The 72,089-nt window shown below is 35.2% G+C and overlaps 1 pseudogene; it reads right to left on the bottom strand.

The window, feature by feature from the left end:
* Positions 1–20,857: 20,857 nt before the first annotated feature.
* LOC124508468 (nuclear ubiquitous casein and cyclin-dependent kinase substrate 1-like) lies at positions 20,858–62,281 on the bottom strand (annotated as a pseudogene).
* Positions 62,282–72,089: the final 9,808 nt, after the last annotated feature.

Below are 72,089 nucleotides of genomic sequence, written 5' to 3'. Positions count from 1 at the left end.
AAATACCCAAAAGTGAGAGTACTAGCTCATATGGTAGTTTTATTTTTAATATTTTGAGGACCTCCCTACCGTCTTCCACAGTGGCTGCACCAGTTTGCATTCCCACCATCACTGCACAAAGGTTCTTTTCTCTACATTCTTACCAACACTTGTTTTGTCAGTTTTCGATTTTAGTCATTCTGACAGGTGAGGTGATATCTGATTGGGGTATTGATTTACATTTCCCTGATGATGAGTGATGTTGAGCATCTTTTCATGTGTCTGTTTTCCATCTGTATGTCTTCTTTCAAAAAATGTCTGTTCATGTCCTCTGTCCATTTTTTAAGTGGATAATTTATTTATTTTAGGTGTTGAGTTGTGTAAGATCTTTATATATTTTGGATACTAAACCTTTATCAGATATGCCATTTGCAAATATTTTCTTCTATTCCATAGGTCTTCCTTTAGTTTTCTTGATTGTTTCCTTTGCCATGTAGAAACTTTTTATTTTGATGTTATCCTAACAGTTTATGTTTGCTTTTGCTTTCCTTGCTTTAGGAGACATATCTAGAAAGATATTGCTGTGGCTGATGTCAAAGAAATTACTGCCTATGTTCTCTTTCAGCATTTTTCTGGCTTCAGGTCACACATTTAGGTCATTAATCTATTTTGAGTTTATATTTGTGTATGGTATAACAAAGTGTTCCACTTTCATTCTTTTGCATGTAGCTGTCCAGTTTTGTTGAAGACACTATAATTTCCATTGCATATTCTTTCCTCCTTTGTTGAAGATTAAATGACCATAAACTTGTGGATTATTTCTAGGTTTTCTATTCTGTTCCACTGACCTGTGTCTATTTTTGTTCCAGTAATATATTGTTTAGATTACTACAGCTTTGTAGTAGTCTAGACGTAGATGTCTAGAATTATGATATCTCCAATTTTGTTTTTCCTTTCCAAGATTGCTTTGACGATTCAGAGTCTTTTCTGGTTCAATATAAGTTTTAGGAATATTTGTTTTAGTTCTGTGAAAAATAATTTTGGTATTTTTGATAGTCATTACATCTAATCTGTAGACTGCATTCAGTAGTGTGGACATTGCACCAATATTTCTTCTTCCAATCTATGAGCATGGAATATCTTTCCATTTGTACTGTCTTCAATTTCTTTTGTTGATGTTTTATACTTTTCCAGAGTACAGGTCTTTTACCTACTTCATTAAGTTTATTTCTAGATATTTTATGATTTTTTGGTATAATTTTAAATGGAATATTTTTATTAATTTCTCTTTCTGCTGCTTCATTATTAGTGTATAGAAATACACTGTACGTTGATTTTGTATCCTGTGACCTTACTGATTTAATTTATCAGTTCTAGCAGTTGTTTGGTGGAGTCTTTAGGGTTTTCTTTATATTGTATCATATCATCTGCAGATAATGACAGTTTTACTTCTTCCTTACTAATGTTGATGCCTTTTATGACTTTTTCTTGTCTAATTCCTGTGGCTAGGACATATGGTACTATGTTGAATAAAAGTGGTGAGAGAGGACATCCATGTCTTATTCCTGACCTTAGGTAAAAAGCTCTCAGTTTTTTCCCATTGAGTATGATGTTAACTGTGGGTTTTTCATGATGGCCTTTATCATGATGGTAAGGTAGGTTCCCTCTAACTCCACTTTGTTGAGAGTTTTTATCATGAATGGATGTTGTATTTTGTCAAATATTCTTTCTGCATCTATTGAAATGATTGTATGGTTTCCAACCTATTATTGATACAATGTATTATGTTGATTGATTTGAGAATAATGAACCACTCTTGCAGCCCAGGAATAAATCCCACTTGATTGTGGTGAATGATTTTTTTTAATTGTCGGGTTCAATTTGTTAATATTTTGGTGAGGATTTGTGCATCTGTGTTCATCAGAGACACTGGCACGTAGTTTTCTTTCCTGTGCATCTTTATTTGGTTTTGGTAGCAGGGTAATGGTGGCCTCATAGAATGAATTGGGAAGTTTTCCTTCCTCTTCTAATTTTGGAATAATTTGAGAAGAATGGGTATTAAGTCTTCTTTAAATATTTGATATAATTCATCTGTGAAAGCATCTGGTCCTGGAATTGTGTTTATTGGGAGTTTTTTTTTTTGATTACTGATTCAATTTCACTGATGGCCATAAGTCTGTTCAACTTGTCTATTTCTTCTTTCTTCAGTTTTGGTAGATAATGTGTTTCTCGGAATTTATCCATTTCTTCTAGGTTGTCCATTTTTTGGCATATGATTTTTCATAGTATTCTCTTACAGTCCTTTGTATTTCTGTGGTGTCAATTGTTATTTCTCTTCTTTCATTTCTGATTTTATTTATTCAAGTCCTCCCTCTCCCTCCACCACCCTCTGTCTCTTTGTGTGTCTGCCTATAGGTTTATCAATATTGTTGAGCTTTTCAAAGAACTAGTTTCTGGTTTCATTTATCTGCTCTATTTTTTTAGTTTCTATTTCTCTAACCTTTATTATTTCCTCCCTTCACTGGTTTGGGGTTTTGTTTGTTCTTTTTCCTTTAGCTAATTTAGCTGTAAGGTTAGGTTGTTTTTGTTTTGTTGTTTCATTTTTTTGCTTCTTGAGGCAGACCTATATTGCTATAATCCACCCTTTTAGAACCACTTCTACTACACTCCAGAGATTTGGGGCTGTTGTGTTTTCATTTTTTTCTATGTATTTTTCTTTCTTTCTTCTTTGATTTCCTGGTTGGCCCATTTATTGTTTAGTAACATGTTATTTAACCTCCATGTATTTATGTTATTTTTAGATTTCTTCTTGCAGTTGATTTCTGGTTTCATAGTGTTGGGGTCAGAAAAGATGTATAGTACAACTTCCATCTTTTTGAATTTGTTGAGAATTGTTTTGTGGCCTAACATGTGATCTGTTCTGGAGAATGTCCCATGTACACTTGAATGTGCACTTGAAACGAATGTATTATTATGCTGTTTTAGGATGGGATATTCTGAATATACTTGTTAGATCCATTTTGTCTAATGGGTCATTTAAAGCCATTCTTTCCTGGTTTATTTTCTTTTTGAATGATCTATGCATTGATGCAAGTAGGATGTTTAAGTCCCCTGCTATTACTGTATTACTATTGATTACTCCCTTTATGTTTGTTAATAGTTGTCTTGTGTATTTGGGTGCCTCCATGTTTGGTTCATAAATGTTTACAATTATTACATCTTGTTGGATTATTCCACTCATGATTTTGTAGTGTCCTCTTGTTACAGTCTTTGTTTTAAAGTCTATTTTGTCTGATATGTATATTGCTACCACAGCTTTATTTGCACTTCCATTTGCATGGTAAATCTTTCTCTGTGCCTTCACTTTCAACCTTCATGTGTTGTTAGGTCTGAAATGAGTTTCTCATTGGCAGCATAGAGATTGGTTTTCCTTTTTTATCCATTCTATCACCCTTTGTCTTTTAACTGAAGCCTTAGTCCATTTACATTCAAAGTAATTATGAATAGATATGGACTTATTGCCATTTTCTTACTTGTTTTACAGTTGTTTTTTGTACTTGTTCTTTGTTCCTTTCTTTTTTTTCTCTCCTGTCACAGTTTGCTGGCTTTCTTTAGTGATATGCACAAGAGAGAGAAATCCAAGTATATCTATTACTTGTTTTTGATATGTCATTACTATTTTTATATTTAACACATGCATATAACAGTGTGTATTAAGTTGATGGTTGCTTAAGTTTGAACCCATTCTAACAGCACTAAAGTGGGGCGCCTGGGTGGCTCAGTCGGCTAATCGACCAACTTCAGCTCAGGTCACAATCTCGCAGTTCATGGGTTCGAGCCCTGCGTCGGGCTCTGTGCTGACAGCTCAGAACCTGGAGCCTGTTTCAGATTCTGTGTCTCCCTCTCTCTCTGACCCTCCCCCGTTCATGCTCTATCTCTCTCTGTCTCAAAAATAAATAAACGTTAAAAAAATAAAAAAAATAAAATAAAAGCACTATAGTATTACTCTTCTTCTACCCACACGTTAGTATATGGGGTCATACCTTACATCCTTTTATTTTGTGAATCCTTTGAGTTTTGTAGATATATGTAATGTTACTGTTTTTGTGCTTCCTACTTTTCTTACTCTTGTTTATGGTCTTTCCTTTCCGTTCAGAGAGTCCCCTTTAATGTTTCTTGTAAAGCTGGGTTAGTGGTCATGAATTCCTCTAATTTTTGTTTGGGAAACTCTTTCTCTCTCCTTCTGTTCTCAATTATAGCCTTGCTGGGTAGAGTATTCTAGGCTGAAGATTTTTTTTCTTTCAGCACTTTTAATATATCCTGTCACTCTGACCTAAAAAGTTTCTGCTGAAAAATCAGCTGGTAGTTAGTCTTACAGGGTTTCCCTTGTATATATCTCATTTTTCTTGCTGGTTTTCAATTTTTCTCTTCATCTCATTATCATGCCATTTTAATTACTATGTGTCTTGATGTGGACTTGATTGGGTTGATTTTATTGGGGGCTATGCTTCCTGAATCTGAATTTCTGTTTCCTTTTCCAGATTTGGGAAACTTTGAGCCATTATTTCTTCAAATTAATTTTCTTCTTCCTTTTTGCTCTCTTCTTCTGGGATCCTTATAATGTGAATGTTATTATGCTTTATTGTGTCCATGACTTCCCTTAGTCTATTCTCATATTTTATTATTCTTTTTTTTCCTTTTTCCTGTTCAGCTTGATTTCTTTCTCTTACTCTGTCCTCCAGGTCATTGATCCATTCTTCTGCTTCCTCTAGTCCATTATTTATTTCCCTCCAGTATATTTTTAATTTTAGTTGTTGAGTTCTTTACCTATGCTTGGTTCTTTATCTCTTTGTTGAGGGTCTCACTTAGCTCCTCCACTCTTCTTCCAAGTCCAGTGAGTATCTTTATGACCATTACTTTAAATTCTCTATCAGGCATATTACTCATTTCCATTCTGTTCACTTCTCTTGCTGTGATTTTGTCCTGTTCTTTCATTTGGCACATATTCCTATGTCTCCTCATTTTGTCTTACTCTTTGTGTCTATGTGTTAGGAAACTCAACTATATCTTTTACTCTTGGAAGTAGTGGCCTTATGCAGAAGAGGTCCTTTTGCTCTGCAGTGCAATGTCCCCTATTCAACAGAACCTGGCACTTGAAGGATGTCTCTGAGGTATGTTGTGTGTCCCCTACAGTTGGGGCTAACCTCTGTTTGTCTTTGGTCCAGTCATGTCCAATTACTCTCTGCCTGTTGTGGGCAGGGTTTTGTCCCTGTATTATTAATGGCCTAGTCTGGGCCATGTTGGGCTTGAAGTGGGACAGATCAGGTAATTACTATAGTTGTGGTCACATAGAACTGCAAGGTACTCTCTCTGTGTTGTTCCCTGAGAATCTTCCATTAGGGGGTGGGGCATGCAGTCATATAGATGCCTGCCCCCAGCCTATTCCTGAGCCATAGTCAGCTGCTGTGTGTGGTTATTTTCCTTTCTCCCCAGGGCAATGGAGTCACTTCAAAGTGGTGCTGGCCCATGTTCGGGCTGCTTGCACACTGCCAAGCTTATGGCATCACTTTGAATGGACTACTGCCAAAAGCAGGATGTCAGGGGCAGTCAGCAAGAGAGGGCAGGTTTAGGTACATAGTGTTAGCAAGGTTTGTGCTGTTCTGCTTGTGGGAGGGGATCTGTAGCAGCTTTAGAGAACTCCTGCTGAGGGGCAGTTTAGAGAGGGAGGGTCTGCAGAAGAGCACATGGACAGGGCACACTGTTAGCCAGCCAAGTGGACATTCTTTATACTGGTTCCCACAGGTGTGCACATATCAAGGCTGGGGAATCAGGGAGGGAAATGTCACTCATCCACTCTTCTTCTCTTGGAGAAGTCTCTTGAAGATCCCTGCCCTTGCAGCATTAGTTCTGCCATTAGTAAGTAAATCTCTTTCCCATATGCCTCAGGCATTTTTCAAATTACTGCTTTGTGGTAGACTATGGGTCTAAAGTTCTCTCTTGTCTAGCAAAAGAGCAGGACGCAGGATTGAAAGTGAGAGATGGGTCATGTCCTGGAAAAGACAAGAGCCCAGAATAAGCGTCCTTGCCCTGTATTTGTTCAGATCAGAAGGCTTACAAATGTGATGGGTGTGCACAAGGAGACAAACTGTGAACATTAACTTGGTGACATGAGGGAAAAGGGGGGTTTTGAAGATAGTTGGGGTTTGGGTGAATATAAAACAAACTCCTGGTGCCGGGCAGATGGGTAGATGTTTGTTAACGGCAGACAGGAGGCGCCTTGACTGTTTTACTTAGCTAACCTAGGGGATGAGACAGGGGAAAGAACCTCAGGGTTAATAAGCCACCTTTTCTTTTGTTAACTGTCTCTGCTCTTGGCTGCTTGCCTGCAGCACAGGGGTCCATAGTCCAATTCCCCAATTTACCTAACTTGGCCCTACCCTCCTGTGAAAGCAGCTTTACTGCTATAATACTAAATTGGGGGTGCTTCCACCCTGGATATCTAATCTTAATCATTTCATATACCTATGTATTGGGCACCTTTGTGCCGTTCCTATTTTAGGTCTTTGCCTCTCTCTATTCTGGGGGCCTTTACACCTCCCTATTCTCGGGGTGCCAATCTGGTTTACCCAAACTGAGGTGTGAGCATTTTATGGCTTTGTATTTCTTTATGCCTTGTTAACCTATTGGTGTAAGCTGGAGGGATTCCTAAGCTTATCACCCACACTGCTTCTAGGCTGAATCTAGGGTCATTTGTTTTGCTGCCTGTGTAAGGGCAGGGACTCCATTTCCTATCACCCTTTGACTCTTTCCAAGCCTAGTCCACTGATTTTTAAAGTTTCAGGTGTTAAGTCCAATGATTGTAACAACCCACAAAGTCAAGCCCCTCTGTTTTTCAAAGCCAAATGTTATAGGGATTTGTCTTCCTGGTGTGGATTCCTGATGCCTAGAATGCCTGATATGAGCTCTGCTCTTCTCCCTTCTCTGTGCTTTCCGTGTCCCTCCCTCTCCCTTCTTCCCACGGACAGACTCACAGGTCCGTTTGGCCCCTGACCACATTTCCAACCTTCCTCCCCTTTTCTATGTGGCCACTTCTCTGCATTAACTGTAGGAGTCAGTTCTGTCAGTCTTGGGTGGGTCATTTTCTGGGTTATTTACACTGATATGGGTGAGACCTTGGCGTATCCATGGGATATGATAAACTTAAGACCCTTCTACTCTGCCATCTTCCCTGGAATTCTCCTAAAAAGGATATTTTTTTTAAAAAATAAAGTGTTTTTAAAAATGAAATGATAGGGGCACCTGGGTGGCGCAGTCGGTTAAGCGTCCAACTTCAGCCAGGTCACGATCTCGCGGTCCGTGGGTTCGCGGCCCGCGTCGGGCTCTGGGCTGATGGCTCGGAGCCTGGAGCCTGTTTCCGATTCTGTGTCTCCCTCTCTCTCTGCCCCTCCCCCGTTCATGCTCTGTCTCTCTCTGTCCCAAAAATAAATAAAAACGTTGAAGAAAAAAAAAATTAATAAAAATGAAATGATAAATGAATTAATATCATTCTCTTTTGTCACTTTCACTTGTATAATACTGATAATAGTAATTGGACATTATAAAACAACATATTCTGTAGATTCTCAACAATTGATCAATTTTTCCTTCCTTTTCTTTCCTGACTACGCTAGGAAATTCAGAAGCTTCTCTAAAATCAGTATTGCATTCACTATATATTACAGGCATACCTTAGAGATAGTGTGGGCTTAGTTCCAGACTGCTGCAGTAAAATGGGTCAAATAATTTTTTTGGTTTCCAGTGTTTAGAAAGTTATGTTTATACCCTACTGCAGTCTATTAAGTGTTCAATAGTATTGTCAAAAAATTTACATACCTCAATTTAAAAATACTCTTTGCTAAAAAATGTTAACCATTCTCTGATCTTTCAGTGAGTCATAATCACAGATCAACATCACAAATATAATAATAATGAAAAGTTTGAAATATTGTGATAATTACCAAATTGCGACACACAAAATTAAATGAGCAAATGCTGTTGGAAAAATGGCGCTGATAGACTTGTTCAGTGCAGGGTTGTCACAAACATTCAATTTGTAAAAAATGCAGTATCTGTGAAGCACATTAAAGCCAAACTTAGTAATACAAGGTATGACCGTATGTTTGAATTTATCTTCCCTGTTAAACCAGGATTTTGTGTGTGTGATACTATAAACTTGAAGAAAAAATGAACACAAACATATGCTAACTACATCATGCACATACAAAAATGTTGGCATGGACATGTATATTATCTCCATATATGAAATAATATTTTGCTACCAGTTTTATTATACAAAGAGTTTGGGCCATAATAGACACCTGTCCCAAATAATAAGTATTTTCTGCGCAAGAAAAGGAAAAAAAAAAGTGAAATTTCAGTCTCTGATACTACTGAACAATCACGTATACTTCGTATGTTAAAATATACACCCAGATTACAGAAATAAAAATTTTTCTTGTACTATTCCTCTCCATTCTGTGCCTTAGGGATGAGAGTAAGAAAATAGTAATAGGTACAGGTAAATTATGTCAGTGATGTGCAGATAGAAAAAAGATAAAGGTAGTTGGTATTTTAACTCTCTCTACAGTATGCAAAATAAAGCCACTAATCCAGAAAGTATGAAGAGAATACTCAAACTACACCAAGACTGAGATGCTGTAAAATATAAAATGATAGCTCATTTTTACCCGTTAGTCTATTATAGATTGTGTATTTATAATAGAAAAGCATAATAAGCTCTTTTGTTTTTCTGACTTAGAGCTAGTTCAATAAAATTCAAAAGCAACGTATTTGACACTGATAATCACCTAAGATGGTTACAAGACAAGAATATACTATTAAAAACAATTTTATAAAGAAATAAACAGGCAAGAGACAACACTTTTGTCATCAGAATATATAACGCAATCTATTTTGTCCATATTCTGAGCCTTAAGATTCTCTTCCATACCCCTCCTCCCAACTATTTGTTTAGTAGATATAAATGGCATCTGAACTAGAAAGAATCAGGGGCTTACTTTGCTTGGATGAAAAACAGGTTATATATTGCACATGAGATTTATATATTCTGCAGAATCTTGGGTTTGATAGGCTAGAAAAAGCTTATTCCTCAGTTTTATACTTTAGGTACAGACCTCCTCATATTTGCCTCAGGAACATTTACAAGCATGTCATACCATTCTTTTCAAGAATCCATAAAAACCAGTACCATCATTTAAGAATTTTATCTTTTTTTTTTAAGTAAGCTCTTTTCTCAGATTTTGAAACATCCCTTTGCACAGCATGGGGAGCACAAATAACTTTGGCTTTAAAACCACTAAACCCCATGTATGCTCCTTGCAATGCACAATGTAGCCATTTATTTTACGACATTTGTAAGTGAACATTATGTGATGCTATCTCCAAATAGGGGTGTTTATAGAGCTGGTGAAAGCGTAGAATGCAGACAGTTGGTAAACTGCCAATTAACCAAACCAAAATATATAGAAAATGAAAGACTCCAAGAGAGAATAATGATGACATGGATGAAAATAAATGCAATATTGTGTGATGTTTCGGATGTATAATTTTAAATGAATGTAGAATCTCCTCTCATCCTTTATAATTTAAAGGTGGGATAATTCTTTTAAGGGAAAGCTTTAAAAATATCAGGTCTGTTTTATAACATGTTAGCATTTAAATGTGTGAGTTATTGAATACTTACAAACACAGTAAAATGAACAATGAAATTAAAGATTATTATATTGTCCCTCTTTTCTTCACCAGTTCTGTACTTTGTTCAGTGTGCTGGCCATTAGCATAGCTCGTTGCTACTTTGAAAATTTTTATATAATGTTTTTATTATTTCTTGAAGAAATTACTATAAAATATATTTGCTAGTAGGAAATTCTCCTTATTCATATTTTAAACACATCTTTAACCTTTGCAACTCTATTTTTTTTTCTTACAATAGCAAGCTGGAGCTGGATATTTATAAAATTGTAGCTCATTAATATTAGGTGAAGGTTGATAAAAAAAGGATATATTTGTCATACTTCATCTGGTATATCATGATGTAAAAGTAGAATCATAATCACACATCACCTAATAGTGATGTTTAAAGGAACAATTTATCTGGTGATGTATCATTTCTAGTCATTTGTCACAACTGTTTTTCTTCAACATAAATCATAACTCCCTCAATACTCAAAACCTCTTGTCCATAAATAGTAAATTTTTCTATTACTCCCTGATTGGCTTTTAAGAACTTTGATCCCTTTGCTGCTAAAATTAAGGCTTCCTAAATATACTTATTATTTCCATATACTTGTTTAGTCTCCCCCAAAGTATCTTTTGGAAATTACCCTGTTTCCTCAATAAGTTCTTCTGGAAACTCATACTTTTGCTGTTAATCTCCTTCTACTTGTTAATTCCAGCTAAATGCCAGAATACTTCAGATGCCACCATATCCAAAACCCCTTATTCCAAATAGAATATTCTTTTTCCCTTTCAGGGTGACTCACATGAAGGAAGTAAACTATATTTCAATACCCTTGATTACTTTTTTTAAAAATCAGTGTTAGCATATACTCATTGCTCAACAACAACAACAAAAAACCTTCACCGTCAACCTCTGCTGTATATCAGTCCTGAACCCACTTAGATTTTTGGAACACCTTAATTTCTCTTTTTCTTGTCAGTTATCAAGCCTGGATAAAATCATCACAAAATATATAAGTAAGTAAAGCACACTTACATAACACATGAGGCTTAATTGAATAGAGAAGTCCTGATTTTTTTTTAATTCAAAATAATAAAAAGAAGAATTTTCAGGAAAAAAAAAATTACCCGAGTGTTAGGAGTCTGGCTCAAGTTGAAAACTAACCTTATGAATAGAAAATGATAAATAAATAAGTATGTAGGTAGGTATAAAAGAAGTGCTTGAGATTTAAACTTTTATTTTAAATTAAGCCACCCTAGTTAAACTTAACAGCAAAAAAGTCAGCAACTACATACACAGACTTACACAATAGACTAGGTTTGGGAAAGCTATCCCTGTTGGCCACAAGTAATAGGATCTATATTTTAATTATCTTTAAATGGGCATATTGTTTGCAATGGATGCTAATATCATTTATTTGATTAAAAAAAATTGAACTAAATTCAAATCCCTTTGATACAACTATATTTTCTCATAATTTGAAATTATTAAATACATCAAACGATCTAAAGATGATGGTACTTATTTCTAGATTCATGTGTATTTCTGGAAATTTTTGAGGATATCCTTGGCTTTTATGAACAATATAGGATCATCCTAATAATGTCATCCCCTTCAGTCCTATAGTTGTCTGATGATACTACTTTTCCAGTTCCTCAATCCTTCATCACCTTTGAAATAATCTAAAATTCAGCAAAACGGAGCTTTGGTAATAAGAAAAATATCACTCTTTATAACATGATTCCATTTGTAAAAGCTGAAAGATACTTTTCAGTTATGTAATTTGAAACACAAATTGAGAGCGATTAAAAAGTGAGTGATAAGACATTAGAATAATTAAACTTTTGCTTATGTGTTGGTTCTACTTTATTTTGGTGTGCTGTAATTATTAAATTTAGAGACAATGGTAAATTAGAGATGTGACCTAAGCAAACTGTATCTGTACATGATTCTATACACGTACTCAAAATGAATTATTACATCTATGCTGACAGTGCAGGTATTTGTGTTTTCGCATCACATTTCTGTTTGACTATGCCACCAACTACCAATGCATCTACTTCAGTTTAGGCTCTACTCCTACATTTAGACCTAAGGGCTATATGTAGATAAACTTTTAGTTACTTTTGGAATTTTTGGTCCTGTTGTACACTATTTTGAGGACAATTTGCTACTATTGCCTTTTTAGTTGTGTTGCTTCCCACTTAAATTTAGGCAGCCAGTTGCCTCCTCAATCATATTCCCCATAGATTATTAAAATCAATTGGCCATAAATTATTCAAAATGTGAACCAGTTTCCATCTTGACCTCACATAGTCAAAAGACAGTAGGATCCCATTGTTGAATTGTTTTCCCAACTATCAGTGGGGTTCAATTAATATATGTAATTATATAGGAGAAAGGAATAAAAATGCTCACAGATTTCTCTCAAAGTCTGGCTCTTTGCCTCCAATGCAGGGTTGAGTGAGAAATATGGCAGTAAGCCAAACTATCCTTCTTCCAAAATCAGCCACAATAGAATCTGCTGGATTGAAATAGAACATTAGGAGTTTAGTTTGGCACTCAGTACTCTCGGCCAGTTCTATATTTGTGACATGATTTACTGGGCCAATCGCCCAAAGAAGCTCTGTGTCTAGCTGCCCAGTTTTGAAATACAGAGAAGAGTTCATGACCACCATGCTTTGTAAACCTACATTTCTGAAAATTATGTTTCTTTATTTAAAAAGGCTGTGAGATAGCCAGATGTGTGTATTGGGGAAAATCAACCATTTTGTGAAAAGGCTTTTGTGCACAATTTCTAAAAACCATCAGTATCACTTGAATTGGTTACACATTGCTTTCTGGCAGAGTAATTTCTGTTTTTATATAGTGGGCTAAAAATGATCAGCATTGAAATTTCATTCAAAGATTCTACAAATGTATCATTAGAGATATTGTGTTTTATTAAATATGCTGTTAGGAAAACCATGTGGCCCAGTGGAAAGAACATGAACTTTGTGTCAGGTATAAATCCAAATTTGTTCACATACTTGCTGTGGCGGAATGACCAAATGTATTAACTAAATTTCTCAAGATTTCCTTTTCTAACCACTTGTAAAATTGCCTCATTGGGTAGTGGTAAGATTACATGAGTTAACCTACGCAAACCCTGACAGCAACATCCCATGAGCTATTGTTACTTTACCCATTTTTAAACTAAGAAAATTAAGGCTTCAGTAATTTCTTCATGGTCAGAAAGGAGACAGGTGGCCAAGCTCATGTTTCAATGTAGACAAAGTGACCACCAAATCCAAAATATATCTGAACAAGCATCATCCCTTCTAATGTCACCTAATTTGTCTGTTCATCAACATCCTCCAAATTGGCAACATTTTTTAATGTCACTGGTATCATTGTCTCATAGTCACTGGATTCATTAAACTACCATAGCATCACCATTGTTGTTTTCATTATACACATAAGTTCTCAAATCTGGAACACCACTCATGTTGTAATGCTACAACCTCCCAGCCATGTAAACTTGGGTGAGTCACAACTTTTCTAAACTTTAGTTTTTCCATTTTCACATTGAAATTGATATTTTTAAGTTTAAGGAAAAATATGTGAGTAATCTCTGGAAGAATAAATATATATGCTTATTGTAAAATGCAGTTAGCAGTAACAATTTGACCAATTATCAATAGGATGAAGTATAATTCATAAAGAGTGTTTGGCCTTAATGGATGTTCAATAATGACAGTTTTTTATAAGTTCTCTTAGATTTGGATTCAGGTTAATCATTAGGCCAAAATACATCAAGTTTAAGACATTATATTCTAATTAAAAATAGGTAGGAAACAAAAATTCTAAGTTGAGGTCTTATAATTGCCACTAACAAAGATGTAACCAGTCTGAACCTCATCTTCATCAAAACCTTCATTAATGTTAAGTAGAAACTTCCTTCCTTACTTCCAAGAATGGTAGAAAAAATTATACTAATAAAAATATGAACTGAAATCCAATATCAAGGTAACACTATTTGGAATGTTAATTCTTTCTAATAGTCCTAGTTTTTTGGATGGAAATGGGAAAGATCACTAGACATTTCTCAGGATCAAATCCTGTGAATGATAAGTCTGATTAGGGCATAAATGTTGCTAATTTTGGATTTCTTTTAGACAAATAGAAAGGTGACCATAAATTATACCACAAATATTAGTACTCTTGCAATTGTCACAAATCAGAAAGTAATCTAGAAGACTAACAATAGTTATCTCTGCATATGAATAAGTGAGGATTTAATTTTTTAATAATTAGAATTCACAAAGCAAAACAGGCTAAGGGAAGGAATAGCAAACTTCTCCTTTTAGTCTAAAAAGTATTTAGTCTTCATTTATGCAAATGCTCCTAATGAGGACAGTGTTGATGATTTTGACCCTTTGTACGTCACTTTTTTTCCAAGGCAAAACTTTATTTGCCCTCTTTCTCATTATGCTTCTATTTGAAATTGATTCATATTCAGAACTGAAGGTGAAGAAACCTGGGCATTCATTTAGATGATTAATTAGGAAGAAAAATTTTATTCAGTCTGAAAAAAAATGATACACAACCCTAATAGTCACTCAACATTGGCTGAAAATGAGGTGTGATTCCCAGAAGTATGATTTATTTTCCTGGGAATGAAGGAATTACTATCAAGATTAGGCTTCAACTGACTGAGCTAACTCTATGGCACTGGCTAGACATTGCAAATGCAGTCTTGACATCGGCTTACTAACACTAACACCCCTTTCTCTTAAAGCACAGAATCTGAACTAACATTGGAACTAATTACTCACATCCTTCATATTTAAGTTAACAGATGGAATAATCTTTTTCCAAAAGACAATACTGATATATACCTGACTCTTGTTAAGGTTGAATACTTTTTTCTACTTTAAAAATTAATAGGCTAGAGTTTACAAATACATATTTCATAGATATCTTTCATATTTTTTCATCCACAGACTTTCCATCTAATATACTTTAATCACTGTCATAGTCACAAGTAATTAAGAAGCCTACCTTCCATGTCTTTCATTGGATTTAATAAATAATATAGCCCTACCTTGTGCTGTGTAGATAACACGTAGAATTAGTATTTTTACCAGTGTTTACTTTTAGATTTTATTTCAGAGTATATGGCTCTGAAACAATGAGGGAAGCAAGTCTTTGTTATTTTAGAAAAAAAGTAATAAGCTGTAACTGGATCATTTAAAGAAAGCTTCTCTAACAAAAATATATTGTTATAATAGTAAGGCAAGACTGTAGGAGATTTGACTAACAAAGACCTGGAAACTTTACAGCACTAAAATATGAAGGGAATAACAAGGAAATAAATCACATTTATGGTCTGAGACTAATGCAAACTGAGTTAAGCCAATTTTGATAATTACATTTATTACTTTCTTTGGTCAGATATCAATAAAATTAAATAAAGACAAGTGAAGGGTAAAAATATTTTCTCTCCCCCTGCTTAAATCTGCTATCAACTGGAAGCAAATATAGAGTGAGGTTTTGACACAGAACAATATGGATTTAGCAAGAAGGCAAAAATGAACAAACAAAACTACCATACAACCTTTAATTTGATAAAGCCCCAACTCTGCCACTGTATCACACTGAAAAGAACCTTGTATGGAAGGTTTGAGATTATTATGACAATATCCTACAGGCAGACTGTAGCCAGTAAGAAGATTTTCATGCAGTAAGATTAAAATGTAAGCTAAACATTTAGGACTGGATGGGGGTCTAGGCCGAGGGCATCATTCTGAAGGGCCAGCTTCTGATTCTTAGAGATTTTAAATATTATCCATGGAAGATAAGGGTGCTTGAGCAATATTTTCCTTCAAACCACATGGCTTGAACACCATTTAAATTGAGAAAAAATGTATAATGTGAATTATGTTAATTAAGAAATTCTATACTGCTGGTCAGAGATAAAGATAGGTGAAATATCACTGATTCAAGTCTTTCAATGCTAACTAAAAAGCCTTGAGTATATATCTTCTCTTAAGTTTACTTCAAATATGAACTATATAACTCTAATTTGTACACTGAAACTAATTTACTTCCACATGTATCTATAGTTAATTTTAACATTTCAGAAGAGAAAATTAGAAATATAGTTTTACCCCCCTAAATATTTCAGTATGATCCTGTAGAAAATGTAAACATCCCTTTACATGGTGAGAAATACATTCTCACAAGCTTTCTGGTGATTTAATAATAATTCATTAAATATTCTAGCCTAACACTTTCCCCCCAAATTATCTTTACAGCTCATTTTCAGTATCAAGATCTAATTTAGGACTAATCACATTTGATTGTTCGATGCTTCCAGACTCTACATTTTTAACAGTGCTTTTTGTTAACAATATTCTTAGTTGTTGAAGGGAGCAGATGTGACTGACTGTTCTATTTTGGTGAAGATTGAATTACCCCAATTCCCTATAATTCTTGTAAATTGGGAAGTAAAAACAAGGGATTTATTAGATTCAAAGTTAAACTTTCTTAAAATTATATTATTTAATTGTATATGATAATTAATGCTTAATTTGGCATTAAATGTTAAGTTATATTTGGTCACCCCAATATGAATAATGGTGAGATTGGCCAATTTATTAAATGGTGACAGTTTGATTCCTTCCTCATGTACTGTTTTTCCTTTTGTTAATAAAACATAACTTAGCATCACATGAATATCTAACATCCCTCCCTTTTCCCATCCAACAATTGCCAATGCCACTTGATGACTCTTATCTAAGTTAATGATCACATTAGAAGTTGAGATGTAGTGATTTTTAAGAGATCTATAATTTCATCTACATTGATTAGCTTTCATCTCTAAAGTAGAACTTCTGCTGATTGTGCAGAGCTGTTCATCTCTATGGGATGCACTTTGTACTCCATAGGAATGATAATGATCAGTTCTTTACTTAGGTTTCCTCTAAAACTCTTACCTAGAAATCATAATTTTTCAACATAATTTTCCTTGTTTCTGCTTTGTGATAGACCACTTATAGAATTATAAAATTATTTTCATTGTTCAAATGTCCATATTAACCCCCAAAATCTACAGATTCAATGCAATCCCTATCAAAACACCAATTGCATTTTTCACAAAACTAGAAAAAATAATCCTAGAATTTGCATGGAACCACTAAAGATCCCAAATAACCAAAGCAATGTAGAGAAAGAAGAACAAAACTGGAGCTATCACAATTCCAGATTTCAATATATACCACAAAGCTATAGTAATCAAAACAGTATGGTACTGGCACAAAAATAGATACATAGATCACAATAACAGAATAGAGAGCTCAGAAATAAATCCATGATTATAAGATAAATTTATGAAAAAGGGGCAAGAATATACAATGAAGAAAAAGCATATTCAATATATGGTACTGGGAAAACTGGACAAGTAAAAGAATGACACTGGTCCACCTTTTAACACCATACACAAAAATAAACTCTAAATGTGAGACCTGAAACCATAAAAATCCTAGGAGAGAACACAAAGTAATTTCTCTGACATCAGCCATAGTAACATTTTTCTAGATATGTCTCCTAAGGTAAGGGAAACAAAAGCAAAAATAAACTATTGGGACTGCATCAAAATAAAAAGCTTTTGTGCAACAAGAAAATCACCAGAAAAAGAAAAAGGCAACCTACTGAATAGGAGAAGATATCTGTGGATGATATATCTAATAAGGGGTTATATTCAAAATATAAACAGAACTTATATGACCCAATACCAAAAAAACAATCTGATTAAAACATGGGCAGATGACCTGAGTAGACATTTTTTCCATTGAAACCATACAGATAGACAAGACACATGAAAAGATGGTCAACATCATTAATTATCAGGGAAATGAAAATCAAAAGCATAGTGAAACATCACCTTATACCTGTTAGGATGGTTAAAGTCAGAAGATAATATATAACAAATACTGGTAAGGATGTGCAGAGATGAACCCTTGTACACTTTGATGTATATAGCTCTATGGAAAACAGTATGGAGTTTCTTGAAAAAATTAAAAATAGAACTACCACATACATGATCCAGTAAGTGCACTACTGGATATATGCCCAAAGAACACAAAAATACTAGGAGCACCTGGGGACTCACTTGGTTAAGCATCTGACCCTTGGTTTCAGCTCAGGTCATGATCTTGCAGTTCATGGGTCTGAGCCCTGTATGGGGCTCTGCATTCACAGTAAAAAGCATGCTTAGGATTCTCTCTCTCTCTTTCTGTCCCTTCCCCCTTGTGTTCTCTCTCTCTCTCTCAAAAATAAATATATTTAAAAAGAATAAAAAACATTAATTCAAAAGTATATATGCACCCCTATGTTTATTGCAGCATTATTTATTGTAGCCAAGATTGGAAACAACTTAAGTGTCCATCAACAGATGAATGGATAAAGAAGATGTGGTATACATATGTATGTATGTATGTATGTGTGTATAAATAAATATACATATATAGCAAAATATATAATGTACAAATATAAATATACATACATATTTAGAATATTATGCAGCCATAAAAAGTATGAGATCATGACATATGAGACATATGAGACAACATGAATGGACCTAGATGGTATTATGCTAAGTGAAATAATTTAGGTGCAAAAAGACAAATCGCATATTATTTCACTCGTAAGCTGAACCAAAACAAAACAAAACAGAATCAGACTTCAAAACACAGAGAACAGGGACACCTGGGTGGCTCAGTCAGTTGAGTGTCCAACTTCAGCTCAGGTCACAATCTCACAGTTTGTGAGTTCGAGCCCCGGGTCAGGCTCTGTGCTGACAGCTCAGAGCCTGGAGCCTGCTTCCAAGTCTGTGTCTCCCTCTCTCTTGTCCCTCCCCCACTCGCTCTCTCTGTTAAAAGTAAATAAACATTAAAAAAAAAAACACAGAGAACTGATGATTGCCAGAGGGGAAGGGAGTTGGGGAGTTCAGCAAAATGGGTGAATGGGAGTGGGTGATACAAGCTTCCAGTTATGGAATGAATAAATCATGAGAATAAAAGGCACAGCAGAAGGAATATAAGCAATGATATTAATAGTAATGTATCAAGACAGATGGAAGCTACACTTATAAACACAGCATAATGGGGGCACCTGGGTGTCTCAGTTGGCTGAGGGTCTGACTTTCAGCTCAGGTCATGATCTCACGGTTCGTGGGTTCAAGCCCTGCATCAGGCTCTGTGCTGGCAGTTCAGAGCCTGGAGCCTGCTTGGGATTCTGTCTCCCTCTCTCTTTGCCCCTCCCCCACTCACACTCTGTCTCTCTGTCTCTCAAAAGTAAATAAACATTAAAAAAATAAAAATAAACACAGAATAATATATAAACTTGCCAAATTGCTATATTGTACACCTGGAACTAATGTAACATCATGTGTCAACTGTACTCTAAAAAATAAAAATGTAAAGAATAAAAAAAAATTATTATTTTATTAAAGTGATTTAACATATCACTGTAGCTACTTGGGAATGAAAGTATGAATTGTTTCTTTTCTTTGTTTCAGATTGCTATTTAAGCTCTCTTCAATATTTGAAAATAACCTAGTTATAACCCTTACCAAATCTATCATCATATGAATTGATGAAATTCAATTCATTCAGATCTACCATTCTTGACTAGGAACATTTTTTTTCTTTTTGCAATTTTTCAATGGATGAATTGTTGTATGTGAATTGGTCATACTATAACCCTGATATTCTCTTGTTTTTCATCCTTCCGCAACAAGGCAACTTTTCTCCATCTACAGTGATTACAGTAATGCTCTTTTAATTGGATTGAGGAATTCTTTAGATAAAAAAAAAAAAAAGTCCTCATTCCTAGCAGACAATCATCTTCAGAAACCTTTAGGGTATTATGTCATAAGACTGTCTTGTATATAAAATCATTTAGTTTTATCAATATGTTTTTGTTGTTAAGTTTCACATTGATTGGTACTTTATTTGCTTAAAACCTAAACATTGTCAGTTAAAAAGAAATCTACTCTGGTGTCTAGATCTTGCCATTTAAATTCTAGGTTTGCTTTTTGTTTTTTGGGTTTTTTTATGTATGTATTTATTTATTTTTTAATTTTTTAAAATTTTTTTTTTCAACGTTTATTTATTTTTGGGACAGAGACAGAGCATGAACGGGGGAGGGGCAGAGAGAGAGGGAGACACAGAATCGGAAACAGGCTCCAGGCTCTGAGCCATCAGCCCAGAGCCTGACGCGGGGCTCGAACTCCCGGACCGCGAGATCGTGACCTGGCTGAAGTCGGACGCTTAACCGACTGCGCCACCCAGGCGCCCCTTTTTTTTTTTTTTTTTTAAGTTCCTTAAAGACTGTATCAAGATAAAAGGATGGTTTTGGGCAGCTCTGATTCTGGGTCTCTTGGGGCTAACAAGTGATGAAATTAAAAACAAAGCAAAACAAAAACACTCTCAAACAGGTCAGATAACACCATTCCCTGCCCTGCCCCCAAGATAAAAAAATGTGAATACTTTTAGTAATAATTCAGAATTCATCTTTATCTCCTACCTGCTTCATCAGTGGAAGTTTTTTGTTTTTGTTGTTTTTTTTAGACATTTATACTGTGTATATAGGTATAAACTTGTATTAGATGACAAGTGATATTTTTTAAGTCCAGGTAGAGAAAGAAGCAATCATTTTTAACTAAAACACTTCTACATTTTTTGATTATTGTTCAACTTGCTACCATTTAGAAAAAAAGCAAAATTTCCATAGTGTTCATTTCAAATCTTACTGCTTTACAACTGTGGTATACCTTCCACTAAAAATAAAAAGATGAAGCAGTCAATCCAGTGATTCCTTGGACATGGCTTCCTTTGGGAAGAGATGGGATGGACGTGATGGCAAAGAGAGGACCAACAGATAAAAGGTAAGTTAAACATACAAGAGTTTTCTTTAAAGAAAACAAAGAAAAAGAAAATGTTAGCTTCAAGAAAAAGGAAAAACATTGAAAGCCCATGTGTCAAGCTATAACCAAAACCATGTTCTATCTTAAGTAGGTTTTGTTTTTTTCCCCCTTTTTCTTTTTTCTCTTTTTTTTCAGATAAAATATCTCCCCAAACCATCATCACTTTTTTAATGCTGCCCAAACTGTGCTTCATCTTCAGATCCTTCATCTCCAAATTTCTCAGGTGGAGGGCTTGCAGAAAGTTTCTTTTCTGGAGAGCTTTCTGGTTCCTCCTCTTTGGGAGAAGGAGTCTTTTCCTTTGATGCCCTGGAAGCTGTTGGAGAGAGCCTTCTTCCCTTTGCCTTTCTTTCACAGGGATTGGTGTCACTGCAGCCTTTAGCTTGAGTTTGGGAATTTGCTTTACTTTTCTCTCAGGTTTGGACTTTTTAGTCATCTTTTTGTTTTTTTTTCTTTTCTGTCTATTTTTAAATAACTTTAAAGTCTATTTATTCATTTTGAGAGAGAGAGAGAGAGCACGAGCAAGGGAGGGGCAGAGAGAGAGAGGAAGGGAGAGAATCCCGAGCAGGCTCCTCCATGCTGCCAGCACAGAGTTCAACACAGGGCTCAATCCAACCAACTGTGAGATCATGACCTGGGTCAAAATCAAGATTCAGGCCCATAACCAACTGATCCACCCAGACACCCCTGTTTTTATTTTTTGAACTGCCATAGTCACTTTCATTATTGTCTTCTATTAGGAAATCATCTCAGCCAGAATCTTTCTCATGGAATGGTGCCTCATCCTCCACTTCTTGTTATTCTCCACTGCCCACATCTTCTATGAGCCTCTCTGTGTTTGGAAGCTACTTTAGAGCCTGCCTGCCATTGCTGGAACACACTTTTGTGACCTTCTTTTGCATCTTCAAACTGTCCTCTGAGTGAGAATCATCCTTCTTGGTCTCCACATCTTTTTCTTCTGAGTTCTCACCGTCTTCTTATGAATTCATTCAAGATCGCCTCTTAATTTTAACTTCTCAGGAAGTTGATTGAATTTTCTTAGCTGGAGTGTCTAAATCTCTTCCATAATCTCCATCAGCATCATCAGATTCCTGAAACTGAATAATCAATGACCTTTCTATTTCTGACAGGCTTTGTTGTCAAACAACAAACATGTTGACATGTTTGTTGTCAAAACAGGACCCAGTGTAGAAGCCGAAGACCAGGACCCCTCTTCCCAACTTTGGCCAATGGGGCCATTGATGTGGAACCTGGAGCTGCTGGCTTCTCAAACTCCACTGCTTCTTGGTTCAGTGCCCCTTAATCAGACAGGCCCCCCTTCTCCCCCATCTCTTCCTTCTTATTTTTTTATTAATTTGTCTTTTGGGGCTTCCTAGGAACTTACCTATTTAAATAAAGGCCACATTGATACAGTAACCCAAGTCCTTTTGTACCCAGTGGAGTCAGTTTTCCTAACCTAGCATACTGCAAGTGCTGGTCTAATCTAACGTGGATAAACATGTTATTGAAGAAGGTTTTCACCAACATTTCATCAAATAAACTTAGATTGACATTCAGATTTTCCCATTATAAACCTGTTGATGGTGTGATTAAGGCTTGACAAAGATCATAACTTTGTAAAATTATGAAACTGATCACTGATATCCATGTGAAGTCCTCTTTCAAACAGTTGGTGTAAGTTGCAAAGTTTTAAAAACAGAGCATGGTAGAAAATATGTAATACTGAACTATTCTCACCCTTTGGGGTTGTGTCACAGTCCTAGAACTCTGAAGAAGTCCACATTTTATCACGAACAGAGGAGATAATTCTATCAATGGCCGGACTAGAATATTACTTGAATCCTAAAATACAGTATTATCATATCTGCCTACAGTCAACTCTAAAAATACTTGTCAGAGTAGATAGCTGTGTTTCTATCAAACCTCCAAGATAAAGTTACGTGGTTATTTTTTGTGTCAAATTGTCAATACCTGCTTTTGTGGAAGAATTTAATATGAGATTTGTTTTTACTGTAATAAAACACCTGGTGTCTCAGTTGTGAGGAAAAGGAAATATGTCCTAACCTACCTTTAATTATGTGAGATTATTGATATTATTGATATCTACCAAAAGAACTCGACAATAATGAATAATCAAATTGGATCTGGTAAGTTAGCAAGAAAGAGCACCAAAATATTAATACTGCATATGACTGAGTAGTATGGAAAGACTTCCTCTGTTTAAATTTAAAAGAATGTACTAAACTTTAAAGGATTTATATTATATCCAAATTCAATAGACTACTGGATGCTTAAAAAGTTCTATAGCCCTCTCATCTGACCAACAGTGTATCATACCATAGCTAAAGCCATAATTTTGAGAAAAGTATTCAGACATTCTCAGTTACCATTTATTTGAAGCAATAATGGTAATTTCAAAGAGAATATATTCTTTCATGCAGTATTTCAGCTTAGGTGAAAACCCAGAAATTACATCACTTATATTTCCAGCACATCTTTGATCCTGGCTCCTAAAATGACACTGTTTCACTGATAAAAATGTAATGTAATATATATGATTTTACTTAGGCATACCTTATTAAACATATCTTTATTTATTATCAGAAAGAAAACATTACAGAATCATATTACATTACTGTAAGGACTTTATTACCAGATTTAAGGATGTCAATATAATGTAATAAAATTACTTTAAAATGATGAAAGGAATAAAACATTCTACTAGAAAGCTCATAAAGAGCATAGGATGGAAACATGAGATAAATACTGTATACAATAATTTAATAAATGTTACATTTAATGTTATTAGTGGTAGATTCCAGTCATGCCATATTTTATTTAAAAGTTTACATGCCAAGATAACCAAAAGATACCCAAGGATTGCTCAAATTCTATCATTTATTGTATGTATGCAGTAATATATGAAGGGAAAAAGAGTGTTATATATTCTCCCTAATATCTCTTATTATTTTATGGTACAAGTTTAGCATACTGCAAATATATCTGTGAGTATAAATCAATATTAGAAACAAAAGCCATATAACTATCACCTTTTTTCAATGGAGAAACAAAATGGATAATTGTTCCATTTGCTACATTTTATTAATTCTAAGATACATTTAATCATATAATGATCCTTTCTATAAATTTACTACTAAGTGAAAGGGCGGGCCTACACCGGCCGACTCCATCTTGTTCTGTGTCCTTCACCTTGACCACACCTCCTCCCCTTGAGTAACCCCCCCTCACCTGCCTAACAGGACTCGGACCCTTCCCCTTCCCCACCCAATCGGCTGAGGCCATAGCCATTACCTCACCAACTGCCCCCAGGCCCCAATAAAACCTTTGTCCTTTTGAAACTCTTGCTCTCTCTCTCTCTGGTATCTCACCGCTGCTTTGGTGCAGGTAGGGGATTGAGCTCGAGCTAGCTCGAATAAAGGCTCTTTGCTTTTGCATCAGCCTCGGCTCCCTAGTGGTCTTTGGGGATCACGAATTCTGGGCATAACACTATGTATGAGAAGAATAATGCAAATTAAACTATAACCCAATTCTTTCTTTTTCCTCGTGAATCCTTATGACAATCTTGTTATTTTATGACAATCTTTCCTGTTACAATCCCAAGTCATAGGTATCAGGCCTATGCCTCCCTTTCATGCTGGGGAGAAACCAATATTCCTCAAACCATTAATACTGAGATTTCAATATAGAACTGGACCTGTGTTGGGTCTACCTCCAGGGAAGATGGCAGAGTTGAGGGATTCTAAGCTTACCTCAACATATAGATACACCTAGATAACACACAATCAGTATAAATAACCCAGATAATAACCCACCCAAAGACTGGCAGAACAGACGCTCCACAGCCAAATAGAGAGGCCACATTGAAAACAGTAGGAAAGGCAGAGACGTCGGGAACCAAACTGAACCAGGAGGGAGGACCACTGCAAACAGAGAGGACATAAAGGAGCAGACTTCATATCAGGCACCACGGGCATGGGGGACCCACACTGGAAAGAAAAATTGTCATAACATTTGGCTTTGAAAACCAGAAGGCTCTAATTTTGTGAGTTCATACAGTTAGCGGGGCTTAACACCTAGAAATATAAAAATCAGCAGGCTTGGCTCTGGGAGAGCCAGAGGGCCATAGGAAACTGAGCACCCACCCTTAAAAAGATAGCATATCAAATAACTCCACTGTGAGACAGCATAGTAACAGCAGTTTGAAAAATGCCTGGGGTATATGGCAAAGAGATTTATTTGCTAATGTCAGAACATTTGCAAGAGAGGCAGGGATCTTTAGATTTCTCCAAAACAAAAGAGCCATTTCCCTCTCCCAGCCCCCAGCCTAGATACAACACTGGAACTAGTGTGAATACTCTCCATCCTGCTTGCTAATAGTGTCCCCTGCCCATACATTTTCTTGACAACCCACCATCTCAGGAGTTCTCCAAAGTAACTCCAGGTCTCCTCCAATAGCAGACCTTTGCAAACATTAACATCATATGACCTGACCCTGTGCTTTCCTGCAGAGTTGCTCAATACAACACGTCTCTGGCAGGAGTCCATGCAAAGCAACACCACGAGCTTGGCATTGTGCAAAAAGCAATCGCAAAGCCCAGCACCACTGAAAACTGACTCCTGCCTAGGGGAGAGGGGAAGATAACCACACAGCCCAACTATAGTCCCAGCAATGGGACTATAGTCAAGCCTGACTGTAGGCCCCATCAACCAATGAAAAGGGCACTAAGGGAAAGCATCCTGCAGTTTGGTGTGATCATTCTGTCAAATGCCTGCTCTGATCCAACTCAAGCCCAAGCCAGCCCCAGACTGTCTCACTAAAAATACAAGGCCACCTTGAGCTTGAGTAATATCAGACAAAACCTGCCCACAACAGGCAAAGAGAGCCATGGCAGATGACTGAACTGAGGCAAGCAAAACTCAGCCACAACAACAGGGCACACATAACACACATAGGAGACATCCCTGAAGCATCATGTTCTGGTGAACTGGGGACACTGGACTACAGAGTACCATAGGACCTTGTCTTTATTAGGCCACTACTTTCAAGAGAAGGAGAAGTAGCTGACTTTCCTAACAGAGACAAAGAGTTAGACAGTATGAGACACAGGAGGATGTCCCAAATGAAAGAACAGGACAAAATCACAGCAAGAGAACTAGGTGAAACACAGACAAGTAATACCCTGATAGAAAAGTTAAAGTAATGTTCACAAAAATACTCACTAGACTTGAGAAAAGAGTGGAGGATCTAGTGAGAACCTCAACAAAGGGATAGAGAACATAAAAAAGAACAAATAAAAGATGAATAACTCAATAAGTGAAATTAACAATACACTAGTTGGCGGGGGGGGGGGGGGGCGCGCCTGGGTGGTTCAGTTGGCTAAGCGACCAACTTCAACTCAGGTCATGATCTTACAGTTCGTGGGTTCAAGCCCTGCATTGGGCTCTGTGTTGACAGTTCAGAACCTGGAACCTGCTTCAGATTCTGTGTCTCCCTCTCTCTCTGCCCCTGCCTCACTCCTGCTGTGTTTCTCTCTCTCTTTTAAATGAAATAAACATTAAAAAAATAAAAAAAAATACACTAGAGGGAATAAATAGACTAGAGGAAGTAGAAGAACTAATCAGCAACCTGGAGGACAGAGTAATGGAAAGTAAGCAATGAACAATATAAAGAAAAAAGAATAATAAAATATGAGAATGGATTAAGGGAATTCAATGACACCATCAAGTGTAATAACATTTGCAGAAGGAGAAGAGATAAAAGGGAACAGATTATTTGAAGAAATAATAGCTGACAACTTTCTAAATCTGGGAGAGGCGGGGGAGAAATCCAAGTCTAGGAGGCAAAGAGATACTCCAACAAAATCAATCCACGGAGGTCCACACCAAGATATATAGTAATTAAAATGGCATGAAGTACTGATAAAGAGAGAATTTTAAGAGAAGCAAAAGAAAACAGTTACATACAAGGTAAACGTTGTAAGACTATTAGCTGATTTTTCTGCAGAAACTTTGCAGGCTGAGAATGCCATGATATATTCAAAGTGCTGAAATAAAACAAACAAACAAAAACAACAAAGAACAAAAAAAAACCCTGCAGACAAGACTATCCAGAAAGGCTATCATTCAGAATACAAAGAGAGATAAACAGTTTTCCAGATAAAAGTTAAAGGAATCCAGCATTGCTGGGTGGCTCATTCTGTTAAGCACCTGACTCTTGGTTTCATCTCAGGTCATGATCTTGCATTTTTATGAGTTCAAGCCCTGCATTTGCTTCTGCACTGGTAACATGCAGCCTACTTGGGATTCTCTCTCTCTCCCTCTTTCTCTTCCCCTCTCCTATCCACACTGTCTCTCTCTCAAAATAAATAAACTTTAAAAAAAAGTTAAAGAAATCCATCACCACTAAATAAGCCATACAAGAAATGTTAAAGGGGACTCTTTGAATGGAAAGGAAAGACCATAAGTAAGAGTAAGAAAAGCAGGAAGCACAGAAACAGTAATATTAGTCAAGGGATTCACAAAATAAAAAGAAGTAAAGTAGGACACCATATACCTAAAAAATGTGTGTGGGGGTGGGGGGAGGGTGAGGGGGTAAGAATTTAATGCTTTTTAGAATGGGTTCAAACTTAAGGGACCATCAATTTAATATAGACTGCTATATGCATATGATGTTATATATAAATAGTAACCACAAATAAAAATGTGAAAGAAGGGAGTGAGAGAAAAAAGGAAGAGAGAAGAAGTACAAAAACAACTGTAAAACAAATTTAAAAATGACAATAAGTACATATCTACCCATAATTACTTTGAATATAAATGGACTAAATTTTCCAATCAAAACACATAGGGCAAAGGAATGGATAAGAAAGCAAGACCCATCTATATGCTGCCTACAAGGGACTCATTTCAGACCTAAAGACGCATGCAGATTGAGAGTGAAGGTCTAGAAATACATTTACCAAGCAAATTTAAGTGAAAACAAAGGTAGGGTGGCAATACTTTTATAAGATAAAACAGACATTAAATACTCTAACAAGAGACAAAAAAGGACCCTATAATATCTTAAAGGGAATAATCCAACAAGAATATATAACAATTATAAATATTTATACATATAACATAGGAGCAGGCAAATGCATAAAGCAGCTATTAGCAAACATAAAGGAAGTAATCAATAGTAATACAATAATAGTAGAGGACCTTAACACTGCACTTACATCAATAGATACATAATCCAAACAGAAAACCAGCAAGGAAACTGTGGCTTTGAATGACACAATGGACTTAAAAGATCTAACAGATATATTCAGGATATTCTATTTCCAAACAGAGGAATACATATTCTTTTTCAAGTGCACATGGAACATTCTTCAGAATAGATCACATGTTAGGTCACAAAACAAATCTCAACAAATGCACAAAGATGGAAGTCACACCATGCATCTTTTCCCACCACAATACCATGAAACTAGAAATCAACCACAAGAAAATCTAAAAAGAACACAAATACATGGAGAGTAACTAACACGCTCCTAAATAATGAATAGGTCAACCAAGAGGTTGATTGATCAAAGAGGAAATAAAAGAAAAAAAAAAAACCTGGAACAAATGAAAATGAAAATACAATTGTCCAAAATGTCTGGGATACAGCAAAAGGTTTCCTAAGAGAGAAGTTTATAGCAATACAGGCTTAACTCAAGAAGCAAGAAAAATCTCAAACAACCTAAGTTTATACCTACCAGAGCTGGAAAAACAAGAACTAAACACCCCAAACCATTAAAAAGAAGTAAATAATAAAGAGTAGAACAGAAATAAATGAAACTGAAAAAAAACCCAATGAAAACAGGAACTAGTTTTTTTTAACTTTAATGTTTATTTATTTTTGAGAGACAGAGAGAGAGAGAGAGAGAGAGAGAGAACACACAAATGGGGAGAGGCAGAGAGAGAGGAAGACACAGAATCTAAATCAGGCTCCAGACTCCAAGCTGTCTGCACAGAGCCTGATGTGGGACTTGAACTAACAAACTTCAAGATTATGATCTGAGCTGAAGTCACATGCTTTACTGACTGAGCCACTCAGGTGCCCCAGGAACTAGTTCTTTGAAAAGATTAACAAAATTGATAAGCCTTTAGCCAGATTCATAAAAAAGAGATAGAAAGAAACAGAAAGAGAGATGAGACGGAGACAGAGAGAGACAGGACTCAAATAAAATTCAGAACTGAAAGAGGAGAAATAACCATTAATAGCAGAGAAAACAAAGGATTTAAGAGAATATTATAAAAAATTAAATGCCAACAAATTGGACAACCTAGCATATATGGAAAATTTTTGGAAACATAAAATCTCCCAAAGCTGAATCAGGAAGAAATAGGTCATTTGAACAGACAGATTATCAGCAATGAAATGAAATCAGTATTCAAAAAACTCTCAAGGAACAAAAATCCAAGACCAGATGGCTTCACAGGTGAATTCTACCGAACATTTAAAGAAGACATAATACTTGTCCTTCTCAAAGCTGTCCTTTTATTTCAACAAATAGAAGAAGGAAAACTTTGCAATTCATCCTGTGAGGCCAGCATTACCTGGATATAAAAATCCATTGAAGAAACTACCAAAAAGAACTACAGGCCCATATCTCTAAAAAAAACATAAATGCAAAAACCCTCAACAAAATATTAGTAACCTGATTCCAATAATACATTTAAAAAATCATTCACTACAATCAAGTGGGATTTACTCCTGAGTTAGAAGAATGGCTCAATATTTGCGAATTAATCAGTGTTATATATCATATCAACAAGTGAAAGAATAAAACCATCTGATCATTTCAATAGATGCAGACAAAGCATTTGACAACACCCATTCATGATGAAAACCCTCAACAACATAGGTTGAGAGGGAACATATCTCAACATAATAGTAGCCATATATGAAACACCCACAGCTAACATACGCAATGGAGAAAAACTGAGAGCTTTTCCCCTAAGGTCAGGAACAAGACAAGGATGTCCACCCTCACCACTTTTATTTAACATAGTACTGGAAGTCCCAGCCACAGCAATCACACAAGAAAAAGGAATACAAGGCATCTAAATTGGTAAGTAAGAAGTAAAAGTTTCACTATTTGCATATGATACGCTATGTAGAAAAGCCTAACAATGCTATCAAAAAACTACAAGAACTGATAAATGAATTCAGTAAAGTCACAGGATACAAAATCAATGTACAGAAAGTTATTACATCTTTTATACACTAATTATGAAGCGATAGGAAAAGAAATTAAGAAAACAATCCCATTTTCAATTGCACCAATAGCAGTAAAACACCTCAGGATAAACTTAACCAAACAGATGCAAGACTGTACTCTAAAAAATAGAAAATATCGATGAAAGAAATTGAAGATGACACAAATAAATGGAAAAGTATTTCAGGCTCATGGATGGAAAAACAAATATTGTTAAAATAGCCATACTACCCAAAGCAGTCTACAGATTTAATGCAATCCCTATCCAAATACCAATAGGATTTTTCACAGAACTAGAACAAACAATCCTAAAACTTGAATGGAACCACAAAAGACCCTGAATAGCCAAGGCAATCTTGAAAAAGAATAACAAAACTTGAGGTATCACAATTCTAGACTTCAAGTTATATTATAAAGCTATCATAATCTAAACAGTCTGGTACTGGCACAAAAATAGACATATAGATTAATAGAATAGAATAAAAAAATCCAGAAATAAACCCACAACTATATCCTCAAACTCCAACAAAGGAATCAAGAATATGTAAGGTGAAAAAAGTCAGTCCCTTCAACAAATGGTGTGAGGAAAACTTGACAGCTACAGACAAAGAATGAAACCAGACCACTTTCTTACATCATACACAAATAAACTCAAAATGGATTAAGGACCTAAATGTGAGACCTGAAACCATAAAAATCATAGAAGAGAAGACATGCAGTAATATCTCTGACATCACCTGTGGCAACATTTTTCTATATACGTTTCCTAAGGCAAGGGAAACAAAAGCAAAAATACACTATTGGAACCATATCAAAATAAAAAAGCTTCTGCACAGCAACACAAACAAACAAACAAACAACAACAACAACAATAACCCAAAATTGAGGAAGCAAAAAGAGAGCCTACTGAATGGGAGAAAATATTTGTAAATGACATATCTGATGAAGTGTTAGTATCTATAAGATACAAAGAATTTGTGCAACTCAACACTAAAAACAATCCAGTTTAAAAATGAGCAGAAGACATGGACATTTTGACCAAAGTAGACATCCAGATGGCCAACAGACACATGAAAAGATGCTCAACATCACTAATCATCACAGAAATGAAATTCAAAAGCACAATGAAATATCACCTAACACCTGTCAGAATGGCTAAAATCTGTAAGATAATAAACAAGAAGTATTGGCTGGGGATGAAAAGCCACCTTTGAAAATCCCCACAGCTGGTGGGACTGCAAACTGGTGCACCACTGTAGAAAACAGTATGAAGGTTCCTCAAAAAGTTAAAAATAGGATTGCCACATGATCCAGAAATTATACTACTGGGTATTTTCCAAAAGAATAGGAAAACACTAATTTGAAAAGATATTTGCATCCCCATGTTCATTGCAGTGATATTTACAGTAGCCAAACTATGGAAGCAGTTCAAGTACCCATTAATTGATAAATGAATAAACACACATATGCAATGGAGTATCACTCAGCCATAGAAAAAAGAATGGAATTTTATCATTTGCAGCAACATGGATGGATGTACAACGTACAATACTAAGTAAAATAAGTCAGCGAAAGAAATTGGTGACGGGTGAAATTGGTGACGGGTAACTATACAGTAACCATAAAGAGTACTGAGTATATGTAAAATTGTCGAATTACTATACTGTAGACCTGAAACTTGTATATAACACTGTATGTTAATTATACTGAAGTAAAATATAATTAAAACAACAGGGGCACCTGAGTGTCCCAGTCAGTTAAGCGTCTGAACCTTGATTTCAGCTCAGATTATGATCTTATGTTTCTGGAGTTCAAGCCCTACATTGGGCTCCGTGCTAACAGCGTGGTTGCTTGAGATTCTTTCTCCCTCTCTCTCTGTCCCTCTACTTACCCCCTCTCAAAATAAATAAATACACTTTAAAAATAATAAAATAAATATTAGAAAGAAAGAGAAAAAAGAACAGGACCTGTATTACTGCCATGTCATCTGTTACTAAATATCTGCTTCTTTCAGGAACATGTCTGTTTCTTTATGCAGCTAAAAACACCACAATCAGAGCTTTTCTTCTACATTCTGACATTCCGCTGCCAAAATCACTGCATTCTGGCCTAAAATACAACGGGTCAAGGGAAATCCATGTTTCTGATACTGTTCCTGTTTCTGCAAATTTTCACAAATAAATGCTTCTTTAGCAGGGTTCGTGGATGTGTTTTGTAAAATGTTGACTTTGTTTTAGACAGAAATATTACAATCATTGAGTGAGCTACCTTAAATTTAATAGATGTTTTTCATATATATCAATTTAGGGCACATATAAACAAAAATGCATACATGAAAGGTAAATTAGAGATTGCTAAATATTCCCTCTCATTCATAGCCTAAATCTTGTATATTAATTTTGCAATCACGGTCAACAATTTCATGTTTCCACATAATGCATTACTCTTTGCCCTCAAGAGCATGGTTATCCAGCTTTTATAGACAAGTACTGAATTATTGTCTACAGAATTTTCTTCTAAGCCACTGAAACCCATTTTTCAAATTTAGATGCTGATATTACATAAATGTGTTTGATTTTACCATATTCATAGTTTTGTTTTTTCTCAAGAAAATTACTTATTGCTGGAATTTAAGCCTCTGTGCACAAAATCACCTGGAAGTTCTACAAACTGATAACTTAAATAATATATAATTTCCCACAGTAGTCTCTCCCTCCCTTAGTCCAAATTTTTCTAGGAATTGATAATTTCTTGTTTCATTTTTTTCCCATGGCCAGTGATTGAAAATTCTTTTGCATATTTCAGAGAAATAAAATAAGATAGCTTCCCTACTTGGGAGTGTCTTCCTTGTTCAAGTCCCATAAAGTATTTGCTTGTTGCTTTCAAGAAAATTTGAAATTGCAGCCACATTCCTTCAACGATGAATATTTGCTTCACTAATGTCTTATTTATGCCCTGTGGTTCTGCTTCTGTGCCTCTGCATACACAATACCATTTTGTATTTCAATGCTGAGACATAGTTGGACATTTTAAAAGACATTTAAAATGGTAATCAAACTTGACATGTGTAGTTCCAATAACGCACATGATTCGATTGAAGTAATTACAATATGAATAGCTCAGACCAAGGTCATACATGGCAGGTAATGACAGCTCTGTCATAACTGCTAACAGTCTTACAATGATTGTAAGACTATAACAATTGTGACAACAATTGTCAGATGCATCCCACTATTACAAATACTAAAATGTGCAAAAATACATTTCTCAGCATCAATGAAATATTCACGTAGAATCAATGTGATAAGTTTTTGCATATATCGGGTAAAGGTTTTATCCTAGAATACAGATATAATTGCCTCACTTAATAAATTTTTTTCTACTAAGTCATGGTACTTTTTGTTATTGAGAGTATAGTTACTAGTAAGTATTAAATATGTTTTGAAATATATACATTTACATTTCCAAATGTGTCCCAATAAATCTCATGTATTTTAAAACCTAAAAGTTCTCCCTAAAATATTTAATTAGTAATATAGATATAAGCCAGTGTTTTTGAAATTTGAGAGAAATATCAACTCTTCATAAAACATACTCAAAACTGAAGCTTTTAAAAAATATTTATTAATTTTGAGAAAGAGAGAGAGAGAAAACAGGGGAAGGGCAGAGAGAGACAGGGAGAGATAGTATCCCAAGCAGGCTACATGCTATCAGCACAGAGCCCGACACGGGGCTGGATCTCACAGACTGTGAGATCACAACCTGAGCCAAACTCAAGAGTTAGACGCTTAACTGATTGAGCCACCCAGGTGTCCCCAAACTGATGCTACTAATGCACTGATAAAAAACTTTAGAAATACACAGCTTTAAAATATAAGGAGATATATGTCTATACTCATGCAGATATAAGAAGTTTTCATATAATTTTATTAAAACTTTGAAAGTAAAAAATCCCAACAAAGGGAAAATTTTAATTTACAATGCATCATGAGATTTACCTTGAAAATGAGACACTGGAAGGATTCCTATCAAAGGCCTATGAAATTGAAAAAGACATTTACTTATAGATTTACTTACATGGCATCCTGTAAAATGAAAAACAGCAGTCATTATAGTTTTTAGCTATGTGTGTAATGATCAAAATTATAAACAGTATTTAATACTAGTGAAAAGACTGAATGGGAAATTTTCTGGCTTCCCTTTCTTATTTTCTTTGTCCTTTGGGCTTTCTTAGTTCCATTAATTGTCCTAATCCTCAGTTCACAGCTATTCTCTTTGACATTCCCTTCATTTTCTTTCTTTCCTGTGTCCCTCCCTTCTTGTCTTCTCTCTTGTCCCCTTTACATCCATCGTTTCTTATCTCTACTTTAGAAGAATAACAGAGGCAAGTTGGAAGGAGTTTTTATGGATGCTTTGTTGTTTTCAGTGGGAAAGATTTCACATCTCTCTTCTATACATTTGGACTTCTTTCCTAGAGCATAAACCACTATACCTTTCACAGAAGGTAAAAGTAACGAAAGGGTAAGGCAGAGAGTATATCAGTGATGACAGGAGACAAAGAGGTGAAGATCGGTAATGATATTTATTTAAAGTATATTTTATGGGAATACATTTATAAAAGTGAAGAAATTGTATGGTTCATTATTTTATTTCAAAATCAGCATTTGTATGACTACTATGCAGACCCAAAAGTGAGATATTATCAGCACTCAATATCCCCTGCCAGTACCTTCTCCAGTCTCCCTCCCCTCTTTTCACTTCCCAAAGTTACCTCTCAGTTGGACTTAAATCACTATGCATTAGTTTTGCCTGTTTTTAAACTTTACACTAATGGAATCATACAATATATTTGTATTTGGCTTATTTTGTTTAATATATGTAAGTTCTTCTATTTTGGTGCATGTAGCAGTCATCTGTTCATTGCTATCGAACTATAATATGCAGTTTTAAGATATAACATTATTATCCACACACAATTGCAGAAGCTTTGGGTTGCATCTAGTTTGGGGCCATTATAAATGAATATTCTTGAATATGTCTTTGTCACACACATACACACACACACACACGTTTTATATATATCCATTATATTTTACAATTATGAATCCAACATCAAAATGGTAAAGAATATATCCATCACCCTCAAAAGTTTCCTTAAACCCTGTTTAATCCATTTTGTCTGCCTCTCCCCACATCTCCCAACCTATCACTTTCCCCAGATAATCTGTAATCTACTTACTGTTACTAAAGATCAGTTTGCATTGTATAGAATTTAAGACAAATGAAATTATACAGGATGTACTTTTTTTAAGTTCCTATAAATATTTTTCCCCAGTTTTTTTAAGGAATAAATGATATAGATCACTGTATACGTTTAAGGCATAATTTTTGAATTGACACATGTTTTTATTATTATTCCAACTAAATATATATATAATACGTTTTCTAATTATTTCATGTTACTGAATTCAACCTGAATTCCACTGAAGCCAGAAAACATATATTACATAATTTGTTTCTCTGAAATTGGTGGAGACTTTGTTCAGAGCTCACCTTTCATCAATTTTGGTAACATTTCCTTGAGATACTACAAAAAGAATATTTATTATGTTATTGCATGAACAAAACAAGAAGTTAACAAGGAAACAGCAACTACCATAAAAAAAAAGAAAGAAGGAACAAAAGGAAGGAAGGAAGGAAGGAAGAAAGAAAAAGAATGAAAGAAAAAAGAAAAAACCAAACCCTAGAGTTGAAAAATACAATAACTAAACCGAAGAATTCAACAGAGTTTCAAAGGTAGACTCAACCATGCAGAAGAAAGAATCAGCAACCTGGAGGATGGGATATTGGAAATTACTCAAAGTGAAATAAGTGAGAAATATGTGAGACAGAGAAAAACAAATACTCACTTATAATCTCACTTATAGGTAGAATTTAAAAAAATAATCTCACTTATAGGTAGAATTAAAAAAAAAAAAACAAACAAAACCACCTTATAGAAAAAGTGATCATACTTGCAGTTACCAGAGGTGGAGGGATGGAAGACAGGAAGAATTTGAGGAAGGTACAAACTTCCAGTTATAAAATAAATAAGCACCAGGGATTATAATGTGCAACATGAGGACTATAGCTAACACTGCTATAAAGTTGTTTATAGAAACACTCCTAGAAAGTTGTTAAGAGTTCTCACCACAAGGAAAAAAAATATTTTTTTTGTATTTATTTGAGAAGATGGGCATTAGCTGAACCTATTGTAGTAATCATTTCATAATACATGTAATTCAAGCCATCATGAGTTATGCCTTAACTTATACAGTGATGTATGTCATTTATTCCTCAAAAAAACTGGGGAAAAAAGATTTATAGGAACTTTTAAAAAAGTACATCCTGTATAAATTTCATTTGTCTTAAATTCTATACAATGCAAATTGATCTTTAGTAACAGTAAGTAGATTACAGATTATCTAGGGAAGGTGATAGGTTGGGAGATGTGGGAAGAGGCAGACAAAACGGATTAAACTGGGTATAAGGAGACTTTTGAGGGTGATGGATATGTTCTTTACCATTTTGATGTTGGATTCATAATTGTATACAGATATCAAAACATCAAATCATAATCTTTATTTAATTACTGGATGTCAATTACAACTCAATAGAGTTATAAAAATAAAATTTTAGACTATATATGTAGTTTCAACTTGTGGTTTTTTGGTTATATTCCATTTTAATTCTTTATTTTAAAAATGAGAACTAAAATTATGTAGATTTATTCTCTTTGTAATATGTGAGCACACAAGTGATTTTTCCTTAACGTAGGTCAGAGGGTCTGACAAGTAAAATAAATAACAAAAGAGTATTTGTGTCAGATTAACATTTATGTTAGCAGTTACTTGAAAGTTTAGCATGTTTGTTTAGCTTTTAATTTTTGATTCAAGAATATTTGCATAACATTTACTTAAAAACAACCTAAATGCTTGCAATTGCTTATTAATCATTGTAGTTAAGTCATCTACTTGTATAATTTAGGTTTGTTATTCTGACACCACTGCATAAATTTGCATGGTTGCATAAAATGTCAGTTTTATAGTTGCTCATACACAATTGTTAATGAATTCCTATTATGTGCATATCACTAATACACCTGTGAGGCTTTCTTTATTTTATCCAGAGAGGTTGCTAAGGTCTAGGGTGGTTTGTAGCTCACCGTGAACCAAAATCTATCATAGACTGCTCTCCTCAGATTTCTCTTTGCCAAAGGAACATTCTCCTTGTAATGAATATTGTGAATCAGAGGAGTCTACATGGCTTACATCTGCATTTCTTTTTTGCCTATATGAAAGCAATTTAGTAGTTTAAGCCTCAGTTGTTAAGGAGTAATGGCACATTGCCCAATAGCAGCACATATCCAAATGAGTGAAAATGGATATTCTGATGAGTAACAATGCAGTGATTGATGTGAAATACTTTTCTCTTTTAAAAGGTCACTAAACTTCAGAACAACATTAATCAGGTATTGGATTTGCAATTAGAGATACTATCACTTTTAAATCCATCAGACATGTGTATGGACAGGCATAATCAATCACTCACTGATTGTTTGCAAAAAAAAAAAAAAGTATTTTCATTCCCATCTCATTGAGGTCCTCTAGAAGAAATAGTAATATAATGTTTAAAGAACAATGCAGAAATTTTGATATTTAAACTGAACTCTAGTATTATGTGATTCTGTTGGTATTTATTAGAAAAATTTGCTTATAATTATCAATTCAATTTCATATAATTTTCAGATTTTTGAGGTCTATGTCAATGAAGTAGTGTTTCCACTTTATTTAAGTTGTACATTTTTAAGACGAGAGAGAGAATAAAAGTAGGGAACTATGTAGATAAATAAAAGGACCTGGTGAAAGCTAGAGATATTTAATGATAAGATTTTCAAGTAGTTTTTTTAGAATTCTTTTAATTAGTGAGCTCTTTAAATTTGACAAGTGCTTTTTAAATAGTAATCTTAAATATAGCCATTTTGCTGTTGTTAATTTCTCTTTTCCCTTTGCTTGTCTGAAAACATTAACATTTATTTACTTTACTTTTATGTCCATGACGATTTACATACTTACGATTTTAACACATGCTCCTGTTACTAAAATGCCATGAAGTGTGTTTGACTTAATATACTGAATGCTTTAAAGTAACAAAAGAGATTCAATATTCTGCCTGTTTTCATGAGCTAGACCAATAGGTTTAAATGCTGTCAGAATATCATCCAAGAGTCATTCAACTATTATAATTTAATTATTTCAGTAGCAGCCTTTTCATCAGATAATTCCAACCTTGAAAACTGGCAATTTTATGCTGTTAATGTTGTAGTTTCAATCCAGTGTTCTTCTGTTTCTAGAACCACGTATGTATGTGTGCCATAAACTTTGCTCCACATTCTGATGGGGAACCTAGTCATTTGCATGTAGGCACAGCATAAACATGGTGTAAGCCAGAACTAGGTTTCTACTTGCATCAAGTAGACTTAGTATATATCACTCCTCTATTTCATGTTACTATCAAAATTAGAAGAAATGTGCTTTTATGAAAAAAATAATAACATTGTAGAATTAAATTGACCATGGATATTATAGGAAGAAAAAAGGAAATTAAATTTATGAAGAAAATAATAAAAGTTATAATTCAGAATTATATGAAATGTAATCCTTCTCTGAGGAGAATTAGGACATGCTTCTGGTTCTGAGTCCACATACACAGAGCAGTGGGTTTGGCAATCATCACGAGAAGAAATTGAAAAAATAGCAATTGGAGCTGTAGAGTGCATCAGGTTCCCTCATCTCCACGTTTCCCACCCTTTCCCAGGCCTGCCACTCCTTCCACCTCCCCATGAACTTTTCTTCATTCCTATATAGGTCATATACATGGTGCAGTAAAGACATGTAGCTCATGGGAAACCCCAAAAATTCTATGTAACTTTACTCCTGAAAGTTTCTGATGTGAATATATAAAGGTCTGGATGGAGACCTAAATCAATTTTTTAATGATTTATTTTATTTTATTTTATTTTATTTTATTTTATTTTATTTTATTTTATTTTATTTTATTTTATTTTAGAGAGAGAGAGAGAGTGTAGAGTATGAGTGGGGGGAGGGGCAGAGAGAGAGAGGGAGACACAGAATCTGAAGCAGGCTCCAGGCTCTGGGCTGTCAGCACAGAGCCCACCAACTGCAAGATCGTGACCTGAGCTGAAGTCGGATGCTTAACCAACTGAGCCACCCAGGTGCCCCAAGACCTAAATCAATTTTAAGGAAGTTCTCTACCAGGTGAATCCATTTAGGGTGGTAAAAGGCAAAAAGAAAAGGAAAAGGCAAAGCAACTCTATTTTACACAAGTGATATCTATAAGAGGAAAAAATACAAAGGATGAAAGGTATTTTCATTTTAATCAACATAAATGCCTTTACAAATTTATGTCTGACTGACATCTTGGGGTCAGTTCTTTATTTTTGTCCTAACAACTCTGTTATTATTGAGGTCTAACTTGGGATGTGTACCAGACTCCTTCTAGTACTTTTTAGGACATCTTTTTCCCCACCACACACGTACGTAATCTCAAAATGATTAGCTGGGTGCTCATTGAAAAATATAACTTCAACCATGTCTCTCTTCTGCCCCAAAATACTCCCATATCTTATTATCTAACAAAGTGAAATGCAAAATCTTTACAAAGACAGACAAGGTCATAATGGATCTTCCCCAACGCCCCTTATCTCTGACTAAATTTCCACTATCCTCACATTAGCCTCCTTATTTTTCAGTGAATACAGCAAGTACACATCTTTCCTATAGCCTATGAACTTTCAATACCTCTGCAGAGAAGACTCATCCTCCACATGTGTTTATGGCTACTGCCTTCGTATCTCTGTTACATTTTCATCTTAATAGTGAGGGCTTCTCGCAAACCCACGCCACCGTGTACTCTCTGTTTAGCTAACCATACTTTATTTTTATTCTCTTAACTGTAAACTGTGTGAATAAAGGGGGTTTATTTTATTTGTACTTACATCCTTAGCACCAAAATATATAGGCACCCCATAAGGATTATTTTAGTGAATTAAAACATATAGATATTGCATGAATTTCCTTGGAAATATATTTTGACTCTGATTCTACAATTTCATACTTTTTGTTTTCTGATTTGTTTAATGGTTTGGTATTTGTAACACGCTAAAGAAAATATATGTGCATATTTTTTACAGAGGTTGGGAGAGAAGACATATTAAAGGATGAGACTGATCTGACTGACTTTTTTCAAAATGATAGATTTGACTACTTACATACGCAAAACTTGTTAGCCACAATACCAAAGTCAGGATCCATAAAAGAAAGAATTGATAAACTGCACTTCATTAGCATTTAAAAATTCCGCTCTGCAAAAGACACTGTCAAGAGAATGAGAAGACTAGCCACACATTGGGAGAAAAATATTTGCAAAAGACATGTATGATAGAGGAATGTTTTCTGAAATATACAAAGAACTCTTAAAACTCAATGATAAGAAAAGGAATAGCTCAGTTAAAAAAAATGGGCAAAAGACCTAGACACCTCACCAAGGAAGATATATAGCAGACAAGAAGATACTCAATATCGTAGGTCATTAGGGAATTATAAATTAAAACAACAGTAGTATACCATTGCATACCCATTACAATTGCCCCAAACAAAAGGCACTGACAACACTCAGTGCCAGTGAGGATGTGAAACAAGAACTCCCATCTACCGATGGTAGAAATGCAAAAATGGTACAGCCACTTTGGAAGACAGTTTAGCAGTTTCTTACAAAACTAAACATACTCTTGCCATATGACCCATCAATCATGCTCTTGGGGATATACCCAAAGGAGGTAACAACATGACCACACAACAAATTGCACATTAATGCTTATATCTGGTTTTTTCAAAGTTGCCAAAACTTGGAAACCAAAATGTCCCTCGGCAGGTGATTTGTAAGTAAACTGTGCTATATCTGGAAAATTGATTATTATTCAACATTAAAAACTGATGAATTATCAAGTCATGAAAAGACACGGAAGTAACCTTGAATTATTGTTACTAAGTGAAAGACGCCATGCTGAAAAGACAATATACTATGATTCCAATTATGTCACCCAATGAAAAAAGCAAAACTATGGAGCCAGTAAAAGGATAAGTGGTTGCCATGGGTTAGGAGGAGGGAGGAATAGATAGGCAAAGCATAGAGAATTCTTAGCGCACTGATACTCTTCTGTATGATACTACAGTCACGGATACATATCAATACACATTTGTCCAAATCCATAGAATGTAAAACATCAAGAGTGAACCCTAAGGTACACTGGATTTTGGGTGATAATGATATTTCAGTGTAGATTCACTGATTGTAACAAATGAACTACTCTGGTGTGGGCTTTTAATAGTGGGGAGACTTATGTCTATGTGGGGGCAGGTGGTATATGGGAACTCCCAGTACTTTCCTCACAACTTTGCTGTGAACCTAAAGAATAAACATAAAAGACACAAAGTAGGAAAAGATAGATAAGCTTAACAGCAAGCCACACCCCCCCAAAGTGTAAACATCTTCTAACTACCAGAGAAATCAATAAGAAAAAAAATGAACAAGCTAATATAAAAATGTACAAAAATTGTGCCAAAGGAGAAAAATATTTTAAAGTTCAGAAATGAAAACCATAACATAATGTGATCCTGGCCTTACAATGAATTTTAATAATTCACTACCAAGTTTTGCCTCTGCCTAGTTTCTTGTATTTTTACAGTAATACTCACTACGGGTCATTAGGAGCAAATTTCCAGGAGAATGAAAGTGGTTCCCTGTAATGTGCATTTTCATTAAATCCAGGCTTGCCTTTTAACTAAATTTCCTGCTGGTCTTTCAAAGTGTCTTATCTCTCTTCAGTCCTTATCAGTAAAGAGAGTAAATGTTGCCATTAGAGGAAGCTGCCAACCATTGACCAGATGGCTCTACGGGGGCTAGAATTGGTTGAGGACCCTGGTATAGTAATTTCTTGAGATTTAGAGATTTGGCTCTATGGTCAGCTCTGGGATGTGTCTGGTCAGACTGGAGCATCTTGGATGTCTCCATTTTATTATCAATGCCAATGGCTTGGGCTTTGATCATTTCCAAAGTCTGTTACGATTCAGAATGGGTAGGAAGCAGTTCTACATTGGAGTTATTCTTAACAAAAATTCTTAGTCGTTTGTGCATGTGTGATTTTCAAAGTAGTACATACTTATTTTAAGAAAATTAAAGAAATATATTACTGAGAATTTGAAAAAAAAAAAAGAAGAAGAGGAATGTGAAATCAAAATAGATATTACTTTTCAGTCCTCCCAGAGATTAAGGAGAAGAGGTAGTCTCATACAATCTTGGAAGCCATGTAAATTAGAACTACTCTTTCGGAGCACCTGACAATAGGCATCAAAATTAATTCGAGCCACTAGCTCCACTTGTTAAATTTGTCCCAAGAAGATAATAGGCAAGTATGCTAAGATATGCTATAAAGATGTTTAACATAGGATTTCCCATACTGGAAAACTATGGAGCCAGTAATTTGGGCATGCTTAAATAAAGAAGAACCATAAAATGGAATTCTATGAAGCTATTAATAAAAGGTCAGTTATATCTGTATGTAAAGTTAATATTAGAAATATTTAATGGCTGGTACAGCATGTGAGCCTACAGTGACATTATAAATGGACATTTATCTTTCTGACATATTCTGGGTAACCTTTGGCACTGTGTTTAACCTATGACCATAAAGGATATATAGGACAGACACATTGCTGAATGAAAAGAGAAGATTTGGTTCCAGAAAAAAAACAGTCTGATTATTTGGTCATTTTTTTTTATCTGTGTGTTATGTTTTAACATATGTTTATCTTTAACATATGTTTTATCTGTGATGTCAATTTTGTAAGACTTGACATACTTAAAATTTCAGCCAACCCCAGTCAAAACAGTATATATTGGTAAAATTACCTCTGTATTTCCCTATGCCCATCACCAACCTCAGCCTCTCTCTCCTGTATCCTGTTTCCTCACTGAGGTAGGATAAAGTATCTCCTGTTCTCTTACAATAAGACGTAAGAGCTTGGGTGAACTTTAATTTCTTGGACCCCTGAACTTTGCTTAACATAAGTTAAAACCTGAATCTAAAGAGAAATGAAGATTTGTCCTTGAAAGCCAGCCTCCATGTCAGGTGCATAGAGGCCTCTTCATAAAGTCATTAAGGCCTTGTTGGCTCTTAAGTATCATGAAATTCAACTGAAATTTATGGGATAGGAGGTCAGAAAAAATAAATGGGTAGAAAGAGCCACACAGATATTTTTAATAATGCACAACCAATTTACTAGTTTGTTTCAGGAAAAATACACACACACACACACACACACACACACACACACACACACGTGTGTGTGTGATATATAATAATGTGCATTTTTGCAAAAGCCAAATACACTAATACATAATAAAACATTATATGGACAATTTGTTCTCTGGCTCATTCAACTGCTTTTCTTTCATGAGAAAGCTAATTCCATTTTACTAGCTAAAGTAGGTCTCAGTTGCAGACATTAAGCTGTACTTTCCCATGAAAATACGAAAGTGAGAAACACACAAGTAATGATCATGTCCTTCCCCTCTTCAGCTCTGTAGCCATCACCACAGTCAATCTAGATCCTTCCTGATTTTTGAATAATCACTAGGTGGTTTTGGGGTATAATCCTTTAGAGTCCACATCGAGAATACTAACCATATAGCTTCAACAATAATCAGGGCCAAAGACAAAAACTTGCAGCAGTTTGCATGGTATTCTTCAATCAGAAATGAGGAATTTTGTTACACAATTTCCCCTGAAGGATCTAGATTAATCTGTGCATCTGTAGAACCCAGGAGGCCTGTAGAGATTCAGTGAGAGAACAGATTTGGTGGCTGTATATCACTGAATTGAGAGTCTACTAATTAAATCTCCCATAAAAGAAAAACTATTAGGCTTTTGTAGAGTGCTATCATTTATAAGAAGTTGCCATTTGGGTGTAATAAAAAAGTACATCAATAATTTATTACCTACAAATTTTAGGCACATATATTTTGAATTAAATTTAACTTACAATTTTCAAACACGAAAGTAAATTTAACTGCATTTGAGATTCCATTTCAATATCCAGATATTTTATTAAAAATAATATTTAAACATCAAACCCAATAGCTCATCTACTTGCTAAGACTTTACAATTGTATGCATCAAAGAAAAATATGCAAAATACTTGAAGTAATTTATCTAAAAAATTAAAGCACAGGCACTCTCAGTCCTTGTTCTATAAAAATACTAGAGTGTGCATATCTATCTAAATTGATATATGCTGATTAGCCATACGATAGTAAATAAATAACTGCTACAAGAGTCTCCTAACTTTGCCTAAATTTGTGCTATTTTCAACGTGGTGTCACATTCAAATACCATAGAAAATAGCCTGAAGACAAAGTATATGGCTCCTCATTTAAGACTGACTCATTTGCCAAAACAGATGAACATATGGGAAGGGGAGAGGGGAAGACAAGAGAAGGAAACAAACCACAAGAGATTCTTAATGATAGAGAACAAACTGAGGGTTGTTGAGGAGAGGTGGGTGGGAGCTGGCCTAAATGGGTAAGAGGTGTTAGGGAGGACATTTGTGATGAGCACTGGGTGTTGTATGCACGTGGTGAACCACTGAATTCTACTCCTGAAAGTAATGTCACACTGTATGTTAACTAACTAAAATTAAATTAAAAAATAAATTGCATAAAAAAAGACAATAAAAAGACTGACTCATTTTTTTGTGGCCTTGATTTTGCCTATAATGAAAAGATGCAGGGAACGCAATCACCTAAAATCAGATATACCTAATTTCAGCTTAGAGACTTTTTTTTTTTTTAACATTGGTATAATTTGCAAGACTGCTGGGTGTTCTCTGTCTTCCTTCTTAGCAACAGAATCTGGTAACTTGAAGGGAAAGAACCCTTCTAAAATACTTGAAAGAAATCTTATTTCCTTGCTTTGAATCTGTGGCATTTTGGGCTGCCTCTGAGAAGAAAATGCTATGTCTCTGTTTCTAGCTACTACGGAGTAGAGTACAGCACAGCAGTGAGTTTTCTAACTTTGATAACATTCTGTATCCTATGCAGACAATTTTGAATTTCCGTAACATCATTCAGAATATGTTACAGTTTCTGTGTATACTGAGTGTATAAAGTGTGTGAGAGAACACTGTCATTCTTTGAAAAGGAAAGCAAATAGGAAATCCTGAATGGGATGCATTATATTCTAGTTTAAATTGGAACATTATCTTCCTTATCAAGTGCTATATACTAAGTATCCACATTATAGGATGTTTTGTCAGTACCTGGCTAAAAGGAAACAAACAGAAATTCTACTTCTGTCAGTTGATAATATAAACAAAATAACAGGGATACTGTAAGGTATGTAAGCTATATATTCAGAGAAAATTGTGCAAAACCTAAGAGATAATTGACTTCATAGTTTGATATTTTGTATCCTTTATGCAAAATAAACAAGAAAATAAAGGACAACACAAAGTTTCATTGTTACTTTTCCTGTGTGTGTGTGTGTGTGTGTGTGTGCGTGTGCGCGTGCGTGTGTTCAAAGTCTAAATTGTCTCAATGGGCATGAGTTCCATGCTGTTTTAATATTTTAAACTTTCTTTTCTTTCATACACACAAAAATACTATCATTCTCTATTACTCTGTACTACACATTTTAAAGTCTATATTTTACAAGGAGTGCATTGCGTGATACCATATTTGACAAATTACTCCATCTCGTAGGCATGTTAAAATAATGTTATACTTTATGTGTAATTTGTCAAAAAAAATTCAATTACCTGGGAGAACAAAGATGTCATTATGACTGCAACAAGTTGTGTATGTTCAAAGAAATCAGAAACAAGAGACCTTTCTTTCTCATTCCATATGTTTTTATACGATGAGTACATAGTTCTTGAATTTAATTTGCAAACTCCTCAAACTGAAAGAAGTATCTCAGTGTTATGGAATTTTGAACTTCTTTCTGGGCAAGAAGAGGGTTTTTTTCTACTTATGTGCATTGAAATGGTGCTGTCTACACTATTTCAACATTTCAAAGCTTTGAAACAGATTTATGATTGATCTAATATTATTCATGTAATTATTTGAAATATTTTGACAATGGCATGAACTTAAAATTTAAGTTTTACAACTAGTATCATTATCCCTAAATTTTATACATGCCCCTGTTTAGGAATCCCCATTCCTGGTTTTCGTATTTGAGTTGAATGGTTCTAGAATCAAGAAATCATCAAGAGATGTAGTCCTGCTATTAAAAGCACCTTCTACTCCTCATCAGAAAATTGTATCTAGGAAAATACTCAACGATATAATAATACTCGTTCTTTTTGTCCATCTTTAGCTTCTTCTATTGAAAAAAATATTCACCCTGACTTTTTCTCCTGTATCAACATGTTGTAAACCTAAGCTTTGCAGGGGAAGAGATAATACACCAGAAAAGTCTGGGGAAATACGCAGTATTAGAATAAGGTAATGATTTGATTGTTACATTCATTAGGATAAATGCATTTTGACTACCTGGCCTGCCTGCTCTGAATAACAGTTGTCCATCATCAAACCAGCCCATTCATGCTTCTTCTCAATCTTCAGTTCTCTATGTGGAATTTCTTTTCTTTTTTAAACATTTATTTATTTTTGAGACAGAGAGAGACAGAGCATGAACGGGGGAGGGTCAGAGAGAGAGGGAGATACAGAATCTGAAACAGGCTCCAGGCTCTGAGCGGTCAGCACAGAGCCCCGCGCGGGGCTCGAACTCCGGGACCATGGGATCATGACCTGAGCCGAAGTTGGACGCTTAACCCACCGAGCCACCCAGGCGCCCCTGTTATTTACATTTTATTTTTTTTTAAATTTTTTTTAACGTTTATTTATTTTTGAGACAGAGAGAGACAGAGCATGAACGGGGGAGGGTCAGAGAGAGGGAGCCACAGAATCTGAAACAGGCTCCAGGCTCTGAGCTGTCAGCACAGAGCCCGACGTGGGGCTCGAACTCACAGACCGCGCGAGATCATGACCTGAGCTGAAGTCGGCCGCTTAACCGACTGAGGTGCCCCATCTATGTGGAATTTAAGAGAAAATAAGCTCAGTTAGAAACGAATGCTGAGCCTTCACAACATCTACCACTGTGACTACCATTTTTTGATTATATTAAAAATTAATTTGTTTCTTCTACCTTTGGAATCCAGCTGAATGTGACACACATTTCCACATTTCTTCATCAAAATTGGCATCTTCAGAGGTAATACAGTTTCACTTATTTTGGAGAAGTTCACTTATTTAAAGGCTTCTTCAGTCTCTCCCCCCAGAGGATTCTATTTATGCCTTCAGACCTATGCTTTATCTAAATCATATTCCAAACATAATGAACATCTTCCTAATATTTCCTAACATTTTCAATATGATTTGGCCACAAGAAAAAAAAAATCATTATGTTCACGTAGAAAAAGAGGAAAAATAAAAGCAAAGAAAGTAGCACTCAATATCAGCAGAGGAAACATTTTTATGTAGCTTCTTTAGCAACAGTGAAATAGTTTTTGATCATGAACACTGTGGATAATATGTTGGACCCTTTCTGTCTCTCGACTTCTAGTAGTAAACTGCAACTTAATTATTGGGAAACATTGCTATCATTATTGCATTTCTAGTCATTTTTTTCTCCCAAATGACTTATACTTGTGATGTAGTGTGGTTACTGTTCCCAGGATCAAATAAATTGAAAATATACAAAGAAATAAGATGCTTTTAAACTGATTTTGTTTTTAACCCAAATTTTCTCTGTGAGAATAGGCACAAGCAATAGTTCCATAAATATATGTTTGTACAAAATACTATATTGAATATATGATTTTTTGTCTGAGGGAATGCATGCTTATTTAGGTATTTTTTCCAGCTAACAAATATTTTAGCTTTTCTGAGAAGTCCTCCCAAAATCTCTATTTTGCTTTACTAAATCTAGTTGTTTTGTTATTTTTTTTTCAGTTTCATATCAATATAGAATTAGAATGCAGTAGATAATATGCTGCGTATTGGGATGGTTAACTTACCCTCTCTTATTCTCTACCACTCACATACAGCTAAATATAATCAAAGGACTAAAGAGAAAATCTTATATGGTGGTATTTGAAAATGGGACAGAAGATGTAGTAGAGAATACTTGAAATTGTGAGTCATGACAGTTGTGATATAAATCCTTTGCTATATTTTGTAAGATCTAACTGTATCCTGAGAGAGTTTTCCAAGGCTTTTACCCTCACAAGTAACATTTTGAAAGAAAAATAAGTTACACACATAAACAAATTTACATTAGATATACTTAGAATAATATGAATAAGCTAAGCTAAATATTTAAAAAATATTGATTCAAAATACATGCCTTGTGCTATAGCAGTGACTGCCTTTGTTTTCAGATTATGTGCATAATTTTATTAACAAAATTAAATTTGTATTGGCATGATTAACTCAGCTAGAAAGACATTCAACTTTTAATTTCCCAGTAAATTTGTAATGTTCTCTCAGAGCATAATCATAACGAAACAAGACTTATAGGGATGGTTAACTTTATATGTGAACTTGACTGGACCATGAGATACTTAGATATTTGGTTAAACATTATTCAGGGTGTTACCATCGGATCTCTTGGGTCTTTTGCTTGTTGACTGCAGAGATTTCAGACCTTGGGAACTGTCAGCCTCTACGATCATGTGAACCAATTCTTATATATTTTAAAATACATTACTAAAGAGTACAATATAGGAAAATAGCAGCAATGGAGAATATATTTTAAAAATGAAGTATTCTGAAAAGATGTAAATTTCTAGCAGGGGCAGAAATAAAAGGGTTTTAGTATATCTGGGAAATTGAAACCAGTTTTGAAGGGACACATATCAAATGTAAACAGCAAACCTATTTCAGACTGTTAACAATTTGATATTTAAATCATTCAATTAATATATGTCAGGTTCCTTCTATGTGTAATACTGTGCCAAAGGCTACAGAGGATAGTATCACATTCTGTACCATCATATAATTTAAAAGTACATTGGCAAACATAATGCTGGTAAATGTCAAGGCATCTATTCTATTCCAAAAACATTGCTGTGACATATGAAGATAGAGAGAGGAAATTTTTTCTAATTTATTCAAGGCAATGATTTGATGACATATTGTAGCACGATGGCATCTTGAGGGAAGAAACCCACAGGTTTTAAAAATGAGTAAATCATCTGGAAGTTGGGTGGTACTGGACAAGACAGTAATTGATATCAGAAGGATATGAAATTGATGTTGCTTTTTTTTTTCCGCCTAACTCACTGCACCTGGTGAGGGGGCATGTCCTTCATTGGAGACAGGATCCCTTGATAGCCTCAAAAGTTCACCTTTCTATCTCTACTGCTCTATGGCAGTTGGAGTAGTGTCAACCCTCTCATCAAGTGATGGATTGATTCAGGCGGAGACATATGTTACAATTTTGGCCACTGAGATATCAGAAAGGCTTCTAGATGCTTCTGAAAAGTTTTTATTTCACTCTTATTTCACATAACCCCGTGACGATCCTTTTGTGCTACGTTTTGCCATCCTGTAAGGAAGGAGCCCTGAGAACCTCATGAAACACAGGGAAAAGGCAGGAGACAAGCTCGAGTGGAGCGAAGGCTTTGCCAAGTAGCTGAGTCATCAGATCTCTGAATTGTCCTGCCTCTGGACGTCCTATTTTTTGTCATAACATATCTCCTTATTATTTCACCCCTTCGTCTGCTTTCTCTTATGGAAGACAAATGCCATTATTAAATTGTTAAATAATGGCCTCGCAATGTTTTTCAGCGTGCAAATTATTACTTGATCATCGAGTTGGCTTCAGGAAAACAGTAGGAGAGGGAAAAGGGCCTCACTGTATCTTCAATAGAAGAAGCGATCTGGCAGCTTATGGACTAAATCCTACACAAAATTTCAGCCAGGATTATACATAGGACATTACACATAAAAATCTGAATTTCTCTCTTCTCTTAAGAAATGAGGTTCAGTTTCACGTGGCAACTAGGAAGAAAACAGTTAGTATTCAGTCTCTAAATTCCTTCCTCCATCCTTAGGGAATCTACCTTTTAGACCCCCTCCAGAGCTCTGATAAGAAGCTTTTAGGTTCTTCTCTAAGTTCTTGTGTAACTCGGTTGTTTAGTAGTCATGAAGCCATGATTTGGATTTATGGGATGCAGCTGCATTAACAACGAAAATTTTCAAGTGATCAGTGCAGGCAAGTCACATAGGTCCTTTAGCTACATGAGAGTCAACGTACAAAAACCAAAAAGAGCCCCAAACCAAGTGGCTTCCTTGTGTTCAGCTGTACCGCACGGAGTTGCCTTGGTCACTTTGAAATAGAACTATATCCCAGTGTGCCAAAAGAGGCTTTTGGAAATCTGAAACTTCTCAAGAATGATGATGGGCTTGTGGCTATTTCTTGGTTGTTTTCATTCTCTACTAATCATTAGCAAATGCCAGTGTTGGGGAAAACCTGTGACTTACATGGATCTGTTTTGACAATTCAACCATTTCTGGTGACGCACTGACAATTGGTTAGACATAACAGACTGAGTGTACCTTTTCAGTGCAGCAGAACTCATGTTCTTGGCGTTTGCACATTTAATGCTAAACAGAAACCTCCTTTTTTTCTGCCTGTTTAAAACATTACCACAAACTTAGAGGATAATTGTACAGGAAAATATTATAATTCCTGATATCCATGAAAACACTGATGTGACTAACAACCTTTTGGTAATATTGCCATAATAGTCATTACACCATGAAATATTTTATGCCGGTATTTTGAGGAAAATCTTAAAATATTCAATGAACACTATCAACTTATCTAACTGCTAATAACAACAGTGCTCCCGAAATAGGCAGTACTAACACCAGACATATTCCAACCATGACAAAAACAAAGCAACAACAATAAGAGGAACCAACATGACAACAAGATTACAAGCAATGTAGTGCAAATACATAACATTAAATTAATTAGTTTCATGATATACTATGACTTTAAAAACAGAGAGAAAAAGAGAGAGCAGGAGAGGGGCAGAGAGAGAGGGAGAGTGAGAAAGCATCCCAAGCAGACTCCATGCTGACAGTGCAGAGCCTGACACCGGGCTTGAACTCATGAACCATGAGATCGTGACCTGAGCCAAAATCAGGAGTCAGATACTTAGCCAACTGAGCCAGTCAGGCACCCCACGTAACCTTAATATTCTTTTATTGTTTGACTCATATAATCAATGAAAGGATTAATAATAAAAAGTGAAAAATATGATATTTACAGCAAATTCATAATGGTCTCTAAAAAATCAGATATATAAGATTAAACCAAATAATAATTTTGAAGAAGTACGAGCTATGTAGAGGGTAAAAGAACAAAAAAAAAAGAGACATGTTGAAATAAATACTGAAATATGTTCCTAAATGAAGAATCATATTTTTAAGATGATCAGTTGTCATCTGAATAAACCATTAATTGCATTTCAACCTTAAATGCCTTTTTGGAAGTTCCATTCACAGAACTTAACCAAGAACACTTACAAAATTTAAATAAAGTATTCCTCATCATGGCATTATCATCATCATCTTTGTATTTTTTTTTTTAACCTAGAGGGTATCTTTGTTGCATTAATCTACCAAAGCTGCCATAACAGAACACCACAGACTTGATGGATTAAACAACAGAAACTTTTTTTCTTACAGTTGTAGAGACTGGAAGTGGAAGATTAAGACCCTGGCAGAACTGGTTTCTGATAAGGCCACTCTCCTGGCTTGCAGACAGATGACTTCCCACTCTGTCCTCACACACCCTTTCTCAGTGTATGCAATCTCCTGGTGTCTCTTCCTCTTCTTATAAGGACAGTAGTCCTTTTGGATTCAGGTTCTACCCTTAGGACACCACTTAACCTTATTTCTCCTTAAAGGACCTGTCTCCAAATACTATCAGACTGGGGATTAGGGGGCTTCAACCCGTGAACTGGGGAGGGGGCAACACTTCATTGCACAGCAATTATCATCATCATTAAAAAAAAAATTAGGGGCACCTGGGTGACTCAGTTGGTTAAGTGTCCAACTTTTGATTTGGGCTCAGGTCATGATCTCATGGTTTGTGAGATCAAGCCACACATCAGGCTCTGAGCTGGCAGCATGGAGCCGGCTTGGGATTCTCTCTCCCTCTCTCTCTACCCCTCCCCTGCTCGCTCACTCTCTCCCTCTCTCCCTCCCTCTCTCTCTCTTTCAAAATAAACAAACTTAAAGTATTATGGCATTGTGAATATATTTTGTCTTATTAAAAAATAGCACATAGGGGCGCCTGGGTGGCGCAGTCGGTTAAGCGTCCGACTTCGGCCAGGTCACGATCTCGCGGTCCGGGAGTTCGAGCCCCGCGTCAGGCTCTGGGCTGATGGCCCGGAGCCTGGAGCCTGTTTCCGATTCTGTGTCTCCCTCTCTCTCTGCCCCTCCCCCGTTCATGCTCTGTCTCTCTCTGTCCCAAAAATAAATAAACATTGAAAAAAAAAATTTAAACAAAAACAAAAACAAAAACAAAAAAATAGCACATAATCACTACAAAGTGTATGTATAAATATAGTAATATGTATAAATATAGTAATAGAGACGGAGACACATATGTAACTAATTTAAATGGTCCATAATATTCTATTGTGTAAAAGTACAAAAATTTAACTGATCAATTTTGACTATAGAAAGGGGCGCTGTTAGAGGTTGGGTTACCCTGAACATACTGAGGTACAGATGCATTTGCAGGATGTTTATACGTTTGTACTCCTTCAGTCAGTATCTACAAAATGTAAGAGGAAAGGGCAGCATTAGGAGAGAGAGCGGCTTAGTTGTGATGTACTTTAAATGAAGTTCTCACCTAAATCCAGAGACATTAGGAGACTGGATGGCACTTCTGAATAGTCTTTGAGCTGGGGTTAGAGAGCAGGACTTTAACCACTGCATTTATCAGCCACTGAATGCAGGTTGCCCCCTCAAAGGAGGTATGTCTTTGGTTGGGATAATTTTCTTTAGTCCAATACATCTCTGTAAAGGTTAAAGGCAGTCATTCCTAGGTGGCATATCATAGCTTACACCAGCTGACACCCCTTATCACATTTACCTCATATTAGTCTCAAAAGCTGTTCCTCTAAGACATAAAAGGCAACCATGCAAGAGTTGACATTCACGTATTTATGGAACCTTAAAAAGAGTAAAAAAGTGATCCCTTTGATAATCAGTGACTACTCTAAAAAACTGCAGTCACAGAAATATAATATACTTGGTAAAGACATTGTTTCAAAGTCTAATATTTAGAATTTCACACTAATATCTGAATATTTATAATAATTCTCACAAAGTGGCTTTATGAAAGGAGACACACACTTAATATTAAAATAGTATAGAAAAGGATAGTGAAGAATGCTAATCCATTTACTCAACAAAACTTGTTCATCTGTTTTGAGCTGACAGTCCCCTAGTTCCTGAGGACATAATAGTGAAAAACAACAACAACAACAAAAATACCATTTCTCTGTAAATGCATAATGCAATGGTAGGAAATAGAGAAAGATCGGGAGTACTTGGACTAAAATTCTTGTCTGTAACTTAAGAACAACAGTTCTCTAATAACAAATAGATTATAGTCATCAACAATACAGATGAAATTATTTCAGAAGAAAAGATGAGCTTACTTTTACTAATTATGGTCAAGAACTGACATAGTAGTCTGCAAGCTACAAAAGTCAAATGGTAAAGGGAAAAATAAGACTGATGAAGAGACATCAATAAAACTTCTGACAATGTCTTATGTTGGTTGAGGGACAACCTGTAGTCCATTCTATCAAAAATTTAAAAAAGAAAAGAAAAGAAAAGGAAGGAAAAGAAAAAAAAGGAAAGAAAGAAAGAAAAGAAAGAAAGAAAGAAAGAGAGGGAGGGAGGAAGGGAGGGAAGGAGGAAGGAAGAGAGGAGAAAAATAACTCTAGTAGAACATTAGAGGCCGTACAATAGACAAGGGAAATAGACTTCGCAGAATTAATTCATCTAAGTATCTAAACAAATAAAGTGTTAGGTAGAAGGTAAACAGGAACAGTGGAAGGAGTACCCAGAGACAGAGTCTCAGGTCCCTGGACAGAGACATGAGCTGGAGGCAAGGACAGGTGCTAAATAGGTTACACATTAGAATATGGGGACACAACATCCTGAGCTTGTGGCTTCCAAGACCTTGGGGCTGACAGATCAAGAGCCACAGGTACAGAGTATGTGGTCTCCTCTTCCACCCCTGCCCAGGGTGATCCCTAGACTCATTATAATGCATCTGCTTGCGATTATAGTCCCCACCCTACCATGGAGAAAGGTTGCCATGATCGTTCTGGTACAAACCTTGTAGGGCCTAAAACTCCCCCTTCCTACCTGTGGGATGAGTCCCCCAAATGATTGGAAGCAGCTTCCATAAGAGACCACCCCACCATAAGTCACAACAACTCCCAGCTCAGAGAAACATAACAAATATCCAATCCCAAAACAACCTAGGACCTGTTCCGCCTCAGGAACCTGCCCCTCTCCCACCTTGAGAGTGTACTTTCACTTTAATAAACTGCTTTGCCCTTGCTACTTTCCTTCTGGTTGTCTTTATTCTAGAGTGAATCCCCATGTAAATCTTCTTAGGAATTGAAGGACCAAGACCTCCATTCACACAATGCAGACTCTCCCATAGGTTACAAAAGGACCAGGCAAAATCATTATACACAGTTACTACAATTATTATCAAAATGTCCAGTTTTCAATTAAAGTTATAAGATTTTGAGATACATGTTGGCACAGAAAAAGTGTGATCTTTACACAGGAAAAAAGCAGGCATTAGAAACTATCTTTGAAGGAGACAAGATGGTGAACTTAGCAGATAGACTATAAAGCAGATTCTATAAATATAGCTCAAAGAACTAAAAGACACCATTCCTAAAACATTAAAGGAAGGTTTTTTGACAATGTCTCCTTAAATAAAAAATATCTGTAAATAAATAGAAATTATTAAAAAAAATTTAACGTTTTATTTATTTATTTATTTATTTATTTATTTATTTATTTATATTTTTTTGAGAGAGAGAGAGAGAGAGAGAGACTACGTGAATGAGCATGAACAGGGGAGGAGCAGAGAGGGAGACAGAATCAGAAACAGGCTCCAGGCTCCAAGCTGTCAGCACAGAGCCCAATGTGGGGCTCAAACTCACAAGCCGTGAGATCATGACCTGAGCCGAAGTCAGACACTTAACCGACTGAGCCACCCAGGTGCCCCAAGAAATAGAAATTATTAAATAATCAAATAGATATTCTGTAGTTGAAAAGAGTAATTCCTGAAATAAAAAATTCACAGCAGTATAGCTCAACAGTACACTGAAGTTCATGGAGAAGAGATACAGTAAACCTGAAGATTTTCAAAACATGCTATGCAATCTGAAGAACAGAGAAATAAATGAATGAGGAAAAATCAGCAGAGGTTTCAGAAAAATGCGGAACTCCCTAAGTACTCCCATATACAAGTACTGGAATTACAGGAGATTAAAAGGTAGAAGAATATTACTTGAAAATAAAATGACTGAACACTTTCTCAAACAGTTAAAAACATTAATCTACACATCCAAGAAGCCACCATCAAGTCCAAGAGGGAGAGAGATCCATACTCAGACACATCATGGTCAATATACTGAAAACCCAAGACAAAATCTTGAAAGAAGCAAGAGAAAAATGACTTATGCACAAAAGGAAGCACAAAAAAACCAACAGCTGAGTACCTGAAAACAACAGGGCCATGAAGCAACAAGACAGCGTATTCAAAATGCTGAAAGTAAAAAGCAAAAGAAACCAGAAAAACCCCCAAACAAAAACCCTATCACTCAATAATCTTGTATCCAACAAAATGCCTTTCAAATGAAGACTAAATAAATACATTTGCATATTAAAAACCAAAAAGCTGAGAAAAATTGTTACATATAGAATAAAATTACAACATAATAAAGGCTGTTTTATGAAAGTTCCATGTCTACGTTTATTTTTCCACGGACGACCAAGTATCCTAGCACCAATTGTTGAAAAGACTATCCTTTCTTTCTTCAGTTGCCTTTGAATCTTTAAAAGATCAGATGACTATGTGAGTCAACATCTGCTTTCTCTGTACCAGATACGTGCTTTGCAAATAATCCTTCCCTAAGGGCGGAGTTGAATAGATCGAGTGCGATTCGTCATCTGTATATCTTCAGTGATGAACATTATGCTGAATATAAGCACTGTACCATAGTTGATATAGTTGCTTCCACGGCGGGTTTTGGGTTTTGGTTAAGAATTTTGACACTGCTATACATATGTACTGGAATTGAACAATTAAATGGATGGCAGATGGCGGGAGCTAAGTTTCTATTACAATTGGTGTCTATAGACAACAAGAGGAGGGTAAAGTGATCCACATAGCAAAGGATCAGAGTGGAGACGTCAGTATTAATTCATATTTTCCTTAATGCAGATACAGACTGTTAGATATAGCAATATTTTATATATATGTGTATACACACGTGTTAGTACACTCACGTATACTTCCTTGCTAAATCAGCTTCCTACACCTAGAAGCAATGACATTCTGAGAGCAACAAGCATACCTAATGTAGCACCCAGATACTGATTTATAATATCATTCTTTAGTAAAAACAACTGGGGCTTCATGGAAAAGTAGCTTATTCTAGGCCAGGAGCAAAAAATGTACAAGATGGCTCTGAGTATCTTGTGGTATCAGAAAATAAGGAGGTGTTCAACACACACACACACACACACACACACACACACACACACACACATACGATGGGGATATTTTAAAAGGGATAAAGGAGCCACCGGTAGAGTTCATGATAGCCAAAGTTGGAATAATTTGAGCACCGCGATAAAGTAGTATTTGCTTATTTTCTAAAATATAAAATAAATATTCATGAGTCTATACTGATAGAAACAAATGAATTAATAAGTAAAATGAGGATTCTAGACAAATCTCCTATGCAGGAGAATTTCAAATAATTTATATAGATATTCATTCCTCAAGGAGAGAAAATAGAACTCCCCACTGTTTGAGAGTGGAATGCAAATGATAACTTCCTTTCAAAAAGTGTAATATAGAAAAGGGGGGAGGGGAAAGTAACTTTACAGTGGAAAAATCTTATGAATGCCATCATCAAAATCAAAGCCAACTCATCAAAATCAATATTAATAGTGCTAAGTTACACTGACAGTATGCATACTTGATATGATGTGATGATAATGACACATTATTGCTGTGGTCTGCCTCCCTAGCACACAGACTCCCTTTCAAATCATGAGAAATATATCAGACAAATCTTAATTAAGGGACATTCTATAAAAGATGACCACTACTCCTCATAACCATAAAAGTCATCAAAAACAAAGATGGTCTGAGAAATTGTCACAGGTAAAGGAGCCCAAAGAAACATGCTTACTAAGTGTAGTATTCTGGATGGGATCCCAGAACAGAAAAAGATAACAAGTAAAAACTTATAAAACCTGACTCAAGTAATAAGTTTAGTTAATGATAATATATAATTATTGGTTCACTATTATAACAAATGTACCATGCTAATTTAAGATGTTAATATGAGTGGAAATTGGGTGTGAGGAACTTGAGGGACTGTGGACTATCTGCAAAATTGTTCTGCATTTTGAATAATATTCTAAATTAAATTGATCAAAAATAGATATATAATATAGACATCAAATACTATACTCCTTTCTAATTTTTTTAATGTTTATTCATTTTGGAGAGAGAAAGAGATCACAAGTAGGGGAGGGGCAGAGAGAGAAGGAGACACAATTCTTTAGCACAGAGCCCAACATGGGGCTCAAACTCAGGAACTGTGAGATCATGACCTGAGCTAGAGTCGGACACTTAACCAACTGAGCCACTCAGATGCCCCTCAAATAGTGTAATTTTATGGGGAATTGTGGTTTATGAAGTTAAGAAATAGGTCTTCAAAATAGAATTGACAGTATGGCACACTGACATGAATTAATAAATAATTCAGTCAAAGGTCCTGGGTTTGAATCCTATTTACCCATTCAAAATCTTGGAACTGTCATTTGTAAATGGTCTTCCTTTCTCTTTTCTGAGCTATTTCATCTAACAATCCATCGTCTATCTTTAAACTTGATTTTTTAATTTTTATTATTAGGCAAGAAACTCTGTCTAGTCACATTGAAGTCTAATAATGCAGTCTCAAAACCAAGTCCAAATCTGCCAGAATCTAGCTCTTGGCATTGGTCAATTAATTAACTTCAATGTTAATTTCACATATATAAGGAATAAAGATTTCACACGTTTTAAGAAAATATGCTAATGGCTGAGGCCCTTAACATTACTTTGTTTACTTAGTTAACATTTCTCTTTTTAAAAGAATATCACACAGAAGAAAATGTCAGATACCAAAATGTTAGGTCAATAAATTTATATTATTGAGACAACCAGATTTCTTTCAAGAGTCAGCTTATAAAGCCAACTTCCAGTTTTATATATATATATATTTTTTTTTCCTATACAACTATGGGTTAATTGTCCCTCCCATGTGCAAACTACCTCACATTAAGCGCATAACATTTACTTGTCATATTACAATTGTGTCTTTCCTTACCTCTCTCCCCTACTAGAGTACATACCAAATTTGGGAATTTTTACTGAATATAAAAATATATATTAAAAGGCAGTTCTAAATCAGAGGAAAGACTGAACAAATCAGACTCCCCAACCTGTGCAAAATCATGTTTTCATTAAAATTTCCAGGGGGAAGATTTTAGCCCCATATATCTTGGAGCTCATCAACGATATACAGTAAAACCTTGGATTGCGAGTAATTTGTTCTGTAAGTGTTCTGCAAGACGAGCAAATTTTTTTTTATCGTTTTTTTATTTTTGAGACAGAGAGAGACAGAGCATGAACAGGGGAGGGGCAGAGAGAGAGGGAGACACAGAATCTGAAACAGGCGCCAGGCTCTGAGCTGTCAGCACAGAGCCCGACATGGGGCTCAAACTCACGGACTGTGAGATCATGACCTGAGCCGAAGTCGGACGCTTAACCGACTGAGCCACCCAGGCGCCCCAAGACGAGCAAATATTTCTAAAAAATTTTCACTTGAAAAACGAATGATGTCTTGCAATACGAGTGGTACGTGCCATCAAATGTTACGTGATCACAACTGAGCCAATGGTTCTTCTCTCTCTCTCTCTCTTGCTGTGGGATTATGGATGATTGTCTCCTATGCTTGGATGCTTGGTCGCAGGCCATGGTGTTTGGCAGAAATCAGTGATTTTTCAGAATGTTGGAAGGTGCCCACGACTAGCACTAGTGTTTTGTTGTTGTTTTTTTTTTTTTGTCACTTCAAAGCACCTATGGACAGTCCTTTGCTTTTCCATTCAAGAGTGAGCTTAACAATGCTTTGCTTCATTCTAGGTTGGGCATCCTGCAGATATAGACCTTTTGTCTGCTGTCTTATTGACAGTTCCATTAAATACAGCATATGATACGAGTTTATTAATACTGAATGTAGTCAACATCTGTTAGTGAAAGTCGTCCTACACAATAACCCTCATCTCTCGTGTCTCCCTCACACCAGCCACGAAGGTTTTCAAAGGTAAGTACAGGTTAATTTGTTTATCTTTTTAAAAATTTTATTATTGTGAATTATATTACAGCATTGTAATTATTTTTATATGAATATTTTGGGGATGTAGAACGAATCATCTGAGTTTCCATTATTTCTTACGAGGAAATTTGCTTTGACATGCAAGTGCTTTGGATTACAAACATGTTTCCAGAACACATAATGCTCACAAACCAAGGTTTTCCTGTATTTATTATTGATCAGAATATGGCATAAAGAGAGACAGCCCTAAAGATATAAAGCTAATGAAAACAGAAGGGAGAAAAAATAGTAAAAGAAAAAGACAAATTAATGCAATAGAACTCAAGGAAATGAAGATAAGAATTAACCAAATCAAACAATAAGTATGCAGTTTTGAAAGAAGAAAATATTCGACTCCTGCTTAGCAAAGAGCATGTGGCCCTTGTCTCTGGTATTTCAGAGGTTGATAAGGGATAAATAAGTTTGTAAGATATAAACACCATCCAGTTAAGTATATGCTTTGATTAGATGCCTGTGTAAGTAAGATATGTATAAAGGTCAACAGATTAAATATGTAGTTTAATCAGCAAATTATGTAAATTAGCACAAATAAAATACTCTACAACTTATGATCAGTAAGGCATGCAATTCCATTAGCCAAAAGTAGGTACATTTAAGACAGTTAAATATGCTCTTAGATCAGCAAGACTGGAAGAAAAAAAAAAAAAAAAGAACAAGAAAACTATACATTTTCAGATTTGGAGCCTGGGCTGCACCTTAAATCCTGAAGGTGTTGGCACACTGGCTCTTGATCATGGAGCTTTTATGGGACTAGTCCTCACTTGGGTAGTGACTAGGAACTGAAAAAAAAAAAAAAACTTCAAAAGAAAATACACAAACAAAAACTCCGCAAAGCCAATGGAAAGCAACCCAGATCAGGGAGAAATTGGCTCAAGTGAAGGCACTGAGGCAATTTGCTAAGATTTTTTTTTTGTTTTTTTATGGCTTTTTGCCTGACAGAACGTGCCGGGTGACACCATGAGCACTGAAATTTAGGAAGAAACTTACTGTGATACTCTCATGAAGAACCAGGGCACAGAGTTCAGGGCTCTCACAGCCTCTAGACAGGGAAGGAGGAAAAACTTCAAAGAACTGAGCCAAAAAAGGAAGCTCCAAATCTGTAAAAAAGGTGGAGTATCAACTGTGTACAGACCCAAATATCTGCCTGAATCTGGACCCTCTTGTGTAGGGTAGATTCCAAACAGTGCAGCTAACAGTGTAAGAACTGGATAGAGATTTCAGCTGCTGGAAATTGAAAGACAAAGAGTTTGGAGTTAGAATCCAGACTGCCAATGTCTATTTTCTCATTTTTATTTTGCCCACATTTCTAGTTCCTTTAACAAGGATTCCACATAGCACAAAGTTTACTCTTGTATGTGTTTAATACTTACATGTCTCTCTATATTTCTATCCCTATTCAGCAAATACTTGAAATAATTACTTCTAAATAGATATGAGAAAGAATCTGGATAAAACAAAGATATGTTAATGTGTTGACTTGCCAGGTGGTAGAGGCTGAAAAAACAATGTTTTAAACTTTTAGTTAATATAGTGCTTTCCAATATTAAACTTTTATTAGACAATTGTTTGCCTAAAAACTTGAACTGTATGCTAACAAAAATAATACCAAAATCTTCTGAAACCAAAAATCAAATTATCTCAGAAAAATTGTTAATTTGTGTCTAATTCAATAAACCATATAGAAGCACAACATAATTATTTTTATATGGGTCTGTATTTAAATATAACATCTTTAAAGTCAAAGGGGTTCTGGGTCCCTAACAATCTGACAAAATCACATATCTTAACACACTGAAAAAGTTACCCATATAATATGAAAAGATGTCAGAGACGTCAATGCACTATCATCGCCCATAATAATAAAAGGAGCAACAAAGTGATACATTTTTGTATATATAATAAATGAGACACTCTTTCTTCTCTTTCTATTTTCCTTTTAATTTTTTTAATGTGTATTTATTTTTGAGAGAGAGACAGAGCGCGAGCAGGGGAGGAGCAGAGCGAGAGGGAGACACAGAATCCAAAGCATGGTCCAGGCTCCGAGCTGTCAGCACAGAGCCCAACGTGGGGCTGGAACCCACGAACCGTGAGATCATGACTGAGCCGAAGTCAGACACTTAACCAACTCAGGCACCCCTGTATTTTCTCTTTAAATACATACAGAAGGGATATACAGGTATTCATTTGTTAATTTTTGTTATGTTTCATCCTTAAACAATAGCATGTTTTTAAAGAAAACATTTCTATTCGAAATCAGTCACGTTATTATGGTAGATTCTATTAAACCGGTAGTGGTTCTCAACCACGTGAAATTTTGTCTGGAGATATTTTTGGTTGTCACAACGGGGAGCAGGGTGCTCCTGGCATCTAGTGGGTAGTGGCCAAAGATGCTGATAAACATCCTACGATGTAGATCCCCAACCCCGAACAAAATGTTTGGTCCAAAATGTCAATAGTGCTTTGGTTAGGAAACTAGAGCACACAAAGACAGTCGGAGTATTCTGCTTCTTACAGTTTTTTGTGACATAAGAAAGAACATGCTTTATTGATACAGTAACCACCAGTGCCTCTGAAGATAGACTGCCTGATACAACCTGTCACACTGTGGGAAAATGACCTAAACTTTATAAGCTTCATTTTCCTTCCCTATAAAATGGGATCCTAGAGCAGAACCTATATCATAGTATGAGATATATCATAGTTCTACCTGAAATGGGTTGTGAGTATTGATTGTGGTAAAGCTGCCCTGAATCCAGGATTTATAATGAACTACAAATCTACATGGATATCCTTTGGTCTTGAGTGTTATAAAATTTTTAAATACTTTTTAATGTTTGTTCATTTTTTGAGGGACAGAGAGACAGGGCACGGGCGGAGGAAGGACAGAGAGAGAGGGAGACACAGAATCCAAAACAGGCTCCAGGCTCCGAGCTGTCAGCACAGAGCCTGACGTGAGGCTCAAACCCACGAACCATGAGATCATGACCTGAGCTGAAGTCGGATGCTTAAGCCTCTGAGCCACCCAGGAGCCCCTTGAGTGTTATAAAAAATTTTAACAACTGTCTTGAGGACATTTTATTTAAATAAATCTTTCATATCATGATCTAATTAAATATGCTTCAAACTCTTAGCCATTTAAAATATTCAACTATTAAAATTTCGGTTTGGGGTGTATGGATATAGAATCCACTTACCTGCCTGCAGTCACACGGAACTATTAAAAAATAGATTGAATGTTTGCCTCAGGCTAAAAATGCCATGCCACACAATGGTGGTTTTCCATCAATATCCTGCATGTAACTTTGAGTACTGTCTTTTTAATAAGATGTTCTAATGAAATGGCAAGGAACCAGGAACAGGAGATCTAAATGAGAGTACTAACAGTGACATGTCAAGAACATTTGGTCCTTAAAGAAAGGAAGACACAAGCATTCTGGGCATCTCTGGAAGCCAGTGAGACAAACAGCGTGCACACTGGGACCCATTATGCCCAAGAAAATCATAGTGCAGAACAGTTTCTGTAGGCAGTTTGTGGGTAAGGTTAATCTAGTCCAGGAATAGGATTGAAAAAAAGAACTATCAATATCAATTTGAGAAGAAATGTAATTAACCATTCAACTAGAGTTGAACTGATGATGTACTAAGAAATACTTTTATAATGTGGAAATTCAGAAAAACAAGCAAAATATGAGGTTATGAATATTGTCCGCCCAATAAGGTATTTCTAGTTATTTTTGACAAGTTTCCTCGACACTGCCCTTGGCATTGCATATAAATCAAAGTTAACATTGAATCCTCACAATTCATATATTTAAACAATTACTTGGCTTAATAGCATTACCGATAGTGCAATCAGAGTGTTGTTTGATTCAATATTAATAAGATGTGTTTTGTTTTGTTTGGTTTTTTACCTTAAGATTTGGCTACCCGCTATATATGCTATATAGGTTCCTTTTCCTTTTTTGTATTATTATTATTTTTTAATCGGTAGTAGGGTCTTTTGGTCAGGTTTTGATTCTGGGGTCTTCAATTTCCTTGACCTGAGACATTGAGGAAGTCACTGTAAGTGTTCTGGAGCACATCAGCCAGAGATTCAATTGTCTTATAAATGAAAAGTGGGTAACCCAATCTGTGTTTTACATCACATGATGATAAGTATTGAATTAAAATATTTGGAAGAACCTTATAAATATAGAATACCTTATAAATATAGAATATATATGACCATTAGGTGGTCATAAAACTACTGCATATAATAATGCCATTGTTATCACTATAAACACTAATAGTGAAGGCTCAACTTCAGACAAGCACCCCATAAAGATAATCATATCAAGTTCACATAGGAAAAAGCAATTGTTTTACTTACTGTCACCTCTCTTTAAAGAAGAGATAATTAAATTTATAGTGTGCAAATAAAATGTCCAAGGTCACAAAATTAATATGATAGATTTTGCATACAATCTACCAATCTCCATATCTATGATGTTTAATTCCATAATGTGATAATGAAGTTGAATATTAGATCTATAAATATGTACATCAAATATTTTGTTGATTATCTATGGATTGCAGAGATCAGCAGTTTTCAACTTTGAAGTACAATATCCAAGTACAGTACTGTGGCAGTCGCTATTTGCCAATTATCCCAAATTTTCCTTCTTCTGGGCACATAATAAAGTTGCACTCCCTGGCCTCTTAGTTGAATGGGGTCATGTCCAAGTAGTTGTGAACAAACTAAAGACTATCATTTCCGGGCTACAGTATTTAAGTCCATTGTAAGACCCCTACAGCTCTCTTTTCCTTGCAGGCTGAAGACTGACAACATTCAAGATGGCATTTTATTCATTGGCCTATGTTTGTTTCATGGTGACTGAAATTGAACAGAAACATCTGCCTGACCCCTATCAGGCATTTAGCATGAGTTAGAAAAAAACCTTTTGTTATTATAAAGTCCCTATATTTTTGAGTTTTTTTTTTTTCTGTAGTCTGGTTTGGTGATTACAAACACACTCCATTTACATATCCAACTCCATACAACATTTAAGAGCACTAGCTATAATTCTCCCACTTTCTTTCGTGTCCAAAAACAAATATCTGAATCCATGTGGGGAAGAGTAACATTCCAACAGAGGAAAACTAGACTCCAATCTCATTAAAAAAAAAAAAAGATTATTCAAAATTACTGTTCTTTAATACTACTAACATATTATGACAAACTTCAGAACTGACAAACCAAGATTTTGCAGTTGAGGAAAGTTGATATAAACAATACAGCTCCATGTAGAATTGGTACGTTCGCTTTTATTTTCAGCAACTTTTGTATACACTAACACACAAATATATTGTGATTATAAAAGAATCAAGTGATATGTAATAATTCAAAACAAAAATAAAGTTCCTCCTTTATTCCCTTTCCAATCATCATCGTCCTTCCAGTCCTCTGACTGTGGGGAGATTATGCATATTACAGATGCTTACTTATTTTTCTTTACGTAAGTGCTGTTATTCTACCTGTGCTATTATTGGACTTTATCTCTTAAAAATATGCCTCAGAATTGGTCCATGTTATTATTTATAGGTCTTTCACATTCTGTTAATCCTTGTCATAGTTTTCCATAGTTTGGATGCACCATATTTTATTTAACCACTGTCATATTGATGAGATTTAAGGGGCTTTTATTTTTAACAACATAAACAAAGCAATGCTGGGTTGCACAACCTCTAAAGAAATCTTTGATTTTATTCTGAGTTATTTTAACCTCATGAACCTCATGAGTTTTCAGGTATCTGCTTTGCCCTACCCTCTTAGACATTGTTTACATAACGTAGAATTTATATCTTAGTGGCTTGGAGATTTGCCATATCCCCTTAAACACTCGGGTCCTCTTTTTTTTTTTTTTTAAACTAGGGTGATAATTTTTAATTTCTTTTATAGTTATTGAATTATTCACATTTATTTTCCCTAGTTGAGACAAACTAAGTAAAATATTTTTTTCAAGTCCATTGCCATTTGTCTAGATTCTTCAACTTGTTGGCATAAAGTTGCACATCTGACTCGGTTCTAATTTATTTAACTTCTTCTTTATCAGTGGTATATGCTCTTTATCATTATAATTTTTTCATATTCTTTCTTATTTTTTTATTTCTAATAGTTGAATATAGTTGTGCACAGAAATTTGGGTTTTATCGATGTTGCAATTCAACTGGTTTTATTTAATGCTTTTAATTTATTTTTGACCTTTGAACTCTGGTTGGATGCATTTAACCCAGAATGTTAAGTACTTCTGACATATATGTCTTTATAAATGTTCTTCATACATAAATGAAAACTTCACTTTCAGAGTATCTTGGATTCACAATTTTTTTAACTTCACAATTCTTAAGCTATTGCAATATTAACTTTTTTGGTATCAGTTTATCAGAGAAAAAAATACACTAGTATTATTTTTGTATCTGTGTCAGGGTTAGTTTTTTTTTTTTCTCCAGAAATTACATATACCTTTATCTCTTCATTTAAAGTGATGTGGTGCTTATTTAATTACTTTTAACCAAGTCAATTCCTTCAATTTGCAAATTTCGAGCTCAGGTACACTTTAGTAGATTTTGATATGGACTATTTCTTCTACTTCAAGGTCCTAATTTCAACCATAAATAGATCTTGTTTTTATGGGCTAGATATGCATTTTTTATCATCCATATATTTCTTACTTTACTAATCTTACTTTAATCACTTTTTCTTGTGTTTGCTTTCTTTCTGGGAGAGCAACTCAAGTTGAACCATCATTATAATTATTTCATTTTCTCTTTTACTGGTGTTACTCTTCAGTAATGAAAACACCAATTTTCTTTCTATTTATCCCGGTAAGTTACTTTGTACTTTACACTTTTCTGATTCAATTTTCTTTTCATTTCTGTCTCTCTGATTGTCTAGTATCATCTTTGGAACTCAACTTTCTTATTCCTATAGAAACTGACAAATACTTTTGTTAATTTTTATCCCATTTTCTATAGCAAATAAACTCCATAGGTCTATCCTTTTGAAATTTTAGTATAATGTTAATTGTATACAAGGACAAACAACTACCTTTCTTATAATTATATAAAATGTTATAATCTATTATGATTGATATGGCATTATGTCAAAAGTCTTTCAAAGTGATTAATAATCTAATTTTAACTCTATTAAATATTTTTATGAAATAGCTCTCATTTTACCAAAAAATATAAAAGGCTCTTTGGGATAATTATATTTAATGCTAATAATAATGGAAATATATTTTATTTTAATAATTTATAGACAGGAAACTACGGCTCAAAAATTAAAGTGACTTGCTTAAAATATCTTAGCCAGGAAAAAGCCAAGGAAAAAGTTCAGATTCATAAAACATCTTTTAACTGTCTTTATTTTTTTTATATCTCATGGAGCTATTCTTTAAAAGTACTTTTATAGATTGAGTAAAAATGGGTGAATATAAAGTAAAATAATATTTTCCTTGTCACTTCAAGGCAATAGTATTAGCGTTTGTATCATCATTCAAATTAGAATTTTATTTCCAATTTTTAAAAAGGTGTACATCATTATTTTTTTATTCTTATTATCTTTAGCATTATATATTTGAATATAAATATAGGTTTATAGATATTTTCATTGGATGAGAATTTATGGATTTGAAAAAAAAGTATTACCAAAGAATAGGGTTTTTATATTTTTAAAAACAATACTTTGGTATTAATGGCGTATAAAAATTTTTTTTAATGTTTATTTATTATTTTGAGAGAGAGATAGAGCATGAGTAGAGAGAGGGAGATACAGAATCTGGGGCAGGCTTCAGGCTCTGAGCTGTCAGCATAGAGCTGGATGTGGGGCTGGAACAGAACTCGAGATCATGACCTGAGTGGAAGTCAGACACTCAACCGACTGAGCCACCCAGGCGCCCCTTGATTTAAAAGTTTTTAATAAATTCTTAAAGGAAAAATGTAGAATAGTTTAAATTAAAACTATGAAAAGCCAATTTTGTGTGAAGAAAATTGTGTTTATGATTAAAGCTAAGCCAATTGCTTTATTTTTAGAATGTTTTAAAGATAAATGCTTGGGGCACCTGGGTGGCTCAGTCGGTTAAGCCTCTGACTTCGGCTCAGTTCATGATCTCACAGTTCGTGAGTTCTAGCCCCGCGTCGGGTTCTGTGCTAACAGCTCATAGCCTGGCGCCTGCTTCGGATTCTGTCTCCCTCTCTCTCTGCCCCTCCCCCACTCACACTCTCTCTCAAAAATGAACATTAAAAAAAATTAAAAAAAAAAGATAAATGCTTAAAATCATAAAATGAGTTTTTAAGTATTAAGTAGAATTCTGATATTGCGGTAAACCAAAATACCTTCAACATGCTTAAATACAAAATAAGTGGCATTTGGATATTTTAGTATTCAGTCTTTCTGGTTTTTATTTTTCTTATCTCCAAAATGGGAATTATTATAATAATAATTTCTACTTCATAATGTATTGTGACAACTAAATACTTGACAAGTGTACGATATTATGAATTTCAGTAGGACCACTAAAGTATGTGTTTAGGGGTGCCTGAGTGGCTCAGTTGGTTAAGCTTCTGACTCTTGATTTCTGCTCAGGTCATGATCTCACAGTTCATGATATCGAGTCCTGAGCCCCAAGTAAGGCTTGGTTCTGAGCGTGGAGTCTGATTCGGATACTCTCTCTCCCTTTCTCTCTACCCGTCCCCCTCATATGCACATTCACACTCTCTCTCAATATAAATAAACATTTAAAAAAATAAAATAAAATATGTGTTTAAAATCAATTATTAATTTATCAGTCAATAGCATAAAAAAGCTGTTAAATATAGGCAAGAACATGGTATGCTAGAATATCAATAAGGCTAAGCATGATGATGTGTTTATTTTTCATGTTTTTATTGAAAAGTGAATCATATAATGAATAAGAATAAACTGTTAGCTTTTAGAATATTAAAATGATAGATTTTTCTTATCTTAAGTATAATGCAAACAGGAGCAAAATTATACCTTTAAGTTAATATACATTAAAATACTTTCACCTTACCATTACAAAAATAATCAATTAAAAACACTTGTATATAATAATTATTGACTGATTAAATGAAAACTATATGAAGGTCATGGTGAGAGGCAAAGTAAATGTAATTCTAATTTTTACAAATAGTTATTAAGGAGTTCAAAATATATTAGTGAAAGAGGTTGACAATTTATTATGATACGGAAATACCTTAATAGAACAGATGCGTTAGATGTTGAATGACATTTTTTTATCCTTGAATGACATCTGACACTGTCAGGGAGAAAAGGTGAAATTTGCCTCCAGAACTGAAGGGCAAAACATTATGCATGTAGTGAAAAAGATAAAATCATTTGAATGTATAACTGGTCAAGGTTAAATTTGAAAAGCCAATTCTCCAAAGAGCTAAACTTAGGTCAATCTAATTTTTTATGTATAAAGTTGATGAAAAATTATACAATATCTTCAAATGACTTTAAGCCATTACAAAATCAAACATTTCTCTACTCTCCCCAAGTAGTACATGCCCTGGAGATATATTGCAAAGGTATTGCTTAAGTTGGCCATCTTGGAGAGCTCAACACAATTCTCCAAAATGTTTTTTATCTGTAAGAATACTAAATGGACTTAATAGGCCAAGAAGGAATTAAAATCTATCCGTGTTCATAGAAGCTGTTCTACTGCATATGCCTTGCCATATTTCAAATTTCTGGAATTTGAGTTATTGTTTGACCACCACCATTTGCTCTAGTGTGTCTGGTAATACATTGCAACTCTGTTAAGTCAGGGTTTTTCAGCAGGTCATGAAACTTACTCCCTGGTTTAAAACAAACATATTACCTAAAAAAATTCTAGGCAGAACAAAATATATCTGTTGGTTTGCAAGTTTCTCAGGAGCCTCCCAGGTGTAATCTGAAACCAGCCCCTGAAGGTAGAAGGTAGGAAGAGACAAGAAAGAGATTGGTAGGTGACAGGTTTAATAAGCAACAAAAATTACGTATGACATTCGTCTAGGGTGGCCACAAGATGAGTAGGTCTCCTCTCACAAAAGTGGTTTCGTTTTGTTTTTTTAAAGAGGGAGGGGGGAGGGAGAGAATCCCAAGCAAACCCCATGCTCAGCACAGAGCCCGACATGGGGCTCGATCCCATGACCCTGGGAAATCAAGTGTCGGATGCTCAACCGATTAAGACCCCCGGGGTGCACCAGTGCCCACAAAATCTTAAAAGTTTATAGAGAGGCCTTAACTGGGTTCAGTATGTATATTGTCTGGATAGTCTCAACGTCTCAAGTGGTGAGACACATTTTGGTCATGTGCTATGTTGTTGGAGCAGCCTCTGGAAACAGGGAAGGTGAACAGAATGCATTTTCAAGGATGAGGAGAGGGTAAGGGGCCTCCAACTGTGGGGTACAACTCATGGGTAGACCTATGGTCACATTGTCTTGATGACCTCCCCAAAACTCTCATTTCACTATCTTTTGGGTTTTATTGTGAGAAGGGAAGCCAATGGAATATTTTGAACACAACACCCACTTTTAGTAAGTATATCTGTTATTTGTGGCTGCGTGATAAATCATGCCCAAACTCAGTGACTTAAACTGGCAGTGACTATTTGTTATGATTCTGCGAGCTGACTGAGCTCAGCCTGGCTGATTTTCGGCTCCACATTATATATGGTGAGATTACCTCTATCATTGAATCAGCTGGATTCCCAACGGTGGCTGGAATGCCCACCTTGCTCCATGTGGCCTCTAACAATTTGGTACTGGCGTGGGCTTTCTCACTGCATGATGCCTACCCTCCAACATGGAGGGGCAGAAGCTGACAGTTCTCTTAAAGCCTGAACTCAGATGTGATATCCCAAACATCACTTTAGTTTTATTTTACTGAACATAAGGCTGGCTCAGACTCTACCACTTGATGTAAGTGGTGAAATGCATATGCACAATTGGGAGGAATTATAGGTTACCATGTTAGAAGACTTCCTATTACAGTGAGCAGGTGCAAAAACAGAAAAGTCGCTATCTTGGGCTTAGTTATTTTGTTCAATTTTCAAATTATTTTTCTTCACAGGCCTGTCATGAAACATGAGGAAAACAAAATATAATTAAGGTTACTTTTATTTTTGAAATAACCTTACCAAATGATTCTGATTTCAAAATAATACAGTCTAATGGAAAAATCTAATTAAAAAATGAAAAAAGTATAAGGAAGAAATTTATCTGTAGTTCTATCATCTAATAGTAACCACTGTTAATTAGTGTTTTATTAAATACCATTCTAGAAATGGTAGCTATACAATTCTCAATAAGAGAATTATAATATGATTAAAATTAAATGTAAAGATATATAATTAGATATTTTGTACTTTGTTCCTTTTAATTGTAATCATATTTAAGAATTTCACCTTGTTACCTAAGTGATCATAGAAAAGAAATAGAAGTATAGTATTTATCTATTATGTATGATAAGGAAATTATTACCTCTATAGTAACTTTAGAATAACTTTCATGCTTTTCCCCTTAAAAGTCTCATCAACTGGACCATGACTGCATTCCATTTTTAACTTTAAAAAATCTAATTATTATTTTTAAACATGCATGTTCAAATATTTCACCTATAATATTATTCTGTAATTTTAATTATTCAAGTTTGCTTTTAGGTTGTTTCTAAAAATTGAAAATCAATAGCAGGATTTATAATATGTTTGCAGAAACCAATCAATTGTTTGGATCAATAGGAAGCAAATTCAGGGTGCCTGGGTGGCTCAGTTGGTTAAGCATGCAACCTCAGCTCAGGTCATGATCCCTCAGTTTGTGAGTTTGAGCCTGGCATCGGGCTTTGTGGTGACAGCTCAGAGCCTGGAATCTGCTTTGGATTTTGTCTCCCTCTCCCTCTGCCCCTCCCCCACTCTCACTCTGTCTGTCTCTCAAAAATAAATGAACATTAAATAAATAAGTAAGTAAGTAATAAGGAAGCAAATTTAATGTTGGACACTCTTTCTATGTAGGTTAAAAGAAGATGATCCAAATCACAAAGTTGAATGGATTTTTTTTCTTAGTCAAAAAAACTTTACCACGTTTTAGTTTGCATTATTACTTGAAAACTTTTTCTTTTTGTATTTTTGTTATTTTTCTCACATTTTTCTGTTTTGTTTTCTTTT

Source organism: Lynx rufus, unplaced genomic scaffold, assembly GCF_022079265.1.
Source record: "Lynx rufus isolate CCGP_SWC_20201006 ecotype Redwood Valley unplaced genomic scaffold, mLynRuf1.p SCAF_1, whole genome shotgun sequence".
NCBI lineage: Eukaryota > Metazoa > Chordata > Mammalia > Carnivora > Felidae > Lynx > Lynx rufus.
Note: the sequence above shows the minus strand (reverse complement) of the source record. Positions and strands in the feature narration are given on the sequence as shown.